The 72,089-nt window shown below is 41.9% G+C and overlaps 1 long non-coding RNA gene across 1 annotated transcript; it reads right to left on the reverse strand.

Annotated features, from left to right (window-relative positions):
- Positions 1-13,377: 13,377 nt before the first annotated feature.
- On the reverse strand, positions 13,378-44,060 carry LOC149470204 (uncharacterized). The gene is made up of 3 exons (XR_016310203.1): positions 43,962-44,060; positions 42,825-42,976; positions 13,378-14,576 (listed from the first exon to the last, which is right to left on the reverse strand). It is a non-coding gene; the product is annotated as an uncharacterized LOC149470204 (long non-coding RNA).
- Positions 44,061-72,089: the final 28,029 nt, after the last annotated feature.

Raw genomic sequence — 72,089 nt, forward strand, 5'->3', positions numbered from 1 at the left:
GAGCTGATGATCATAGGAATTAATCAAGTACAGCAATTACTGTCAAAATTCCTGCAGCCTGCAGGAAAGTGGGTGACATTCGACCAACAAATTTCATTGCCATGAGGTGATATGAAGTAGGGAACGTATAGCAGAAAAAAAGAGGCATTGTAGAATAGGGAATGTATTACATGGGGTGCCACACAGCCTTTTTATTAAAAATGTCCTTTTCTTAGTGCACGTGCTTCCCACTATCTTATTCATTCTTATGGGTAAGCTGTATTTTGCTGGAGGCTGCCATGAGTATGGCTTACTCATAGGACTCAATGGGTACTTGGTGCATATGTGCACTAAGAGGAAGACCCAACTGGGACATTCCAGCTAAAAAGGCTATGCAGTGATGGACAGGACAACCAAGGACGTATTTACCACAAGGCAAATAAGGCACTTGCCTAGGGCAGCATTTTTCAGGGGGGTAGCACCTCTCCCAGAAGAAGGGATGACAAAAGGGACACATGCAGCATGGGAACCAGGTGGGATCCAAGAGCTGCTTGATCAAGCGGGCTGCTTGATGCTGCATGTAGAGCCTGACTCTCATTCCCGGGGATGTCCGGAGCTGTGAAGATGAGTTTCTCTCTATCGCTGGGGGGGCGTAGTGGAAGGCTTTTCCGGGTGTGGAGAAGGGGTGTTGTTGGTCAATGTCAGGCTCTCTCCGTGGGAGGGGGAAGGGGGGTTGTGTTAGTCGGTGTCCGTGGGGGCAGACGATTTTTGTGTTGCCTAGAGCAGCACAAAACCTAAATACGTCGCTGAGGACAACAGTGAAGATTGCTGCATCAAGAAGGGGAAGTAAGTACTTAAGCAGGTAGGTTACACTTAGATGTGTGGGGGAACTAATTCTCCTCATCCATGGCAGCTCTGTCAATCTTTCTGCAGGAAGTGATATCTGAACAAAAACTCTCCCAACTCACTATACATATATGCAGAGGATGGATATCTTCTGATGAACTGCAGCCAGACAGAGAGATGGGAGAACTTAGCTTCCTACCTTAGGTAGGAAGGAAGTTCTGGGCCTCAACATGACCTTGTCCTTGTATAAGACTAAAGAAGGGTTATTTACAAGCTAAGGCTGCCAGGTTGGATACTCACCTTGCAGAGGTGATGACTATAACAAACACCACTTCATGGGTAAGAGTGGAGTGAGGAACATCTACCATGGGTTCAAAGGGTGGTTTTTGAACTGCAGGGAGCACCAAATTCAGATCCCACAGAGCAAACATGGAGAGCCACCTATGAGACATCCCGAACAAAGATCTTGATTAAACCAAAGATCTCTGAAACAAGACTGCAAAACAGTAGAGACTTGACTCTTGATAGTACTGAGGGCCAAATGCTGATCCAAACCCAGCTGAGGTAAGGACTTATCCCGATAAAATCTCCAGGGCTGAAAACCTTACGTCTCATACCTAGTGAAGTATACCAACGGAAAGAAGAAAAACTGAAAGCGCTCAGTGGTCCAAATAAAGAGATAGCTGCCAATGCTAAAAACAAATGGCCTATTCACTAAATGAGTCTTCAGAGGTAGGGCAAACGGTGAAGCCATGTCACCAGATCTGAACCTGGAAAGTGCTCTGTGCTAACTTTTACCAGAACGGGGTCAGAAAAGTGCCACAAACAGAAGCTGGGGCTCGAAGATTAGTTTCAGGCCAGCAAGTTTAGCTGAGTCTAAGTTAGGCCAAGGAAAGGCCAATCCAGTCAGCAGCCACGTAGAGACCAGCAAAGGAAGTGATGTAGTGCTATATTTTTTGGCTGGTCTAGTAATATCTTGACTTGCATTTACACATAAAAAGGAAATTCCCTAAGCCTGATAGAAGGACAGACTCTTCCTCTGCCAACCAAAAAAGAAAATGTGAACCATAGCTTTACACTTAAAGCAGAACTTCACTCTATCAATCAACATAGATTATTTCTATTTCTTATGCTGCTAGCATTAGTAAATAGATAGGAAAGTATATCATGTTTACTTGTTTTAACCTTTTTTTTGCATTCCTTAATTTACTTCCTGGTTTCCATGCCTAGGTAAATGATGTCATACATCCCAGGAGTCTTCAGGAGGGGAGGATTCTCAGCTCAGCCAATACCTGAGCTAAGGACAGTTGGATTCCAGGAAGTAACTGCTACATGAATCATCTGACCTTACTCAAGATGACCACTGCCAGAAATGCCAGGAGGTGTTTATCAAAATGATTTCTCAACAAAATTAAGCATGGAAACATGGAGGAATGGAGGAGTTTGTTTTGAATATTAAAAATGAATTATATAGCATTTTTGGTTTGTGGTGCTCAGGTGCAGTGCAGTTCCTTTTTAACCTCCCTGGTGGTATTCCCGAGTGCAGCTCGGGGTAAAGTTTCAGTAGCACAAGCGGTAACCCCGAGCTACACTCAGGAATACCATGCGCGTTGCTCCGTGATCCCTCAATCACTTACCTTGTCCTGCGCTCCCGCGATGTCCCTCCTGCAGTGTCCCCAGGACGTACGGGGGACGGAAATGGCGGGAAATTCAAAAATGTCAAAAGTGACATTCACTAAACTCACATAGTAAAACATTACTGTATCAAACCATTTCACATACATTTTGTCCCGAGTGCTTTGTCCTGCGCCCTGCCTGCATTTTTACTGTTCTTTCTGCCTGGAAACTGAGAAGTGTCCATGGCGTCCAAAAAGCGTCCCTTTAGGTCAAAATCGGTTTTAGACCAGCTAGAGAACAGCGATAGTAAATCAGAACCACTTGCAGAATTGAGTGATAATGATTCGTGGGGAAATTCGTCATCAGACACTGAAAGCGATTCTGCGATTGGCGCTACATTTCAGATTTCAGTGTTTTTGGTTTGATTATATTATTGAATTAAATGTATTATTATTATATTATTTTTTATGATTATTTATTCAATTATAATTTATGATTTCGTGTTTCAAATTTTAACATACCCGGGATGTTTACTAGACTCTTGTTCGGACAGATTTCAGTGAGTAATTCCTAAGAATTACAGGCCTACAATAAAAAGACTACATATTTCTATGCAAAAAAATGTACCGCTTTGAGCACAGAAATACTGACATAATCAGACCGCTAGGGAGGTTAAGGAATATTTTGCCCATACATTTCATATTCCCAATATGAGCCTGCTGTGCCACGTACTTGAAAAAAATGTATGAAAATGTATTTTGCTCTTTATAATGCTTCCTTTGTGTGAAATCCCTGGTGATCCTGCCAGTCCCCCTGCTTTCCTTTCAAAAACTGACCACACTAGGCATGAAAGCACATCCATCCCAGCATGGTCAGTTTTCTGGCTGTGCTTAAAGCACAGCCTGCCTGTCCTCCAATGATCAGACTTGTACTGACCTCCCGCCCCCCCCCACAGCAATTCACTTGGAAGATCACTGTACTGCTGTTTTACCACCTCTAGTTCTCTAATACCCTTATTCAGCTGATCACATACAGTACATACATAGTGATCACTATAATAAAAAAGAAAAAAATATATTTATATTGTGTGTGTCTATATATATATATACACTGTGTACCATATTTTTCGCTCTCCACAAGACTCACTTTTTTTCCCCCAAAAAAATGGGAAAAATGTCTGTGTCCTATGGAGCGAATATGGAGTGTCCGGCCTGGTATTCCCACCGCCGCCATGTTAGAATACCGGGCTGGCTGCTCGGCTATACTGTGCAGAAGAACCCGCTCCTCCATCCTACCTGTTCCTTGGTCCAGGGGTGTCCTGCTTCCATCGGCCCTCTTCTCTCCCCGACACCGGCATCTTCAGTGTGGGCACCCAGCTGTGACAGCTTGCGGCTCCAAAGCTGGGTGCCCACTGCGCATGCGCGAGAAGCACCACGCTTTGTGAATGTGGGATCTGTCACATGTCCCAAAAGACTACAAGGAGGGAGGGAGGACAATTTCCGCTTCCGATCGCTTAGGTGATCACAGCGGAAGTGGGAGCGGGTACCTGTCAAATACGGGTACCCGCCCTCCCAAAGGTCTCACTCTCTGATCATCTCCTGTACTATGTCCGCAGTCTCTAGTCATCTCCTGTACTGTGCCTGCAGTCTCTGGTCATCCCCTGTATTATGTCTGCAGTTTCTGGTCATCTCCTGTACTATGTCTGCAGTCTCTGGTCATCTCCTGTACTGTGTCCGCAGTCTCTGGTCATCTCCTGTACTGTGTCTGCAGTCTCTGGTCATCTCCTGTACTTTGTCTGCAGTCTCTGGTCATCTCCTGTACTGTGTCTGCAGTCTCTGGTCATCTCCTGTACTGTGTCCGAAGTCTCTGGTCATCTCCTGTACTATGTCCGCAGTCTCTGGTCATCTCCTGTACTGTGTCCGCAGTCTCTGGCCATCCCCTGTACTATGTCCGCAGTCTCTGGTCATCTCCTGTACTGTGTCCGCAGTCTCTGGTCATCTCCTGTACTGTGTCTGCAGTCTCTGGTCATCTCCTGTACTGTGTCTGCAGTCTCTGGTCATCCCCTGTACTGTGTCTGCAGTCTCTGGTCATCTCCTGTACTATGTCCGCAGTCTCTGGTCATCCCCTGTATTATGTCTGCAGTTTCTGGTCATCTCCTGTACTATGTCTGCAGTCTCTGGTCATCTCCTGTACTGTGTCCGCAGTCTCTGGTCATCTCCTGTACTGTGTCTGCAGTCTCTGGTCACCTCCTGTACTATGTCCGCAGTCTCTGGTCATCCCCTGTATTATGTCTGCAGTTTCTGGTCATCTCCTGTACTATGTCTGCAGTCTCTGGTCATCTCCTGTACTGTGTCCGCAGTCTCTGGTCATCTCCTGTACTGTGTCTGCAGTCTCTGGTCATCTCCTGTACTTTGTCTGCAGTCTCTGGTCATCTCCTGTACTTTGTCTGCAGTCTCTGGTCATCTCCTGTACTGTGTCCGAAGTCTCTGGTCATCTCCTGTACTATGTCCGCAGTCTCTGGTCATCTCCTGTACTGTGTCCGCAGTCTCTGGCCATCCCCTGTACTATGTCCGCAGTCTCTGGTCATCTCCTGTACTGTGTCCGCAGTCTCTGGTCATCTCCTGTACTGTGTCTGCAGTCTCTGGTCATCTCCTGTACTGTGTCTGCAGTCTCTGGTCATCTCCTGTACTGTGTCTGCAGTCTCTGGTCATCCCCTGTACTGTGTCTGCAGTCTCTGGTCATCTCCTGCACTATGTCCGCAGTCTCTGGTCATCTCCTGTACTATGTCTGCAGTCTCTGATCATCTCCTGTACTGTGTCCGCAGTCTCTGGTCATCTCCTGTAGTATGTCTGCAGTCTCTGGTCATCTCTTGTACTATGTCCGCAGTCTCTGGTCATCTCCTGTACTATGTCTGCAGTCCATTGGTTCAGAATTTTTTTTTCTTGTTTTCCTCCTCTAAAATCTAGGTGCATCTTATGGAGCGAAAAATACGGTGTATATATATATATATATATATTGGGACACCCCTCCAATTCATTGGATTCAGGTGTTCCAATCACCTCCATGATCACAGGTGTATAAAATCAAGCCCCTAGGCATGCAGACTGCTTCTACAAACATTTGTGAAAGAATGGGTCACTCTCAGGAGCTCAGTGACTCCAAGCGTGGTACCGTGATAGATTGCCATCTGTGCAATAAGTCCATCCGTGAAATTTCCTTGCTACTAAATATTCCACGGTCAAGTGTTAGTGATATTATAACAAAGTGGGAACAACAGCAACTCAGCCACCAAGTGGTAGGCCATGTAAAATGAGAGAGCCAAAAGATCTCCAAACTTTCAGATTAGCACAACAAAAGTGTGTAGAGAGCTCCATGGAATGGGTTTTCATGGCCAAGCAGCTGTATCCAAGCCTTACTTCATGAAGTGCAGTGCAAAACGTTAGATGCAGTGGTGTAAAGAACGCCGCCACTGCGACTCTAGAGCAGTGGAGACATGTTCTCTGGAGTGTAGAATCACGCTTCTCTGTCTGGCAATCCAATGGACATATCTGGACTTGGTGGTTGCCAGGAGAACGGTACTTGCCTAACTGCATTATTCCAAGTGTAAAGTTTGGTGGAGGGGGGATTATAGTGTGGAGTTGTTTTTCAGGGGTTGGGTTTGGCCCCTTAGTTCCAGTGAAGGGGACTCTTAAGGCGTCAGCATACCAAGAATTTTGTACAATTTCATGCTCCCAACTTTGTGGGAACAGTTTGGGGATGGCCCCTTCCGGTTCAACATGACTGCACACCAGTGCACAAAGCATGGATGAGCGAGTTTGGGATGGAGGAACTTGATTGTCCTGCACAGAGTCCTGACTTCAACCTGATAGAACACATTTCAGATAAATTAGAAGCAGAGACTGGAGTAGCCAGGACTTCTCATCCAACATCAGTGCCTGACCTCACAAATGCGCATTTGGAAGAATGGTCAAACATTCCCATAGACACCCTCCTAAACCTTGCGGACAGCTTTCCCAGAAGAGTTGAAGCTGTTATAGCTGCATAGGGCGGGTCAACTCAATATTGAACCCTACGGATTAAGACTGGGATCCCATGAAAGTTCATGTGCATATAAAGGCAGGCGTCCCATAAACTTTAGTAAACTTTATGCTAATAGGACTAATAGAATGAATGGCAATATCAGATTATTGTATTTGTAATTGTTTGCCCAGTGAATACGTGTTACTATCATACAAACTGCTGTTCTAAGATACAAAGGCTGGCAATAATAAAATTAAATGATATAGTATATAAGGGCATGAAGTATCCCGAGGGAAAAGCAGTGTATGCAGGTGTCATAGTTTAGAAAAAAATGTTTGTGTAATAAACCAATCAGTTTCCCCCACATCATAGTAAATGACAGAAAATTATTGTATCAGGGGAAAATTAAACTGCCTAAGTGGATGAATTGAAAGGTCAAGGTTATGGATACATGGATGCTCTCACATGCATGGAAGACAGGTATGTGCATATATAGGATGGACATACAGTATGTGCTGTATGTGTGGAGTATTGTATCCTTGATCACACGGTGAAAGGTAGAACTCTTTTGGACTTGTCATCTGTTTCTGGGATCCAAGAAACACTTCTTTTTTCTGGACAATAACTGAATTTGCTGAAAAGATTGCATTCTACACATCCTTTTCCCATTACACATTGCATACTGTATATATTACATCATGTATTAAGGAATCATGATTGTAAAAAAATGTGAAAATAAAAAAACTAATAAAAATGTGGTTAGACTTCTCACGGGAGAGCGAAGGAAAAGACATCCATCCTCCTAGAACATTAGCAAAAAACTAAGGCATTCTGGTAGTATGATGGGTTATTCTGGGCTATCCCAAAATTTTTTTGTTTGCCAATGTCTAATCCTCCTGTAGGTGACAGTATAACTTGAAAATGGAGACTTCTTGTGATTCTCAATGGTCAAGAAAGAAATAAAATAAAAATAGTGCAGAGCTAAAGTGATGATTCAGTTAAAGGGAGGTAAAAACAATAAATAGTAAAATTAGATGTAAATATATATGAGCTCACTTCAAAAATTCAAATAAAGACTAATTGTCAGTTTAGCGCTGAGGCAAACAAAATAAAATAAATAAAGTATATATGTGCAAAGCTCACAATTAATAATGCGCAAAGATCATAAAATCTATAAATAAAGAATGAATACAACATATAGTTCGTATTAGTGACTGAAAATATACGATTATCAAGGACAAATACCTCATGTCAGTGACTAAATAGTGCCCATAGAGTCCCAAAAGCTTCAAATCGGTGCTTGTGCTGTGATAACAAAAGAAATGCGCACTCATCAGACGCGCAATATTAATGTGTGTTATATATAATATCCTGGTGTCATCAAGGTAGTCATCTGGGCCAGTAGGAAAGGCTCCCTCTCAAGGTGGATGGATCCCGGGACTTTAAATGCTGATGTTCCAGGTGCGTCCAGAGTTACCTTTAAGGGATAGGTGGGTGACGCTCACAAGCAGGGGCGGACTGACAACTCATGGGGCCCCCGGGCAATAGGGGATCATGGGGCCCCTGTGTCCTTGCCCAAACTCAAAAAAGCCTATGCAAAAGGTACCAAGGGCATCTCATGAGGCCCCCTACTGACCTCGGGCCCTCGGGCAGTGCCCGAGTTTCCAAATGGTCAGTCCGCCCCTGCTCACAAGGGTTAACTGGAGGCTCCCTCTCTGGAGGCAATGGACTGGTACTGGGCGTCTAAAAATTAATACTCCCCAAACAGGGTCTTTCTTCTTAATTGCTGTCACACTGTTCTTAACAGCTGTCACATGACCCAGCTCTTTCCCAGTCTGTCTGCAGGGAAACAGTGGCAGGAGGTGCTTCCAGTCTTCTGCTTCTCCAATGCCGTCAGATGGAAAGAGATACAGTTTGGTGCTTCTCTCATGTAGAGAATCATGACACTTCATGACAGCCTGCTTGCTAGACCTCCATTACCCTTGGTAATCACTTGATGTCTTCATACCCCAATGTGCCTACTGACCCAAGCTAGCAACCACATGTGTGCCGTTTACTTGTTTACACCTCTTTAATAGCTTGAGACCAGGCATAGGCAAAGTTCCAAAGCTTAACTCAAAGCTCTAGTTCCTAACTCAGGCTTCTGGCTGCCCCAGCATACCTTCACAGGCAAAAGCCCATCCATGTAAAGTCCTTTGTGGTAGCAGTCCATTATGTGGCAGTTCACCAGGAAGTCGGTGTCTTGTGGGACTACATGGCTCAGCAGTCCATCAGCAGTTTCCTATGCAGGCTTCTCTCCCTTTGGGTGGGTGGTTGCTGGCTGAACGGATTACATATTCTGCTGTCAGTCTCTGCTTCTCCCCATGTGGCTGGAGCTCTCTTGGCAGAGCCTCTCTCCATTTATGAGCACAGGGAGGGGGGTAGTGGCCAGCAGAAAGTTTGCAAACTGCATTAACCCCTTCCCTCCTGGCTAGGGCAGCCAGCTGTCTCACTAGCCAGTATTTCAACCTGCTTACATGCCTTTCACAGTGAACATTTTCCAACACTCTGGACATGAACAAAGACCCACACCTGTGTGAGTTCTCTGGTGTACAATCAAGTTTCCTTTTTCCCTAAAACACTTCCCACACTTTGAGCATAATAACACCTCTATAACTTCTTTGGTGTCTAAGAAATCTTAAAGGTCTGATTTCATAGTGAAGGATTTACTGCACTTTGAACTTGAATAGGGATGCTCACCTGTGTGTGTTCTCCAGTGTAAACGTAAGTTACATTTTGTAGTAAAACTGTGAACATGAAGAAAGACCTAAACCTGTGTGAGTTCTCTGGTGTCTAAGGAGGTCTCCTTTCCTAGTGACCCTAGGTGCACACCTAAACATTTTCTGTCACGTTTTGCAGAAATGCAGTACAGTCCATTTATTATAAATAAATTTCCGTGCTCAAATGTCACAACTAAGGCAACCATATACGTGATAATATAAATAAGTCCAAATGTGAAAATAGTCCCAGTATATTGAACCATACAGTAGATCACCACGTGTCTTCAATATGATTAGTGCTCCACCACCAGAAAATGGTAGGACTCTTACCAGAACATATGGTCCCTTATACAAGGGTCAAACACATGAGATTATACCCACTGAATACCTCAAAATTGGAGGAAGTTACATCATGGTACTGCGTGTAGATGTCCAATGCACAAGCTCCAACTGACGTGTCTCGTCACATATGATGTCACCTGGGGCGTGGAAACTCCTCAGATGATGTCATATGTGACGAAACACGTCGGGTGAAGCTTGTGCATTGGATGTCTACACGCTGCTTTCTAACACCAGAAAGTGTACCTGTTCTTGGGATATGAGAATACTCTCTACACAACGCTGATCTGCTTATCTGAATGTGAGTGCAATACTTTATGTCAATAAACGTGTTTTATGTGATGGTTGCCCCTTTGTCTTTCTCTGCATGGTCATAATGAGAGGTATAATCATGAGATTAGGAATTGAGCAGAATTGAAGGCGATATTTCCATCCAGTACCATGATCTCCAATTCTGAGGGATTCGGTGGATATATTCTCATGCATTTGTGACTCTTGTATAAGGGTCCATATGTTCTGGTAAGATACCTACCATTTTCTGGTGGTGGAGCACTAATCATATTGAAGACACGTGGTGACCTACTGCATGGTTCAATATATTGGGACTATTTTCACATTTGGAGCTATTTATATTATCATTTATATGGTTGTCTTAGTTGTGACATTTGAGCGTGGCAATTTATTTATATTTGTATATAATTGACCTGATTGTCTTGCCAGCAGCTTTTTTCATTGATTCACTATTTGCGCAGCTTTTTTTGTTTCTTTTAGTACAGTCCATTTAACATGATTTCCTATGGGACAGGTTTACATCTCGGTGCGTTTTTCAGAAAGGGTCAGGGACTTTTTTTTAATGCAAAGCTGTGTTTTTGGTTCTATAGACAATGGGAACACTGCAGAAAAGCATGCATTTTTGTTGCGTTTGTGATACGGTTTTGATGTGTTTTGCGTTTAAAATGCCTAGCAACAAGAAAAAGAAAAAAGAAAAAAAAAACATAAACACACATAAAAAATGCAGCAAAAACGAAAGTGCAAAAACGCAAACCACAATGCTGAAATGCCTCCAACGCAACTTGCATAGGTGTGCACCTAGACTGAAGGATTTCCAACACTCTGAACTTAAATAAGGGCTTTCACCCTTGTGACTTCTCTGGTGTCCAAAGACGTCTCCTTTCTTAGGGAAGGATTTCCAACACTCTGAACTTAAATAAGGACTTTCACCCTTGTGACTTCTCTGGTGTCTAAAGACGTCTCCTTTCTTAGTGAAGGATTTCCAACACTGAACTTAAATAAGGACTTTCACCCTTGTGACTTCTCTGGTGTCTAAGAAGGTCTCCTTTATAGTGAAGAATTTCCTGCACTCTGAACATGAAAAGGCACACTGGTATGGGATCTTTGATGTCGAAGAAGTTTAGATTTCTGCATTTGGGTATTTGTATACCATGAACAGTAGCTGCACCTCTTATTTTTTTCCATAATATTTTCCTTGAGTGCAAATGCAAAATTGCAATAGAGAATGTTTAGTACAATAAACAAAAGGTTAATAGTGTCAGAAAATCAAATAAAAAAAGTGTGATAGTGACAAATCCCTCACCAGACATCTTGGCATAACACAGCAGTACAAGCCAGTCTGGATAAACATCTTGTTTGTATGGCAAAGTAAAAATAAGCAAGGGAATATACATCTACCTATACTAAGTCGCTTCCAACATAACACTCACTAAGGCCTCAGCCAGGTGCTGCGAAGAGCAACCTTATATTATCCATAATCAAAGCCCACATCAAAGGAAAAAAAATGCAAACGGAATACCATGTTCAAGCCAAGACCATTACGATTTTGTCCCACTTTGCACTTGTTAATGGAATTTATGCCACCAATAAATGTTGGTAAGGACCGCAAATAAAAGAAGAAAAAAAAGAAAGTGAAGGACAATGTCAACAGCCACTGTCCATTGCACACTAATAAAAATAATAATAGTAAACAATCCATAGATCAATATTGCCCCATGTAAGCACCTCATTCACGTTTATAGATGGTGCCAGTAAAATCTCCATGGTAAATCATACAAGCTTCCTATGCTCTAACAGATAACCTCTACTCATAGGTCACCTGGGGGGGGGGGTAAGGAAGCACTGTCAGCCTCATTTACGATCTATCAAAAAGAGGGCAAAAAAAGGGAAATAGGTAAGAAAGACAAAAATAAAGGGGTTAAGGAAAAGAGATAGAGAAAAAAAAAAGGGTGGGGGGAGAGACAGGTGGGAAAAGGAGGTGGAGAGGGGAGGGAATAAGCTATGGAAAGCAAGGGATAAGAGCAATAAAATGGGGAAAAAAGAAGCTCCAGAATAAAGTGAAAAAATTCCAATAACAAAGCCCTGTGAATCTTTCTTTCAGGGTATTACATGGGCTCTGACAGGTCGAGTAAAAGACTGTCACAAATAATTAGGAAAGGACCCTACCAAACACATCAGACATAGAATGTTCGTAGTTAAGTGGCTGAGCAGGAAGTTGACATCAGAATAAGTCTTCGTATGTTTGAAGTGGATCCAGCAAGGCCAAGTTGTGTAGTAAGATGAGTACTAGGATGAAGATGACTACTTTTATTTGCATGCTTGTAAAAAAGTTTAGAAAGAAGAATGTATTTCCAGTGGAAGTGGCAGCCCAACCTCTCCAGTAAAGTTGGTCTCGCATGGGACAAAGCTACAAAAGAAGAGAGGGACTGACTGCGCTTGGGTTGTCTCCAGAGACCGAATTTCTGTCATCAGCCTGTCCACTGAAGCCTGTCTGGCTTTTTTCAACTTGGTGGAAAGCGCTATGCAATGTCCACAGAAAACACATTTATGCGCCAGCCACTGAATCATTGCAGAGATGTCTCCAGGGGTGGACTGACCATTTGGAAACTTGGGCACTGCCCGAGGGCCCGGGGTCAGAAGGGGGCCCCATGAGACACCCCTGGTACCTTTTTTGCATAGGCTTTTTTGAGTTTGGGCAAGGACACAGGGGCCCCATGATCCCCTATTGCCCGTGAGCCCCATGAATTGTCAGTTCGCCCTGGATGTCTCTTTTACATGCTGCTGAACTGCAACAAGATCAGCAGAATCTCCTAGTAGAGAGGGGTATAATCCTTGCGTGTGAGAAAATGTGTCCACCAAGTATCAAGAAAAAAAGAGAAGCCAGCTCAAGCTAAATTTGTTTGAGTGCCCTATAAGATATTGCAATTACAACTGTGGAAGAATCCAGTGGAGGATTCAAGGGGATGTTTAGGTCTCCCAGTACCAGTATTCCAATACATACCTTGTACCTACAGAAGAAAAATGATGCTATTAATTTTTTTCCTTTCAACGTTTCTGACCGGGTCTATTCATACCAGGTGACATGAACGGCAGCCTGCTTTACATCATGACATCCTTATAGAGATCTCTGGGTCCTTCTAAACACTCCCAGTCCTCCATGGCAAAAAAGCTAGTGACGTCCTGACACCTTATAGGAACCTGACACAAAAAATGATACAGAAACCAACCAGAAACATCCTTTGTCTGTTACTGGATAAAGTCCCATGTTTCCCAGCTCAGCTCACCTTGCCCCTCAGCAGCTCAGTGTACTTCTTGGTGACTTCTAGAATCTTCTGCCTATTTTTCTCAAGAGTCAGAATGGGAAGTAGAGGTATAGTAATGGGGCTCTGTCTTCCCCTATTTGTGTTACTCTCAGTAGATGTCTTCATAACTAGAGCATAGTACTGTGATTGTTACAGGATTATCGGTATGACAAAGATGCAGCCTGCAGTGTCTGTATCAAGAGGAGAACAGAAACACATGTGGCTCACTTGCTCATTCCAAGTTTAATGTGTCAAACAGAAATGGATCTCATTATACAGATAAATACTTTCTTTATAGTGGCAGCGCAAGCCACATGGAAAAGCACGTCAATTTGTGTTAGAGAGTTACCATTACTAAAATAAAGGATACTAAACAGAGAAAGCGAATACATAGTTACAGTACATAGCTAGTCTGGCTGAAAAAAGACAAAAGTTCATCCAGTTCAACCATTAAAAAAAAAAAGGTAAAATCTTACACCCACAGTTGATCCAGAGGAAGGCAAAAAACCCAGCAAAGCATGATCCAATTTGCTCCTGCAGGGAAACAAATTCCTTCCTGATCCCCCGAGAGGCAATCGGATATTCCCTGGATCAACTTTACCTATAAATGTTAGTATCCAGTTATATTCTGTGTATCTAAGAAACAATCCAGGACTTTTTTAAAGCAATCCACTGAGCTGGCCAGAACCAACTCTTGAGGGAGTCTATTCCACATTTTCACAGCTCACTGTGAAGAAACTTTTCCATGTTTGGAGATTAAATTTCTTTTCCTCCAGACGTAAAGAGTGCCACCTTGTTCTTTGTGATGACCTCAGGGTGAATAACTCTACACCGAGTTCACTATATGAACCCCTGATGTATTTATAAATGTTGATCATATCCCCCCTTATGTATTATAGATGTTGATCATATCCCCCCTTAATCTCCTCTTCTCAATAGAGAATAAATTCAGTAAATGTCAGAACAGATACAAAACTGAACAAAGTTAGTATAAATCAAGGGTGACTAACCTGTATTAAGAGGAGAACAGAAACATGTGGCTCACTTGCTCATTCCAAGTTTAATGTGAGCTTAATGCGGTTGTTAGTCTCCTAAAGTCATAAATCATTAGAGCTCCCTCTAGCTTCTGCCTAGTAGTAGCATTACTGGAAAGTTTATTCATTTACTTGCTAAATTATATAAAATGCATATAATAATATAGGAATCTCTCCAGTTACCTGTGTTTTATCAACGGAGATAAGGCTAATGTCATATGGCCCTCCCAAAATCCGCCTAAGTTCTCTTGCCAACTCTGTGTTATATTAATCGAAATTAGAGCAATGTCATGTGATCAGTAGGCAGATGATCTCCAGGGTCAGGTTTAGTATCTCCTCAGTTATGGGACTTTGGTCCTTATCCATCTTCACCACATTGGTGATGTGATCTGTACAGGAAATATACAAGTAATACCAATAACTATCTGCACAATTACGTCAATAGTTCATAATGCTTGTTAGACTAAATTACAGATATTTTTTTATCAGTTTAACAGAAAGAAAACCAGAGATAAAGCTGAACTCCTGCCAGAAGATATTATTTTAGGTATAGAAATAGTAGAAAAGGGTCAGAACAACTGTTGACTTTTCAGTTCTTTGTCTCTAGAGTGGAGATTTCCCTCCCTTCTTGTCCAGGTGACAGGTGTCAGAAAGAACAGTCTGTTAAGGACATCACAGAACTGAAGAAGGTATTTAATACATTTGCCTTCTGCTTGTCCCCAGTCACCCACTCTAGATTATTTTGTAAAGGGCCTACATTCTCAGACCTGACCTTTTTACTATTAATACACTACTCAAAAAAATTAAAGTAACACTTTGAAAACACATCAGATCTCAATGGGGAAAAATATCATGCTGGATATATATACTGATATGGACTGGGTAATGTGTTAGGAACATAAGGATGCCCCATTGTTTGATGGAAATGAAAACCAACCTACAGAAGACTGAATTCAAAGACACCCCAAAAATCAAAGTGAAAAAATGATGCAGCAGGCTAGTCCATTTTGCTGAAATGTTATTGCAGTAACTCAGTATGGTTCTCAGTAGTTTATATGGCTCCCATGTGCTTGTATGCATGCCTGACAATTTCGGGGCATACTCCTAATACCCATACTCCAAATACATCCTGGCGGATGGTGTCCTGGGGTATTTCCTCCCAGATCTGGACCAGGGCATCACTGAGCTCTTGGACAACCCGGAAGAATCGGATGGACCAAAACATGACATCCCAGAGGTGTTCTATTGGATTTAGGTCAGATAAACGTGGGGGCCACTCAATGGTATCAATTCCTTCATCCTCAAGGAACTGCCTGCATACACTGGCCACATGAGGCCGGGCATTATCATGTACCAGGAGGAAACCAGGACCCACTGCACCAGCGTAGGGTCTGACAATGGGTCCAGGGATTTCATCCCAATACCTAATGGCAGTCAGGGTGCCATTGTCTAGCCTGTAGTGATTTGTGTGTCCCTACATGGATATACTTCCCCAGACCCTCACTGACCCACCACCAACACTGTCATGCTGAGTAATGTTACAGACAACATAACATTCTACAAGGCTTCTCCAGACCCTTTCACATATGTCACATGTGCTCAGGGTGAATCTGCTCTCATCTGTGGAAAGCACAGGGTGTCAGTGGCGGACCTGCCAATTCTGGTGTTCAGTGGCAAATGCCAGTCTAGCTCTATGGTGCCGGGCAGTGAGCACAGGGCCCACTAGAGGACGTCGGGCCTCAGGCCACCCTCATGAAGTCTGTTTCTGATTGTTTGGTCAGAGACATTCACACCAGTGGCCTACTGGAAGTCATTTTGTAGGGCTCTGGCAGTGCTCATCATGTTCCTCCTTGCACAAAGGAGCAGATACTGTTCCTGTTGATGTGTTAAGGACCTTCTAAAGCCCTGTCCAGCTCTCCTAGAGTAACTGCCTGTCTCTTGGAATCTCCTCCATGATCTTGAGACTGTGCTGGGAGACACAGCAAACCTTCTGGCAATGGTACATATTGATGTGCCATCCTGGATGAGTTGGATTGCCTGTGCAATCTCTGTATTATTATTATTATTATTATTATTAATAATAATAATAAACAGGATTTATATATCCCCAATTGCAGCGCTTTACAAAATGAAGGTAGACATTGCAGTTACAATACAATTTGGTACAAGAGGAAACAAAGGGCCCTGCTCATTAGAGCTTACAATCTAGGAGGGTCCAGATATCGCCTCATGCTACCAGTAGTGACACTGACCCTGGATAAATGCAAAACTAGTGAAAAACAGTCAGAAAATATGATTAGGGAAAAAAATGTTAGTGGCCTCCACATGTAAAACCAATCCTGTTTTGGGGGTCATCTCACTGTTGCCCATCTAGTGCACCTGTTGTTAATTTCATTAACATCAAAGCAGCTGAAACTGATTAACAACCCCCTCTGCTACTCACTTGTTAGATCAGTTTGTCCTGCTATCTTTTGCAATCTGTCATTCGTTTTCAATTTTTCAGACCTTGATTTCTTTTTTACTTATTCTATTGCATTCTTTGTAATATTTAAACCATAATAGTGTTCCTTCATTTTTAACTTTTTTAACTTTGGCCATAAGCCACATAGGTTTTATTTTTACCCTTTTAAACTTGTTGCTCGTGGCAATATATTTTGCAGTGTGTTGGCATACATTCTTTTTGAAGAACTCCCATTTCTGTTCAGTGTTTATGGATGCCAATATTCCCTCCCAGTCTAAGTCTTGGAGAGTAGCCCTCAACCTTGGAAAATTTGCTCTTTTAAAGTTGATCGATTTAATCTTTCCTGTATGTGCTTGTTTTTTTACAGCTGACATTCAATTAAATCATGTTATGCTCACTGCTACCCAGATGTTCTTTTATATGAACATTAATAATACACTCTTCATGATTTGAGATTACCTGGTCCAGTAGAGCATCATTCCTAGTTGGGTCCTCTATGAACTGTACCATGAAATTGTCTTGTAATAGGTTTATAAATGTTTGCCCTTTACCTGTTCCTGCAGTGCCATTACAATTTACGGGTAGTTAAAATCCCCCATTATTATCACTGTCCCAGCCCTTGCAGCCCTTTCCATATGTGCAAGGAGCTGAGTCTCCACCTCCTCATTAACACTGGGAAGCCTATAACAAACTCCAATTGCCACCATTGTAGTACGCACCCCCATGTGCAGTTCCACCCATAATGCTTCAGCCTCATCACACTCTCCATTAACCAGATCCTCCTTAACGCCCATTTTGAGATCACGTCTCACATAAAATCAAACACCACCACCTTTCCTTTTTACCCTGTCTTTCTGAAAGAGAACATAGCCAAGAATATCAACAGCCCAGTCAAGTAAAGAATGAAGCCAAGATTCATCAATACCAAGTAAATCATAGTTCTCTTTGTGCATTAAAGCTTCTAACTCACCTATTTTGCTTGGCAGACTTTTGGCATTGATGAACAAACACTTGAATTCATTGTCACGTTTTGCACACGTATTTTACATGTTTATTGTGGTTTAGCAATACCATTAGAGACCTGCTCTATTGGTGCTGGAAGGAATGGACCAAAAAAGTGTGGAATGTAAATCATGCAAAGTGATATTCTGGCATTTCCTGCAACTGGGAAAGCGCTTTTTTATCTTAGTGAAAGCCCCAAGTCCCATACTAGCGACCAGGGAATAGGGAGGCTATGAATTGCCTTTCAGAGGGTGACTAAGCAGCAGCTTTAAAGTGTTCAAGAGGTGATTCTGCTGCCTCATAGATGCCTGTTTTGTGGGAGGTTTTTTGCCATCTTTTCTTTACTGTTTGATGAAAATAATCAGGCCAAGCAAGCTAAGCATGTGGCTCATGGTGTGGTCCTGTCAACTCAATAAGCCATGTAACATTTGCCGTAGCCATGAGCCAACACATGTGTGCAGCCCCCTCCAACTATATGTTAGGTTTTATTTGGGTGGCAGTCTGTTCTTAAAAGAGACCTGGCAGAGAATCTACAAGACTTGGTAGATAGCCATGGATATCAGACTTGTGCAGAAAGGCTGTGGGTCTCCACCTGTCCCCTTAGACCCATGGCATGTCACACTGAATGTTGGGCCTACATCATTAACACCTAGACAGAGATTCAGGAAGCAAAATAATAGAGACATTAAAAAAGGACCCACTTGTTTAGGATGTAGGGGGATGAGGCAGGGGAGAAGGAGTGCATGAGTGAAGGTCTGCTTTCACGTTGACCCCTACCCTTAAAGTGACCCTATCAACTTAAAATACCAAGAATAAAGTTTCACCGTGTGCTGTTGTTCCATCCCCCGATACCTATGAGGCATTATAGTTGCTTCGTTGTTAGCGCTTTTGCCTTGTAGCATTGGAGTCCTTGGTTTGGTTGGTTGCCAGGACACTATCTACATAGAGTTTGCATAGTCTCCCAGTGCTTGGGTGGGTTTTCCTCAGGGTACACCGGTTTCCCCCCACACTCCAAAGACATGCTTCTATTTCATTTTTCCCCTGTATAAATTCAAGGCCTGGATCGTTTCTTAGATACACAGAATATAACTGGATACTAACATTTATAGGTAAAGTTGATCCAGGGAATATCCAATTGCCTCTCGGGGATCAGGAAGGAAAATTGTGTTCCCAGCAGGAGCAAATTGGATAGTGATTTGCTGGGGGGGGGGGGGGTTGCCTTCCTCTGGATCAACTCTGGGTATAGAATTATAACTTTTTTTTTTGGGTCTATGATTGAACTGGATGGACTTTTGTTTTTTTCAGCCAGACTAACTATGTAAATTGGTTCTAATACGTGTGCATAAAACTAGGTAAATGCTTATAATAAATAGACGTGATAGTGATGTAGAATTTGGAGGGTTAGAACCTCTGTCTTCTTCTTACTGTTATCTGCACGGTCACTGGGACAGGACGTTGGGGGGAACTAGTTAACACAGATACAGACAGGATTTTTTTTTTTTAGTATAATGGAGAAGAGTGATAACCAGGACAGTAAATGAATGGAAACATCAAGTATGGTGTCATAGACATCAATAAAAGCTAGTAAAAAAAAAAAAAGGTTGGGCTGGAGCTCTGCTTTAAAATGCAGGACAGAATTTTTATATTGACATATTTTGTTCCTATTTTTTTTTAATTATGATAGAGATAAATAGAAAGGAAACATTTAATGGGAAAGGAAACCTTTACATTTTGTTCAGCTGCCCCTGTCTTCAGGTTTGCTACATGTGATTTTCCTATAACCTCTGCTAGTGTATAAAATAATGACAATGATAGCAAACCCTTAAAGCATATCTATGTTCAATATGTAAAAACATATGTTCATTTCCACAATGTATCTCAATTTTTTATGATTTTATATATAAATATTGATATATTTATAATTATTTATTATAGCCTACTCCTACGAATCCAAATGATCTTTTGTAAACTTACCTTGTGAAGATCCTCACATATTTACTTCCCTGAATTCTGTGACTTCTAGTCACCATGCCCTGTGAGTAGGCCCTGCTGTGTCACATATTTCACAGAGCCTGCCTTCTGAACTACAGAGGCGCTGAGAGGAGGAGTCTCAGAAGGCGGAGCTGTTTGATCCTGACTTCTCTGCCCCTCCTCTTGTTGAAATGACCATCTGATACAGACTGAACCTGTGGTCACATGCACATGCTCAGTTTGGTGTGTATTGCTAAAGAGGTTTTTTTTTTTTCTTGGGAGGGTGCATGTGATCAGCACAGGGCCAATCAGCTTTGTCCAGACAGAGGGTCAGGGGTTTTGCATCCTCCTAGAGCAGAAAGAAAACTCCTCCTACAAGCTTTAACCAGTGCTCTGCTGGACACTGATAGAAGTCACAAGACTGCTCTAACTGCTGATGAGAAAAGGTATTTAGCAGTTTATATTTACTATAATAATCGCATTTCCATGTTGTGTGTACTGTGGGAGACCAGATATAGTGAATGCAGGATCTGGGGAGACCAGATATAGTGAGTGCAGGGCCCAGGGAGACCAGATATAGTGAATGAAGGGTCCGGGGAGACCGGATATAGTGAATGCGGGGTCCGGGGAGACCGGATATAGTGAATGCAGGGTCCGGGAGACCAGATATAGTGAATGAAGGGTCCGGGGAGACCGGATATAGTGAATGCAGGGTCCGGGAGACCAGATATAGTGAATGAAGGGTCCGGGGAGACCGGATATAGTGAATGAAGGGTCCGGGGAGACCGGATATAGTGAATGCAGGGTCCGGGAGACCAGATATAGTGAATGAAGGGTCCGGGGAGACCGGATATAGTGAATGCAGGGTCCGGGAGACCAGATATAGTGAATGAAGGGTCCGGGAGACCAGATATAGTGAATGAAGGGTCCGGGGAGACCGGATATAGTGAATGAAGGGTCCGGGGAGACCGGATATAGTGAATGCAGGGTCCTGGGTATAGTAACACTTTAAGGACAGCTCGCCCGCAATACACAGCAAAGCGGTGTACTGGTACGTTGTTGCCTGCTTCCAGGGCGCTTCCGGGCGCCTGCTTGCAAAGCAGGAATAAGAAACAAAGAGATCTGTTAGTAAAAGCAGAACACTTTACGCCTTGGTAGGCACACATTTAACCCCTTGATTGCCCTAGATGTTAACCTCTTCCCAGCCATGTCATTAGTACAGTAAGTGTATAGTATTATCACCAATCATTGTATTTGTGTCACTGGTGAAGCCAGTGACAGTTAGTCAGGTCCCCCCAGCGTCAGTTAGTGTCAACCTGCCTGCCACGCTGTCGCAGTCCCAGTATAAGCCGCTGATCTACTGATTACTAGTATTAAAAAAAATTCCAATATATATACACCAAAGTTTTTAGATGCAAACTTTCACCCGATCCAATCAATATACACTTGTTGGGATGTTTTGATTTTTTACAAAAGACATGTAGACATGTTTTTTTTTACAAAAGACATGTAGCAGAATACATTTTGAACACATTTTATTTTTATATTGGATATGTTTTGTGACAAAGAGTAAAAAAATATTGTTTTTTCCAAAAATAACGGTCTTTTTACGTGTCTATCACAAAAACTAAAAATACCAGTGTTGATCGATAAAGCTGTCTTTGTGTAAAAAACATTATATACAGTAAATTTTGTTTGGATACAGGGTTGCATGACCGCACAATTACCAGTCAAAATAGCGCAGTGCTAAATAGAAAAAAAATGGCCTGGTCTTGAAGGGGGGGAAATCTTCCGAAGCTGAAGTGGTTAATTTATTGTACTGCTTAGGCACCATTAACTTTTCTAGATTTTCTCGATAACTTAGCAAATATTTGCTTTTTAAATTCAGGTCCACTCTATGTCTCTCTTTTGGAAAAAAAAATTGTAAATATATTTTTCTCTAGCCAGTGGCAATGTTTATCCCACATTCAAATTTGACACTCAGTTTAAAGTGTATGTGGTGGTAGCCTAACAAATAGAGGGAAGATGTTTGTTTGTTACATAGCTCTCCATAGAGTGCTGACAGCCTGTCTCGGCCTTGTCACAAACAACCGGTATACTATAATTAGTAAAGATCGCATTGGTAAAAATGAGATCATCCTAGCCCACTGGGCAGATCTGTCATGTTACAGTGATGGGCTTATAAACAAGCTGTTCAGATTTTTTTTTCCATCTTTGGACTTTTTTCTGTAGAAAAACAAACTTCCCTAGGATCCCTAGGAGGAAACATAGCTTTATACAGAAAGTTGGGATTTGTATATAACTTCAGCTGCCGATATTTCTGGACCAATGACTGTTTTGACATGTGGTTATCTTTTCACTGCCTATGTATCTTCCATCGTGCTCAGGATTGTAAAAGGTTCACTTTTTAAATCTGCCATCAGAGACTCTCATGATAACATTAAAAAATGATATGTGATCACTTACTGGCATAGGTAGATAATGCATAAACCTGTGAAAAGATACATTTCAGCTACAATTCAACACATACGAAGAAAACTAGCACTAATATTGCAATAAAAATCTCCAACTCCATTTGCAGAAATGCAACCCCAAACAGCTTATTCAATTAAGCTTTGATAATAAAACCTGGAAGCTGATGGGTTACCATCCACAACTGCACTGAATTCTGTGTGCTCCAGTTTTAGTAAATCTCCCCCAATGTTCCCAGCAAAACATTGCCCAAAGCTTCACACTGCCAATACTGTCTTGCCTTCTTTCCGTACTGCATCCTCGTGGCATGTCTTCCCCAGGTAAGTGACACACACACCTGGCCATCCACATGATGTAAAAGAAAACGTGATTCATCAGACCAGGCTACCTTCTTCCATTGCTCCATGGTTCAGGTCTGACGTTCATGTACCCATTGTAGCTTCTTTTGGCTGTGGACATGGATCAGCATGGGCACCCTGACTGGTCTACGTCTATGCATCCCCATACACAACAAACTGTGATGCCCATTTTTCTGCTTTCAACACATCAACTTCAGGGACAACATGTTCACTTGTTACCTAACACAGCCTTTCTCAACCAGGGTGCCCAGGCACCCTGGGGTGCCTTGAGGTTTCTTCAGGGGTGCCTTGGTAAAATGTCTAAAAATTGCCCAAAACCTGTATACAAGCCAGCGGGTGGAACAAGCCTGCCTTTTAGTTACACAAAGCCAAAGGTTTTCATTGCACACCATTACAGCCGCCGGCATCCTGACAACCAATGACATCATCATTTGTTAAGGAGGATGTCAGCTGCCTGCACAGCATCCTAGTTTGACCCTCCCCTGCCCCTTTCCATCTGTGCTGAGGTCACATTAGCTCAGCAATGGAGAAAAACCGAGGGGGAAGAGAAACACTGGATTACTAGTCAGTACCAGTATGCAAAAGTGTGTTTGCTTTAGAAGAATAAATCACCTCTAATGGTGGGTGTCCTACATGTGTGGATGTTGCTGTTAGAATAGTTTTTTACATTTTAGAATGGGGTACCCTTTTAAAATGATAGACAGTCATGATGCATCTCATTTTAGAATTGGTGCCTTGGGACTGTCCAAAATTTTAAAGGGTGCCTTGGGACTGTCCAAAATTTTAAAGTGTGCATTGACTGAAAAAAGGTTGAGAACCACTGGCCTAACATATTCCGTACACCTTTAGATGCCATTGTAACGAGATAATCAATGTTATTCACGTAACCCTTCAGTGGTCATATTCTCGGTTTTGGTGTCTTTGTATCAGTTTTATGTAGTCTTTTTATAATATTACTTTGGTAAATGAATTTTGAGAATAACTCTTGTGCTACCTGCAGTTATATTTTTTGCATGTATTCATGTGTTTGGCTAACATCAGCATTCCCGGGTGTACTCATATGACTAGCTGCTGAAGATGCAGGTGATCCCTCCATTGGATTGACTTACCAAAACTTAATTTGACTTCTTGTAACAAACATAGAAATTGAAGCTCCACACTATTGCTAGGAGATCCAGATATAACTTTAGTCCAATAAAAGTTAAAGGGACAATCCAAAAGTATACAACACATTTTGGGGATCCAAAAATGCCCCCTTCATCAGGACCTGCCCTCCAGAGGATTTACCCCCCTTCATGACCAGGCCATTTTTTGTGATACGGCTCTGCGTTACTTTAACTGACAATTGCGTGGTCATGCAACACTGCACCCAAATTAAATTTATGTCCTTTTTTCCCACAAATGGAGCTTTCTTTTGGTGGTTTTTGATCGCCTGTGCAGTTTTTATTTTTTTAACTATAAACAAAAAAAGACTGGCAATTTTGAAAAAAAAAAACCAGTAAAAAAATTTTAAAAATCTAATTTCATCATAAATTTAGCCCATAATGTATTCTGCTCCATGTCTTTGCTAAAAAAAATCCCAATACGTGTAAATTAATTGGTTTAAGTGAAAGTTATAGCATCTACAAATGGCGGTAAATACTGGAATTTATTTATTTTTTCTTTAAACTAGTAATGGCGGCAATCAGTGACTTATAGTGGGACTGCAGCAGGTATTCTGACATTGGGGGGAACTGACTAACGGCCACTGACATCTCCAGTGACACTAATACAATGATCAGTGCTAATAAAAAGCCCTGACAGTGTACTAATGACGCTGGGCAGGAACAATGTGAATAGACTAGAAGTGAACTAGACCTTTAATGGTATTTCTTCCAGTGGGATTACAAATACAGGCCTTGTCAGCAGCTGGCTATGAGTTCCTGGTAAGTCTACATTTCATATACAGTGGAGGATACAGTTTTTCCTTTACACTTAGGTGTTGAGTCCACTGACAGAAAAGCACTGTAAATTTAGATTTTTAAGTCTCTCGGCATTTAACTCAAGGTGTTGGAATGCCTCAAGAAGTATTTTTGTTACAGTCATTGGCAGGTTTATTTTAATGCTTTTTAGCTTTTTGTATGCTGTTATTAGAGAAAGTTAAATGCCAAGAGTGCTCCTGATGCCAGAACACAGCAACAAAGTCCTCCAATGTATAACTTTCATTTAGGATCCATGTAACAAACTTTGGAAACTGGTGACCTTCTGAAGTTTGTTATGTGGATTCTAAATAAAAGTTTGACTTGATGCTGTGTGACAGCTTCTTTAAAATGATATCGGTTTGACTCATGAATGGGTTTTGCCATGCATCGTGGGTTCCTTGCTCCCAAAGGACAGCAGGGTAGAGCCAGTGTTTGTTTATTTAGTCTATTACTGTCCACCTGGAAGTTTTGGAAAGTTAAAAAACAGCATTGGTAGTGGGAACTTCTCATAATGGGCACAGTAGGCATGCAAAATCTTGAACGTGATGCAAAAGATCTCACCAATCAAACCCCCGTTATATGAGAGACTGTAAGGTGGATCTAACTCTGTAGCACAGTCTTTCTCAACCAGGGTTCAATTGATTTCTAAGGTTCCTCCAGATGCCGGTAGGGGTTCCTTGAGACCACTGGCTACCACTGTAAAGAACATTCTTTCCAGTAATCATCAATGTACTGAGTATTCTTTTTACTAACTACCAGTGTAAGGAGCATTCTTCCCACTGCCCAACAAAGTAATGGAACCCTTCTCCCAATTACAACTAATTTAAAGGAACCACTGACCGCTGATGTAAGTAGGCACAACTGAACTGACTTACTGTTCACATCAATATGCCATGAGCTGTAGAGTCAGCATTTTTTAGCAGGGGTTCCCCAATACCTGAAAGTTATTTCAAGGGTTCCTCTATGTTAAAAATGTTGAGAAAGGCTCCTCTAAGCATCTACCATATACTGAAATAAAATATTTGGATGGATTGCCTCTCTAAAAATGTGTTAACATTTTTACTGTATCTGCAGAAACATCATACTGTAAAAGGCGAAAGCGGACAAAGACCAGGTGGTCCACCAGGTGGTCCATCGAGTCTGCTGCATTTTTTTTTCTAAACGTTTTTGTCTCAGTATATTCAGTTAACCATGACAGTACATTAATTACATTTTTTTTAAAAAATGGTTTCACTGTCAATAATTTGGATTTTAGATTATCAAATCTGTACTTCCGTAAAAAGTTTCACAATGCTATAGAAGGCAAAAATTGTAAGTGATACCAACACTTGCATTTAAAACAGGACTGACAATATTGGAGGGATTATAAGCAATAAATTCCAGTAATCTGGCAAACATTTTAATTAAGTGATATATGGTGTTGTTTTAACCCCTTTGCACTGGCGCCTTCTGGCCCTTTAAGGGGTTTCTGACGCTGGAAGGCTAAGCGGTATTTAATGTCATGTGACCGTTGATTGGCTGTCACGGTGGTCACATGATCGGAAAAGGTTTCAATCACAAGAAGAGATCGGGACCTTTCCGTGGGACACCGATACCAATGCAGGTTGCGCACTCTCAGCACATGTTTGTTTACAAACTGTACGCAAATATGTGGCCGCTCGGCGTCAAGGCCCAGCCGATGAGAGGCTGCATATTTGTGTATGCTCGGCGTGAAGGGGTTAAAGTGTTACTAAACCCAGGACCCTGCATTCACTATCTGTGGTCTCCCACAGTACACAGAACATGGAAATGCAATTATTTTAGTAAATATAAACTGCTAAATACCTTTTCTCATCAGCAGTTAGAGCAGTCTTGCGACGTCTATCAGTGTCCAGAAGAGCACTGGTTAAAGCTTGTATGAGGAGTTTTCGTTCTGCTCTAGAAGGATGTAGGACCCCTGACCTCTGTCTGGACAGTGCTGATTGGCACTGCGCTGATCACGTGTGTAGCACGTGCGCTGAGCATGTGTAGAATGACTCCACACCATATGTCAGGAGATAACAGGGGAACACTGGAAGAAGAGGAGGATCAGAGAAGTCAGGATCAAATAGCCTTTTTACACCATACAGATGATTAACCCCTTAGGTTCCACAGTGAGTATAACAAGTATGCTTTACTGCATATAAAAACTGATTTAACTGTTGTGGGTTTAGTAATGTGGCAGCACCCAAATATTGCAGAGTTCTCCTTTAAGTTTTAACATTTCTAAAAGCCCCTGTTTGCGGTACCAGGCCATCAGCTCACCCCCTTCCCCTCATTTCCTGTGGAAACAATATGTTCTAGCCTAGCAGCTGCAATGTCTGTAAAAACCGCAAAGGCTAACTGTTCAGAATGTATTTTAACAGTACAGAAAAGTAAAGAGGAAATTATATGCATTGTGATGTAATTGTTGGTATATACACCATGTCAGATGCTTTTGAAGGCACTTAGCTTGCAGATACTAGTCCTTGCTAAGTCCCAGTGCTGGTAAATAAGCAGCTTGTTTTCCTCAAGTTCGTGTCCGGAGTTTTCCTGGTATTCCCAAAGTTGCTACTAGATTTTATGGTGCGTTGGCCAGGAAACCAGGTGTAACTACTGAGACAGGTGGTTTTCCACCACGACCCATGGGGATTAGTCTGGAGCTGGCCGCTTGGATCGCTGCACTTTCTCAGGTGCCACCGGACATTTGTCTGGGAGACTACGCTACATCTTGGGCGGCTGCTCTGAAGATCGACCCGCTGGAGTCCAAAGAACCCTGACTGGGGAACCAACCATCAAATTGTGGAGCTCCCCTTCAGGAAAAGGTGAGATCTTTGCCTTTTGGGTAATAACAGTCAGTTGGGACCTCTCGATGGTATTCGAGGGAAGGGGAGCTTGATCACCTCCTGTGAGGTGACCCCAATTGGATGATTGTGCATCCTGGGCCTCCAGTCAGTCAGTAATTTTGGGTTGGAAAGTCTGGTGTGTATGTGAGTGAATGAGATGCTGCCCAGCAGCGAAGTGAGAGTGGACCCTCTGTAGGTGCAGTTCTTGGTACCGGGGCTAATATCGTCCGTTCCAAGTCACCAATAAAGGGAAGCGTTTGTCTTTTAACCCTATTGTGTCAAGAATCTCGGACCCCTTACCAGATTCTCACTCCCCTACCCCTCTGTGCCTGTTTTGGTGTCTCTAAGGAAACAATATGGGTAGTAATCAATCAGCCCAGACCCCCTTAGAGTGTATGGTCAGTAATTTCAGGAGTGGATTTTGCAAAACCTGCAAACTGAAACTCAGTCCTAAAAGGTTAGAAACACTATGTGAGAAAGATTAGCCCCTTTATGGAAAATGTTGGTCGCCCTAGGGCACATTTGATTTAGAGATCATTGACCGATTGCAAAAATGTAATAGGTCTGATTCACAGAAGCATGAGCAGATTCTGTACATAGACTGTTGGAAGAGGGTAACAGAGAAAGACCCTAAGTGGAAGCATAAAGCGAGGGAGGAGCAGTGCAGAATTATGGTTATAACATAGGTAATACCACAGACTAAAAGTACCAAGCGTATCTTTTCCCAACCTGAGGAAAAAGATCTGCCTCCTCCATATGTACAGGGACATACCACGGATGAATATAGACAAGGGACAAGCCCTGACGCCTCTCCCCATAAACAGTGGGAATTTAGCTCAGACCTACTTCCCAAGCAGATGCGGGTGCTACGTCAATGCCAAATCTCACTAAACATGTTCATAGTAACATCCCTAGTCATGACACTTACAGTACTAGTAGTAGGATAAGAGTTGGGGGCACAGCAACAACCAATGGGCGCACAGATCAGGTGTACACTTCCACTCCAAAGAATTCCAGTGCTAGTAATCGAACTCTTGCCCCATCCTCCAATTTACCCATGCAAATGCCCCTAAGGGAACAATTGATAGGGGGCCAACAGACTCTAGTCTATACTCCCTTCTCCACAACTGATTTACTGAACCTCTTATAGTGAGAAACCGCAGGCTGTGACAGACCTTCTCCATTCGATAATCCAGACGCATAACCCTACCTGGTCTGACTGCCAGCAACTTCTACTGACTCTTTTTAACACAAAGGAAAGACACAGGTTAACCCAGGCAGCTCTTAAGTATGTTGGAGAGTTGGGAAAAGACATGACTGGGTGGAGGCTCATTTTCCAAAAACCGACCCCCAGTGGGATCCAAATACAGAGGGGGATATGGAAAGACTTAAATTTTATTGGATAGCTATTATAGAGAGGAAGAAAACAGCTGGCAAGAAGACCACAAATCTCAGTAAGATGACAGAAGTTCTTCAACAGCCCAATGAAAGTCCAGGACAGTTTTTTGAGAGACTATGTGAAGCTTTTAGACTCTATACCCCGTTTGATCCTGAAGCATTTGACAGTCAGATGTTACTTAACTCTTGTTTTGTTAGTCAGTCTACGAGGGATATTAAGAGGAAATTGCAAAAGCAAGAAGGGTTTGCTGGCATGAACATTTCACAGTTGTTAGAAATAGCTACAAAAGTGTTTGTTAATCGGATTTAGAAACAAAAAAGAGTGCCTCCAAGCTACAAATGAATTGCTGCAACTACTGTGGGAGGCAGGCTATAAGGTATCCAGGAAAATGGCTCAGTTATGCCAAGAGACTGTAAAATACCTGGGATTTAGAGTATCACAAGGCCAGAGACAGTTGGGAGAGGGCAGGAAAGAGGCTGTTTGCCAAATCCCTACACAAACAACCATGTATCAAGTGCATGAATTCCTGGGACTAGCCGGATTCTGCCAGATCTGGATACCAGACTTTGCCACAAAGCCAAGCCCCTCTATGAATCTACAAAGGGGGGAGAGAGGGAACCGTTCCTATGGGAAAAACAACAAGACCAAGCATTCCGAGACATGAAGACTTTCTTAATGCAAGCCCCCACCCTCGGCCTACAGGACAGTAAAAAACCCTATTATCAGTGTGTCAGTGAGAAGCAGGGGATGGCAGTGGGAGTGTTGACACAATACCTGGGGCTGTGGCAAAGCCCGGTGGTTTACCTTTCCAAGCAATTAGACACTGTAGCTCAAGGTTGGCCACTTTACCTGTGGGCTATCGCAGCAACAGCCCTCTTGGTGGCCAAAGCTGACAAGTGGTCACTGGGTCAAGAGATCTATGTCTGAGTCACACCCGGAAGCTGACTGGTCAACGCACGCAGAAAAAATGGAACATACACCAATATGATGCCTGAAAAAAATGTTTTAATAAAATTGCTGGTAGCCATGGTAATAACGCTGGCTAGAACCATAGGGGGTTCAAAACTACTAGAGTAGGGTCCATAACCACTAGAACAATGCTATGGTATTCTCATTATCAATGTAAAGGCACAGTAACTGACACTTGTGTACATAATGAAACAACTTATTCAATGTGCACAGTAGGGAACCAAGTAACCTATTATGACCCCACCTATGGACCCACCAAAACTTGGTTAACCATACGGAGCTTCGGCTACACAGGCAAGCTGATAAACCGTGCTCTGATAACCAATTCTAATGCTGCAGCGAGCCTGATCTTTGATGTATGCTCTGCTATTAACATAAACTATCCCCCAGGGGGGCTGTGGGGGGTTAGAGTGGGAAAGGGAATACCTGGCAAATGATAAAAACATTTGCTCAGGGAAGCTAAGAAATGGCTGTAATAATGAAGCATGGAATTACTGTCCCTAGTGGGATTGTGCAGGATGGGGAACATGGGGAAAGAAAAAACAGGATGCTATTCTGCAGTCCCTGCCTGGGTTATCTAGCTGTTCAGTGGGAGGTTGCACCCCCGTAAACTTCACCATATATAATCCCACCAAGTTTTTGACACGATGGGATACATGAATTATATTGAAGCTATGCTAAGTGATGCTTTGTCTCTGCTCAAATTCTTGCTGTGATGAACTGGCTGACACTTGTAGTCCGCCACTGCAGTTCCTCACAGCTACATGCAGATATTGTTTCCCCTCTCAACTCGCTCCCCCCTCCTCGTTTCCTGTATTTTTCAGAAGTGTAAAACCGCAAATGTTACTTGCTAACTACTTAAAGATTACAAGTTTAAAAAGTTTAAAGGTACAAAGGAGATGACCCCAAGGAAAGAAACAGAGCGTTACCAGATAGGTAAATTAGCAGATTTAATATGATGCCAAGATGGGTGATGTGAATGGGTAAAGTTTTTAAGTATCCACATACATTCTAGTAGTGAAGTAGCACTGTGGACCTTCTGGTGTCATATTAAGTAGGTAATATAGTGGGGACCCCCTAACCTGACTCAACACCACTGTAGAAAGAAAGGCTGCAGCCCATGTAATGGCCATGTGGAAATATCAGCCACTGGCTGCTCAGGATCAGCAGAACTGCCCTTAGTCCCTTATGCCTTGGGTGGTCAGTGGTCAATTGGTGATCCTTTATCTCACCCAAACTTTTTCTACGATAGCATCAAAGTGGTAAATGTGGCAGCACCCAAATATTGCAGAATTCCCCTTTAAGTTTTAACATTTCTAAAAGCATCTGTATGCAGAACCAGGCCATCAGCTCACCCCTCCCCCTCATTTCCTGTGGAAACGATATGTTCTAGCCTAGCAGCTGCAATGTCTGTGAAAACTGCAAAGGCTAACTGTTCAGAATGTATTTTAATGGTACAGAAAAGTAAAGAGGAAATATATGCATTGAGACATAATTGTTGGTATATACACCATGTAAGAGGCTTTTGAAAGCACTTAGCTTGCAGACACTAGTCCTTGCTAAGTCCCAGCATTGGTAAATAAACAACTTGTTTTCCTCAAGTTCGTGTCCAAAGTTTTCCTGGTATTCCCAAAGTTGCTACTACAGTAACATTTTAAAGTCGTGAGATAAAGTATCTTTCTTGTGTTGAAACATAACTATATTGAGGTGGAACCTGCAACAGGTCTAAAGTTACTCCCATTCAAGACAGCTAGACTTTTCAGGGCTTTGAGAAATTACTGGTACGGGACAAAAATGTGACACACAGTAGATAGTCCTCCTAAGCAAACTTTATTCCCACTTTGGCTTACAAAGAAGGCCTCAGTTATAGCTATGAAATGTGGAAAAATGGCGTTGGACCTGTAAGGTTATTTCTTTTGTATTGCTATCTTAAAATATTGATGATGATGTAAATAATCTGGTTCCCAGGCAGGCAGCTTCTACAGCTCAGAGGACCTTCTAAGCTTGTAGTGAAATGTAACAACAATGCAAATTCAAGTGCCAGACCACTGCTAAGAGGTCCAGATACAACTTTATTCCATTAAAAGTCACAAGGACATCTCCATATCAATACAATATCAATACAATATTCTGTCCTCAGGGTCGTAGTTCAAACCAAATAGCCAGAGTCAACTACTATTGGGTATTTGGTTTTAACTTTGACCACGAGGAAGGGAAATTGTATTGATATAGAGATGTAATTTTGTGTTTTCTAGCCCTAATGAAGGGGCATTTTTGCACCAGCGAAACACCTTTGGTAACTCTTTGGAAAGCCCCCTTGACTTTTATTGGAATAAAATTGTATCTGGACCACTTAGAAATGGTGTGGCGCTTCAATTTCCATTTTAATTACCAGAAGTTGAAACCACAAAGCATTCTCAGAAGTCAATCCATGCTTTGGTAAATCAATCCAATGGAGGAATCACACATCAATTGAACCTCTTAGTAATGGTGTGTCACTTCAGTTTCCATTTTTGCTATATTTTAGTATAATTATGCCTCTCTGCAGGCTGAAGTGTGTTAAAACGAATATCGTATGTACTCTCCAGCGCCTCAGGATATGCACAGCCAAAAGGGAAGCCAAGGGTACCAGGACAGCGACAACCAAAGGAAATGCTTCAGGGGTGCAGCCCTCCTCAGACGGGGAAATCAGCCACTGGATAGAGAGAAAACAGGTGGCGCACACACCTAGTGCATTATCCAAGGTTTATTGTAGGAGTGAAAGAATAATAAAAACATACTCACAGACGAAGCATGTATCTAAAAAGCATAGAAAAACTACAATGGCCACAACGGCAGGCAAGGTGTTCTCATTGTCAGTGCGGTCAAATGTCTGACGCGTTTTGGGGACGAATCCCTTTCCTCAGAGCTGATGACCAACCTCTGATGCTGATGTATGATGAATGGAAATGGATCAACAGCAAGGCTCTTACTTTCCATTCATCATACATCAGCATCAGAGGTTGGTCATCAGCTCTGAGGAAAGGGATTCGTCCCCGAAACGTGTCAGCCATTTGACCGCACTGACAGTGAGAACACCTTGCCTGCCGTTGTGGCCATTGTAATTTTTTCTATGCTTTTTAGATACATGCTTCGTCTGTGAGTATGTTCTTATTATTCTTTCACTCCTACAATAAACCTTGGATAATGCACTAGGTGTGTGTGCCACCTGTTTTCTCTCTATGAAGTGTGTCAAAAGGACTGTCCCTAATATGTTGCTTATTGTAGAATAAAGTTTATTTATGAGAACTAGCTACCATGCACTAGCTTTTTTTCTCATGATATTAGCTGATACTCAGATCTTTTGTTTAAAAATCCTTTTCTTTCAAAACACCACAATATTAAACCTATTTGAATGGCACTGAAAAGCATGTTTTTATTAAACCCTGTTCTAAATTTATTTCCTAATATAGATCCAGAAGATTGCCTATCTTCCATTACATAAAAATCATAAAAAAACAAACAAAAAAAAAAAACGCAAGCAAAGCAATCTGAATTCAAGAATGCTTGTAACAAGTTTGCATAATTCATATTTTACATGAGACAGAGCAGGGAACAGATTAGTGAAGTGATATATATCAAATAACGGCAAACGTTTGTATCACTTTCTCTCATTTGCATTTAACTCCATAGACCTGGTTTCAAGTTGTTTGCTGGCTAAGGTATTAATCTTAATGTAGCATTAGTCAATGAAAATGACTTTATCATAGAGCATTAGTCAGAAGAGAAGAAGACAGCGCTGTGTTACAGAAGGAGCCTAAAAAGCAGCAATGCAAATCTGACATTTAAATGTGCATAAATCATGGTGGTCCGCTGATTGGTATGCTGGGAAAATAAAGGAGCATTTCACTTTGAGGATCATATTTTATAAACAAAGTCATGTTTTTTTTTTTTTGTACCAGAAGCTGTGAGGTGCAGATGTAGATTAATACCAGTGTCATTTGGAAAACTTGTAAAATTATTTTGTTCACATATCAGCGCTTCTTGAAATGTAGAGGGAAAAAGACATAACATTTGTAAGTTGTAGCCGTTATCTATAGAAAAACTGGACATCTTGCTGGAACTATTTACAAGCCTTCTCTGCAACACAGTCTCTGTTGCAGAGATAGCCAGCGTTTCCTTAATGAACCATCCCAGATCCTAGATGAATTCCTCTTCCTTCACCCAGCAATCTGCAGGTATCCCTGAACAGGGGATCCAGAGCCTGTTACTTTAAAAGTGGACAGTCCCAAGCAGGGGCGGACTGACAACTCATGGGGCCCCCGGGCAATAGGGGATCATGGGGCCCCTGTGTCCTTGCCCAAACTCAAAAAAGCCTATGAAAAAGGTACCAGGGGCATCTCATGGGGCCCCCTACTGACCCCGGGCCCTCGGGCAGTGCCCGAGTTTCCAAATGGTCAGTCCGCCCCTGGTCCCAAGTAGGTAGCGAATCTAGTTTCCCACCAGAGTGCTCCTTCCTCTATCCACCCAGGGGGTGCAGGGGTACTCACTCAGATCCTCTCCTGTACCACTGATGGGTTGGTGGCTGCTACCAGGCCTATCAGTTGGGCTGCTCCTTCCCTGCTGTACAGGTGGTCCTCGCTCTGGGGGCCAGTGAAGTTCTGAGCTTTCCAACTTTCCAGCTCCACTGCCTGTAAGTGAGCCCCTCTCTCCATCTGGGCTCCCTCCCTGGATCCTGTCTTCAGCCTAACATCTTCCTCTCTGTCTACCACCCAAACTCTCCTTCAGCTGAGCAGGCTCAGAAACTCTTAAAGGTTGTCCCAGTCCCTTTCCAAGCCTCCTGTTGGGGATTGCCCAGGATCCTTCAAGAGCTGAGGCCAGCTACTCCTCAGATGTGCCCACTGCTTCTAGACTTTTCTGAAAAGATCTAGAACAGGGGGAAATTCCGGAGGGCTGGTCTGCAGAGCGTCTCAGCTCCTGACCCAGTTTTGACCTCCTGACTATTACAGCTATGTTGCTACTCAGCCCTTCTCTCTAACAAACAGGATTTTAGCTCCCCCTAGCTAACTAGGAGGGTGCTACATTAGCTTTAACATGGTGATGTTATTTCAAAAGTTATTACACAAATAATGATGCAGCGTAACTAAAACAGTGTCTCTTAAATAAGTAAGACCCAAATGATGAAACAAAAGAATATGTATGTGTGGCCAACCAGCGGTGAATTCTAGATATCACAGTCTTCTCTCCAACAGATCACCCACGTGTCACATGCATCACCCAGTTGAACCATATGTGCTCACCTCCTGGATTGGACCTTAATCAATAATCAAGGTCAAATGCACTTTTGCCCCTCTAGGGCTATACTCCAACTAGCTCCTGGCTCCCAGTGACGACCACAGGCATCAGCACATTGACTGGTGCTGATGTTCAACCTACTGCTCTCCATGTGACATGTACTCAAGCAAAAGGAATAAACCCAATAGTGCTCTCCATACGTTTTAAATCAATTTATTAAAATCTAAAACGGGACACTCACAAACAAATGCACTCTCAGTGCCATGGTGTCATATCTTAGAGAAGTGGAGTGAAAACGCCTAACAGGGGTGGGCAGCAACTAAGAATTCACAGATTTGTGAGGATGTTGATTTGCTTGTGCAAATGTGAAAACCTGCAAACAATCCCCAAAAAAATGTAAAATAAATATAAAATTAAATTCGAAAAGCAGCTCACACCTACACATACTCATAAAAATGTGTTAAATACAGAAAAAACATAAAATATTTGTTCCGCACTTCTCTTAATGTTAATCAATAATGTATATAAAATTCCAATGTGAAAGAATTCCTGTCCTGTGGCCATATGGCGACAAACGACTTCCACATACAGTATTTGCATGATTAGAGATGTGCACAATGGTAAAATTTGTTAAAATTGTTTCATTTCATTTTGGATTTATTCGTTAAGTAAATCATTTCATTTACTCATATTTGTTATGTTGGGAATGATACATTTTCGGAATTAGTTTCATATAATTGTTCAGAATCAATTCACATTTTTGGAAGTAATTTTGGAAGTTTGGCTATGTTCATTTTAATGTGTTAATTTGTTGTTTTGAGAGATTACTTTTGCTCTCTTAAGCGTCCCTGCTAGTCCAACCCACAAAGATAAATGGAATGAGCTGACTGGATGATATCGACCGGAATCACATGCATCCAAAAGAACGAATGGAACAAAACTAATTTCGGATTCATTTGTTATGTTACAATTCAAAGATTCTGATGGATCCACCTCCATCCAACCGAAACATAATGGGGTTGACATTACTAAGACTGGAGAGTGCAAAACCTGGTGCAGCTGTGCATGGCAGCCAATCAACTTCCAGGTTTTTTCAGTGAAAGCCTAATTGAACAAGCTGAAGTTAAGCCGGCCATAAATGGGTCAAATTCCGAAATAATTTTCTTTCGAAAATCTTTTTTTGTAAGAATTTTCATTTGAATTTCGCACCATTAGTGGGTCACAGAAACGGCCAATTTTTGTGTGACCATCAAATTTGAGTGGTTGAGCATGTTGTAAATTTTTTGAAAAATTAACAAATTTTGAATCAATGATGACAGAATCGTGCAAGAAATATAAAGCTGTGACCTAGAAAGAAAAGAAAATTCTTGGCCATGAAAATTATTTTCTGTAGCAACATGAGGAGAAATTGAAGGCTAGGTTGGTTGAATTTCCAAATCAATGGTGGCACCATCGCATTACAAAACACACAAAATTTCAGATTTTCTAAATTCAACCCATTTATGGCATGCATTGGAAGCTGATTGGTTACCATGCACAGCTGCACCAGTTTTTGCACTCTCCATTTTAGTAAATCAACCCCATAAAGTAGGAATCATCATCTTATTTCACTTTTATGCCTTTTTATGGCAATATGTTTCTATTTCATACGTAGTGGATTTTTTACAAGAAAGAAATTGTCCTCAATTTGTTATTCTACAATCAAGTTGGGCATCCCATAACCCCTTTACCCTAACAAACTTGAATTGCCTTATTAAATAAAAAAAAAACAAGCCCATGGACAGTTTGTTGTGTCAAGATACAACTGGAAAATGCATGTTGCCTGGCTGTGCAAGATAATTAAGAGAACCCAAAACCAGCAGCTCTCAAGAGGGTAGCACTACAGTTTTAATATTCAACATACAGTATCTTATTTATCTAAAAAATATTTTTAAGTATTTTTTAGATGACATGCCATAAAAAAAGTAAAGAATATATGAATCAAACCAATAACAATTCCTTTAACCACAACAGTTGCTTTGGGTAGAGGTTTTCAGAGCAGGTATTTGGTATGAGCGTCTAAAACCTACTGTGTGTTATAATTAGGGAAAACTCTTAAAGGAGTAGTAAAGCCTAACTCTAGTCTTAAAAGTTTATCTACCCCCTCCTTCTACCTATCCTGTATAAAAAAGGTCTGTGTTACTTGCCTATTTTTAATCCTGTCTAAATAGGTCACGTGATTCAGTAACTCAGGCTACCTTGTGTATCCAGAGCACTTGACAAGGGCTGTGAATTCTGAGAACCATGACATCACTCATAGGCTTCCGTGGCCCACATGTTGGCACTCCCTTCTCTCTCCTGCAGCAGCTGCTCTCTGATACAAGGAAGCTGGAGCTGCTGAATCATGTGACCGGACCAGAATAAAAGTAGGCAAGTACACAGAACTTTTATATATATGGTGTGCAGGATGGGGGGTAATATTTCAAAGACTAGTTAGAGTTAGGCTTTTCTTCCACTTTAACCCCTTGACGCCAACGTAACACAAATATGCGGCCTCACAGAACTGGGCCTTTTTCCGTGGGGCTGCATATTTGTGTACCTGTCTTTCTGCTGGGAGCGCGCTTCACAGTGCGCTCCCAGTACAAGGACCGCGCTTCACAGCGCGCTCCCAGCACAAGGACCGCGGTGTCACTGAGAGCCCCGGGTCCCATTCTAACGATCAGTACCTGGGACTCCCAAATTCAGGGTCACATGATTGCTGTGATAGCCTCTGATTGGCTGTCACAGTGATCAGTTACTGTACAGCCCGACCCCCTTGTGTTTTTTTTTTCTCTCTATGAATGGAGGAGAGAGATACATTGTATCTCTCTAACTCCTGGCATAGAAGAAAAAAAATGTTTGTGAAAAAAAAAGCTAAATAATTATATACAAATAAAATAAGAAAATTGAAGAAAAAATACCTAGATCAAGGTTTGATCTACTTCAGTGCCAGGGTAAGTGTTTGGGGCAAGGTCAGGGTCAAAGGTCAAGGTCAAAAGGTCAGGGTTAAAGGTCAGGATTTAAAAAACATTTGGTATCAGTGTAAGTTAGTGTCAGTGTGTTTTAGGTAAAAAAAAACAAAATGTGCACTATTGTTTCTGGGCTGTACTACGGGTGCAAACAACAAATAACATACACATATATGGTATCGCTGCGATCGTCATGAGCTGGAAAATTTATTTTGGGTAGTTCTTTGATGGTAGGTTATGGTAGTAACAAGAAACACACAGCTAAATTTAAAAAAAATATATTTTTTTACTATTTTGGGCCAGTTTTCCTTTGATAATAAAAACAAATCAGGAGATATCCTTTACCATTTACCACCAAATGAAAGCCTAATTTGTCCTGAAAAAACAAGGTATAATTCACCTGGATGTACAAAGTAGTTGTGATGACAAGTTTTACTAACACATGTCAACGTTGCAAATTTGTGCTTAGGCATTTAGATTTGTTTTACCCTTAGGTGTGAAGGGGTTAAGTACTAGTAAGTAGCACATTCACAAAGGCAGAGCATACGTGGGGGTGGGGTGGGGGTTTCTTCATTGCCATGAATGGTCAAATGTATAGAATAAAGACAGGTAAACTGATTGATGTTTGCAACATCTCTACCCTCAGTTCTTGATTGGTTTCTTTTCTAGTTTTTATGAATCAGGCCTATTATACCACAACAAAAATCCCACTATCGGCGTAGAATATGCTAAGAAATGAGTGCGAAATACATTTCTGAGAAATAGATGTGCCAAATATTGCCGATCCGCATGATGGCTCTCCATACATACACTATCTGAAGAAATTGAAGGATTTTTGGATTCATGTGGAAGTGATGTCAGTACCCTCTCTTCTAGTAAGGCATTGCTCTTTTTTACAGTTATATTATAAAGCAGAGCGAGTCACATTTTGCAGACAATTTTCCTTGTTGTAATGTTTGGAGATGCTGGCCTTTCAAATTTTCACTGCACAAATATTCATACACGTTGACAAGTATACTCAGATTAAGTGCAGAAATCTGTTTGCTGAAATTTCATTTATTTTAGCGAGATGCTTTACATTGATCAGAGCTCCTGGACCAGATGGTTTAACAAGAGAATTACATAAAATATTTTGGCATGTTGTCAAAACACTGCCTTTTAAAAAATGTCTCGAAAAATCTGGAGAGCCGCCAATGATTTCAAAACAAATAATTAGAAAACAGGAGATGTACATTTACATAGAGGAATAAGAACAGCTATCATTTTATCGCTGTTCAATGTTGCGTATTATACCTTTATTTAGGCCAGGGGTTCTCAAACAGGGGTATGTTAAAGAAGAATTCCAAGCATGGTATGTTTTTACATTATTACATGGGTCCAGCTTGGACCCATGTAACTATGTATATATCATACCTGGCTGATACCTGGAAGCTGGAAATCATTGAAGTACGCACTGCTTCTCCAGTGATCTTCACTTGCTTCCCAGTCCCTTTGCTGAGCACCTGGACTATTGCAATTTGAACTCAGGAGTTTGGCCACTTGAAACGGGTGCCACTGAGAGAATGCTTTGCATTATCTGAATGAATGCAAAGCCTTCTCTATTTGGACAGGGTGGAAAACGTGATGTCACCGCCCTGCTTCTCCACCAATCAGCATTCTCTGTATAGCACCTGTGCCAAGTGGCCTGTAGACAGGTCTCTACAATATAATTCTTGTGTACTCAGTGGGTTAATGTCTGGTAATGCAAGGGTTAATGTGTTGTGGTGTGTCGGCCCTTTATGGTCTGTGATGCTTCCCATAGAAGGGGTATATATACAGTATCTCACAGAAGTGAGTACACCCCTCACATTTTTATAAATATTTTATTCTATCTTTTCATGTAACACTGAAGAAATTACACTTTACTACAATGTAAAGTAGTGAATGTACAACTTGTATAACATGTAAATTTGCTGTCCCCTCAAAATAACTCAACACACAGCCATTAATGTCTAAACCGCTGGCAACAAAAGTGAGTACACCCCTAAGTGAAAATGTCCAAATTGGGCCCAATTAGCCATTTTCCCTCCCTAGTGTCATGTGACTCGTTAGTGATACAAGGTATCATGTATGAATGGGGAGCAGGTGTGTTAAATCTGGTGTTATCGCTCTCACTCTCTCATACTGGTCACTGGAAGTTCAACATGGCACCTCATGGCAAAGAACTCTCTGAGGATCTGAAAAAAAAGAATTGTTGCTCCACATAAATATGGTCTAGGCTATACGAAGATTGCCAAGACCCTGAAACTGAGCTGCAGCACTGTGGCCAAGACCATACAGCGGTTTAACAGGACAGGTTCCACTCAGAACAGGCCTCGCCATGGTCGACCAAAGAAGTTGAGTGTACGTGCTCTGCGTCATATCCAGAGGTTGTCTTTGGGAAATAGACATATGAGTGCTGCCAGCATTGCTTCAGAGGTTGAAGGGGTGGTGGGTCAGCCTGTCAGTGCTCAGACCATACGATGCACACTGTGTCAGATTGGTCTGCATGGCTTTCGTCCAAGAAAGAAGCCTCTTCTAAAGATGATGCACAAGAAAGTCTGCAAACCATTTGCTGAAGACAAGCAGACTAAGGACATGGATTACTGGAACCATGTCCTGTGGTCTGATGAGATGAAGATAAACTTATTTGGTTCAGATGGTGTTAAGCATGTGTGGCGGCACCCAGGTGAGGGGTATAAAGACAAGTGTGTCTTGCCTACAGTCAAGCATGATGGTGGAAGTGTCAAGGTCTGGGGCTGCATGAGTGTTGCCGGCACTAGGGATCTACAGTTCATTGAGGGAACCATGAATGTCAACATGTACTGTGACATACTGAAGCAGAGGATGATCCCCTCCCTGCAGAGACTGGGCTTCAGGGCAGTATTCCAACATGATAACGACCCCAAAGACACCTCCAAGATGAACACTGCCTTGTTAAAGAAGCTGAGGGTAAAGGTAATGGACTGGCCAAGCATGTCTCCAGACCTAAACCCTATTGAGCATCTGTGGGGCATCCTTAAATGGAAGGTGGAGGCGCGCAAGGTCTCTAACATCCATCAGCTCCATGATGTCATCATGGAGGAGTGGAAGAGGACTCCAGTGGCAACCTGTGAAGCTCTGGTGAACTCCATGCCCAATAGGGTTAAGGCAGTGCTGGAAAATAATGGTGGCCACAAACAATTCTGACACTGTGGGCCCAATTTGGACATTTTCACTTAAGGGTGTACTCACTTTTGGTGCCAGCAGTTTAGACATTAATGGCTGTGTGTTGAGTTACTTTGAGGTGACAGCAAATTTACACTGTTATACAAGCTGTACACTCACTACTTTACATTGTAACAAAGTGTTATTTCTTCAGTGTTGTCACATGAAAAGATATAATAACATATTAACAAAAATGTGAGGGGTGGACTCACTTCTGTGAGATACTGTAGATGGTGGAAGGTTGGGCCAGTGGTTGTTGGTCATAGGAGTAGAGAAGACCATGCACAAGGAGATGTAGGATTGCACTGACAACAGGGTAACCCCTCAGTGGGACCCTGGAATGGGACTAAGTTGAAGCTAAACTACAACTGAGTGGACACTAGCACAACCTAAAGGTATAAGCACCATAGTCCAAATACAGTACTTAACAAGAAGGTATTTGAAACTGCACTGTAATCTGGAGATTGTATGACCCTCTGTAACTTTATTGAGTTTATTAAAGACTGTATGCCAACTACAGAAGAACTGGTTAAAAGTAACGTCTGGTCTGAATTACTTATGAAGAGAATGTGATTGTGCTCCGACAGTGAATGGAAATGGGGCACAAAGTGTAAGCTTTCATGTTAACCATCTGGGTGATGGAGAATAAGTAGAATAAAGGAAAGGTTAGCACTTAGCTTGAGAGAGAAAGTGGTGGTGGGCAATGTTGGAGGTTCTGTGGGAGGGATGAATTGGTGGCTGTATGATCTGCCTTTCTAAGTGGCAGAGTCTTTATATTAGTTCCTGCTTTGTAACAGAACCCTATTAGGGACTGGGCCTGCACCTCAGTGTATGCGGTCTCACAAACTATACAGCAGCTTCCTTTCATGTTTTGGGCTGAAGCAACTAAGGAGTAATGTGTGACGCATGTAAAGAGCTGGTGGAGGAAAATCGCTGTTAAATGCTATCTCCCTCAAAATGACTCTGTAGTTGGTGCCGGGACAGATGCCATTGGCAAGTGTTATAGACGTTATGCTTCCAGTGTGGGACCTGGTAAAGTATTTTGGCTTTTGCTCATGAGGGGGCGCTAGCTCATGCATGAAAGCAGTACCATCACGGTAGCACTTGGCAAAAGTAATTATACAAAATTAACAGCATGCAGTTCCCCCTTGCTTTCAGGCCACAATTTAACAGGCAAGCTGTTCAACACGGGACTTCAAAGCAAGTGGAGATCACTGGAACAGCAGAGTCTACTTCAGTGATTTCATGCTTCCAGGGGCATCAGCCAGGCATTATAAACCTAGTTACATTGATCCAAGCTAGACCAATGTAACTATATATAAAATATCCAGACCTGGAATTCTCCTCTAACTCCTTATACAGTTCAGGTACCTTGCAGTGTATAAGGGGGTGCTAAGGGGTTGCATCTCATGTGTTTTATGAGGTCAGCCCCTCCTTTAGTAGGCTGTACCAGTTTTCAAATGTTGGCAAAGTCCTCACATTTAAGAACACAGACTCTTTTGCAGTTCACAAAAAAAAATGTATACAAATGGAAAGAAGCAAAAAAGTGGAAATTCTTCACCCTTTAATGGGGCCATGAATGACAAAGCAAGGAATACCTGAAATTCTCAACTCTTGCATTTAAAGCCCAACACCCTGCTGCTTTGCCCGTTTTGTAGACCCCTACCATACATGCACTTGACCCTGCTTTTTAAGGAAATATCCATATAAATACCTTTTTCCTGGTGTCTTCGGTCTAGGCAGGTGATGTCATGGGTCTTCTTCCTCCTCTGTTTTCTCCTTCAGTGGGCAGATCATGAATACTATGAATAGTAGCGCCATGTAATCACATAATCCTCAGGCCTCCCTGGGCTCACAAGATGTGGGCTGAAACTCAAAAGAGGAGCAGTGCTGAATTACAGAGTCAGTGAGCCAGTACTGGGGAGAAGGTACTGGCCAGAGTTGATTTTTTATTTTTCCTTTCAACAAATGATATTATTTAATCTATATTTTTTTATTTTATTTTTTTTCAACAAAACATACAAGTTGTGCAATACTTGTATCCAAAGAAAGACATAATCATCTACTCTAAATGACACATACAAAGACCGTACAATATATAAACATTGCAGAAAAGCATGCCCAATTGATATGATTGTTGTTCTGTATGCCAATGAAAATCATTACTGTAGAGGAAAACCAGATCTACAATCATGAATGGATTGCTTAGAAAGCAAGCCACTTTTCTTATTTTTAAAGATGCTGGCCTACTAAAAAAAAAGCTTGAGTCGAGGTTTAGAACCATCCTTCAAGGTGGGAAATAGAGAAATTTTTTCTCTCCTGGATGTGGGCTCTAAAAAGCTTCCCATATAACCACATATATATTGACCACTTAGGAAACTTCCTACCAGGAATCGAGGATGGAAGAAGCAGAAGTAGAAACAAACTGTCAGAGATTTTAGCATTTTAACACTGTATTAAAAATATTTATTGGTACAGGTGATGGCCATTGGGCACCCCTTTCTTAAAAAAATCACATACTATAAAACGTCTTTTAACTGGAAGAAGAATTTTTCTAGGTGCCAAAAACACATGCCACACATATTATTACATAAAATACAACATAATCTTTATTACATTACACATACACAAAAGATTAAAATGAATTAGTAGTAGTCCTCATACCCCCCCCCCCCCCAAAAAAAAAAGCTTCTAACTTCAGCTTGTTCAATTAAGCTTTGACAAAAAGACCTGGAAGCTGGTTGGTTTCTATGCAGAGCTGCACCAGATTTTGCGCTCTCCAGTTTTAGTAAATTAACCCCCGTGTCTACTTCAAACTGCTTCATCACCACCGAACATAGTACTATGGTACCTTCAATCATTTCTGATGGCTTTCATGTAGAACATTTCGATGTATGGTGGACAATCAGTTTAAACGCGTTTCGCTGTTCACTTCTTCTGGAGAACAAGAGGTAATCTAAATTGATAAACAGGTGAGTATACATATAGTAAAAACAGGTGAGTATACATATAGTAAACACAGGTGAGTATACATATAGTAAACACAGGTGAGTATACATATAGTAAACACAGGTGAGTATACATATAGTAAACACAGGTGAGTATACATATAGTAAAAACAGGTGAGTATACATATAGATAACAGTCATATAGCCTATAACCGAAGCTCTATTAAAACCTACACTGGTATATGTAATAAAATGTTATTAAAAATCAGGCTACAGTTCTACTTTAAAAGATATAACACAACTTTAAAGGTCCATTTGTGTAGCATTAGATAATCAAAAAAATAAACACATACAATCACACTGAAGCAAAAGGAAACATGAGCTCAATGGTTACCTATGCCAAAAGGGTTGAAGACTAATTTAGATAATTTAAATAATTAGAGATTATTTCACAAAGAAATTTGCAGTTATTTATTATTTATTTCAGGTACTTATATAGCGCTGTCGTTATGCAGCACTTTACATATATATTTTACATTCACATCAGTCCCTAACCCTCAAGGGGCGTACAATCTAAAGTCCCTAACTCACATTCATACATACACATACTAGGGCCAATTTAGACAGGATCCAATTCACATACCAGCATGTCTTTTTGGAGTGTGGGAGGAAACTGGAAAACCCAGAGGAAACACACACAGGTACAGGGAGAACATGCAAACTCCAGGCAGGCAGTTCATTTTATTAAAGCCTTCTCCTGAGAAGCATGTACTGAAAATCAATGGAGCAATGCAGGGACTGTCATGTTTACAGTAATGCATGTCCCATTATACTGCATATGATGGTATGTTGGAGTGGGCTGCCTGCCTCAGTATTATTATTTATTACAGGTACTTGTATAGCACCATAAATTTACGCAGCACTTTGCATATATATTGTACATTCACATCAGTCCCTAACCCTCAAGGGGCGTACAATCTAAGGTCCCTAACTCACATTCATACATACATATACTAGGGCCAATTTAGACAGGATCCAATTAACCTACCAGCATGTCTTTGGAGTGTGGGAGGAAACCGGAGGAAACCCACGCAGGCACAGGGAGAACATGCAAACTCCAGGCAGGTGGTGCCATTGTTGGGATATGTGGGTTCACTAGTACCAGATCACAGCCTGTTTGGTCAAATGTGCAAATAACCCTTATCAAGTACCTCCTAATTGCTCTACAAATCGATCTGTTAGTAATGTGAACTGGTAAATGATTCTTTTACTATTTTAGTATGTTGCCACAGATTTAACCTTCCATTAAACTGGCACTCACCTATGGTAAGAAAGTAAAAACAGAACTTCTGGAAAACAACTAAATACATAGATAAAACAAAATAAAACAAAAAATATAAATATATATAAGGAAGTTGTTTTTGCCAGCCAAAGTATGTACATTTCTATCCATCCAGTCCTGAGATTTACCCAGCACAGCTAGGTTAATGCCACCAATATTTAAACAGGTTGTTTGGTACCTTTGGTGTTCAGCGGCTCTAGCGACTTTTAGCGCTCACTTATCCATTTCTTAGGTTGATGACACCACTTACAGTTAAAGTAGTTGTAAACCTCTGAAATGAAAAATGAACAAAGCATATCCATTTTTTATTGTGTACTTGCCTCATTCCAAAGCGCTTGGCATGATTTCTGTCTGCTGTCTCTTCTTTCTGTTATCTGCACTAGGCACTTCTGACAGGTTATGTCAACACCACAGAATCCTGAGGGAAGGGAACTCCAGCATACAGCCTGTGATTGACAGCCACAGACGTGCATGTTTCCCTATGTGCTTTGTAGAGGGGGGGTGCCCTTTCCCTTCACTCAGGTCTCAGATCACACTCATCTCTCCTCTCTACTGTGTAGTGTATGACATCAGGTCCCTGCCTTCTATAGATTGAACAATGTTGTGTAAACTGTACACTTTGAACAGATGTAGAGGAGAAAGAGCTACAAATAAACAAGTAAAATTTATATAGGAAGATTTGCTTAATTTCTTCAATCACTTTAAGGTATACCAAGATATCTTTTCTCCAGCCCCAGCCTAGACAGTAAAAGAAAAGCAGTGGACTAATGAGGTCAGCCTCCTGCTCACTTTGCTCCCCTCCTATCAGCATGCTCGCTAGCAGAACATTTGCATGCTGCAAACCTGATTTGCTCTCAGTCCTGCTCTCTCTATTTTGATCTAAGCTCTGCTGTACAGAGAATTGCAAGAGGCTGATGCCAGGTCAAATTCATGTACTGTACTTAAACTGGTTACATAAAAAAAATATGTAATGATTTATTAATGAATACAGAGCTGCATTAAATTTTGTCTTTTATATCTGCCTGGAGTTCAGCTTGAATCAACCAATAGGATTTCATTATTTAGCTTTAATAAGCTTTGATTAAATTAATTACTCAGTGGAAAGTAATGCTGTTACAAATTACAATACTTCCTACGGGGTAATTGACCTAATTAGACATGAGCGTGTATGAGTCACCCAGGATGCCTCATGCTTGCACTCATTAAACGCAAAGGAGAACTGTAATGGTTTTAGGTCAATTTATAATTTTTTTTTTAGTTTCTTTGTTATTTTTTAACTAATGTTTTCTATCTGCTTCTTTTACTGCTTTGACTTATGCAATTGTATGTGTAAAACTAAGCTTGAGCTATTGATATGTATACCCAACAGACTCTACAATAGGAGGTAAGTAGAAAGTGGAAAACACATGAAAAACTGAGAGTGACACCTCCTGTCTGAAAAAAACGGAGTATGTCCTAATAAAGTGTATTTATAACAAACACTTTTTTTCTAGTTTTGGTTAGGATAAGGAAGGGTTAGAATCCATGTCAATTATTTATGCTAGTATTTTATTGTTACTGTGTCATGGCTAGATAGTTGAACAGTATCTCTTTGTTCTGGAGACCATTGTCACCAAGGGACAAACAGAGACTGTTCATGGGAAAATGGGGGACCCATCCGAGGTATTATTATTATATTATTATACAGTATTTATAAAGCGCCAATAGTTCGCTCAGCGCTGCACATTACAAAGGGGGACAGAACATGTGACAGAACAATACCAATACAATGCAAAACATGAGGGGATTGAGGGCCCTGCTCTTTCGAGCTTACAATCTAGGTATGGCATCCTCTAGTTAGTATGGTTCAAGTTATAGTAACCGGGTAGCTGTAAGACCGGTGGGTGTCTGAGGGCAGCTGTGTCAGTCCCCAAGGCAGTGTTTGGTGGCTGGGGTCATTACTTGGCTAACTGGTGCCACCATTGTCACTAAGACAGAAAATGAGGGGAGATCCCAATTCCTAGAGTTCACCAGAACAAGAGTTGAGGGATAGTCTTCTATTTGGGACAACTGTTCCTGTATCAACTGTGTAAGAGAAAATGTTAGACACTTTAGAGAAAATGTTCTCACTTCTTGGTACAATCCCTGGGCAGGGAGTGAAAGGAAATCTTTTTAAGGTTCGGATCACACTACTATGTTGCATAGTAGTATTAACTATTTTAAAGTTGTGTGGTCAGTTACTAACCCTTACCTGACCGGTTGAGTAGATTGGGTGATTGGGAGGATCAGACGGGTATGGTTGCTGGGGAGGAGTGGTATAGGTTCACCTGTAGAGCTTAAATTATTGGATGAATACCCCCCTCCCTCCCTCCCTAATTGTTTGAGTACTCCAGTCGGTATTTGGTGGTTTGGGGTCGTAGATGGGGGTCTAAATATGGTTGTATTGGGAAAACGGTCAGGACCCATTCAAGGTATGGTGTCCTCTAGTTGGTATGGTTAAAGTTATAATGACCAGGTAGTGGTAAGACTGGTGGGTGTCTGAGGTCAGCTGGGTTGGTCCCCGAGGCATGTTTGGTGGCTGGGGTCATAACTCACTCACACTGGCACCACAGACACAAAGTTCTTAGTTATATGGTACTGTCAAGGACCTGCAACCATTTTTTCTGGTTTGATATGTTATTGTTATGTTTGTTATTTAAAAGGGCCATTTTGGCCATTTAACTAATATCTACTTATGAGTAGAGTTGTTCTTTCTAGGGGTTAGAGGGAGGTGGTGTTTGGAGAGTTTGGTTGAGAGGTTAGGCACTGATATGAGCTCTGATCTACCCTAATCATGTGTGCATCAACCCATGTGTTACCACAACGTGTGCAATGCAGTGCCATTCATTCTGAATGGAAGGCCAGGGCACCTTGGAGGTGGATGTATGTTACAGTAAAGCATAATACGTGCAGTGCACTGACATGAGTAGCTTTGTGATTCACTGCCACAAACGTTTCAGGACCATTTTCTAGAGATGTTGTGTTGCCTTGCCTGTCTGCCAGCCTATTCATTTTGAATGGGCTGCCTAACACAGCACACATTAACTTGCAAAGAAAATGTGCGTGCATTAACACAATGCACCCCAAAGGCAAAGTATGAACCTAGCCTAAAGGGATGACAAAAAATAAACATAAAGATGTTTTTAACTCCACTCTACCCAAAACTAAAACATTTTCATGAAAAATGAACATTTGAACTAACTCCAAATATCCTGGCCACCCCTTCAAACGCCCTTCCCCCTGTGATGCCATGTCCTGTTGGTGTATCGGTCTGTACACTGTACATCATAATACACAGACCTGGAATGAGTATCCATCAAAATGCTTGCAGTGGCCAGAGTGCCCACATGACTGTGCTGACCAATGAGAAGCACTTCTTTCTTCTGGGATACCGTACCAGAAGAAGAAGCCTGGATGCACTTCTCTTGTGGCTGTGCTAACCTATGAGTGCTTGCCATTGCGACTGTTATGATAGAGACTCACTCCAAGGCTGTGTATTATATAGTGTATAGTTTACAGATCGCTACACCAGCACCAGGGTATCTATGTTCTGCAGGGTCCAGAAGGATGACCAATATATTTAGTGAGTTCACTTTTTCATTTTTTGTGAAAAGGTGAACTTACCCTTTAACTGACAAAAACAAAGAAAAATATGGTTTTTCGATATTTATTTTTTTCTTTTCAGTCCTGGCCATAATAAGTAGAGAAAATATGTACAAAGCCATAATACATTCCTCTCAAAGTGGACGTTCAGGCAAATCCATAACCTAAGGCTAAACCTACTCCCACCCCCATTCTAAGCCTATTCTTTCTAACCCTGTAAAGAAAAGTTGAGGGGCAGCCAACAGATGCCCCATAGTAAGTCTATGGGTGGCGGCAACTCCTAGACACTTCCAGCCGTTGTCGGAGGTCTCTCTACACAGAAACTGCCATTGGTGAGATCATGTGACCGAAACGAAGCAGCTTCAGAATAGGTACAGATTTATTCTTTGCATGATTAGCTAGAATAGGCTAATAATGGGGATGAGCATAGGTTTAGCCTTAGTTATGATTTGCCTGAACTTTCACTTTAAGTATTCTTTATTTTTACAGACAGGAAATTCCCAACCGGTTGAATCCCTGTCTTTGGATTTGACGAAGCAGGCTGACCCTGAAACAGGCTAACCTTTACTTTTCAGCTGATGTATCATTTAAGTAATCATTTTGCAAAAGCCCATGACAAGTAATTTGCTTTGATATATAAAATATAGGCCACACAAAGTGCAGAATCTTTTAAGGCGCTTTGTTGGAGAAGAACATATTATACTCTAATGTGGCAAAATAGAGCACATTTTACTTAAACGTTTCAACCTCCCTTGCCAACTCGATGGCATTAGACCCAATTTACTTCACGCCGAGGGCCGCGGTAATCTATAGGTTTCTTTCCACAGCCTTTGTTTCCACAAACTCGATTTGTTCTTCAGCCCGAAACATACATTAACAGTAATATTTCATAAATCTGCAATGCAGAAGATTAAAGTTATCTTTAATTCACAAATGCTGCAATCAGGCTGGTTGTGCCTACGCTGCAGTGTTCTGAGACTTTAGCGAGACAATGCCGAGCTTACAATGATTGCTTTAACTGGAATTTTATCTTTCTAAACAGAACAAGTTTAAGGAAGAAAGGAAATAAAACCAACACACAGGCTTATGAGCTACAAAAGCTGAGATTGACTAAGCTGTATTAAACTACAGCAAATAATGCCATGTGGCTTTGAACTAGAAAAGTTCCACATTTTATTCTTCTGGAAGTTCATTCTTGTCTCAAAAAAAAAAAAAAGAAAAGAGAATTTTTGAAGTTCAATGTAGGTGGACTTTTTGTGACCCAACAGTTTAATCTGTCATTCCAGGTGAGTAGTAAAGAAATAGTCTCACCAAATAATTGATTTGTTGCTTCTGTCCCCTAAGTGACAAAGTGAATGTAGTCTGTCTATTGTCCAAACAGGCATCTAACAAGGAGATAAATGTTTAATTAGCTGTGATTGACAGCGCTTGTCTTAAGAACCAGAAGCACCATCACCAGGTATGTAGGGGGGGAAGGTGTATCATTTCCCTTGATTCACCCGCCCAGTCTTATTATTGGTTGTTAGGATTCAGAGAGCCAGGCCATACAGCATCATTGGTTGCCTGGATGCAGATATCTGGGATGCACAGCACCACTAGTTGCTAGGACAAAGATGGCCAGGTTGCACAGCATCTTTGGTTGCTAGGATGCAGGCGGCCAGGTCACACAGCATCATGTGTTTGCATGGTTCAGGCGACCACCCATTTGCACCATACCTACCAATGACGCTTTGTGGAAAGGGAGCCTGCATTCTAGTAACTATAGACACTATGTGGCTTGGCCTCCTGTGTTCTAGCAGCCAATCATACTGTGTAGCATTTCCACCTGCATCCTAGTAACCAATGAAAAGAGAGAGGAGATGGAATAGAGAACTGGGTGTAAGCCTTCTAGCTGACATGACCCAAGCATGTTCACTAAACGGGGTGGTGGCAACTGAACTCAATGTTAGTAATAACAAGAAACTGAAGCTATTGGGGAGAAGCAGAGAAGCTGAAGGCAAATAATAAAGAAGGGATTCTCTTCACATTTAAATACCATTTCATTGGAAAGGCTAATACAGGTATTTAGACATACTGTAAATGAATAAACCTGTGTTGAATTTTTGATGCTCATGAGAGTAACTCTTTAAATATTTTCTCTATGTGTAGAGTCAGACAAAAGCATTCTATGCTTACTATTTAAAGCCAAACTCCAGGCATCTACAGTCATGGCCGAAATTGTTGGCACCCTTGATATTTCTCCAGGAAATCATGTATTTCTCACGAAACGTATTGCATTAACACATGTTTTGCTATACACATGTTTATTCCCTTTGTGTGTATTGGGACAAAACAAAAAAAGGGAGGAAAGAAAGCAAATTCGACATAATGTCACACAAACCTCCAAAAATGGGCTGGACAAAAGTATTGGCACCCTTTCACAACTGCGGATAAATAAGAATGTTACAAGCATGTGATGCTCCTGTAAACTCACCTGGGGCAAGTAACAGGTGTGGGCAATATAGAAATCACACCTGAAAGCAGATAAAAAGGAGAGACGTTCACTTAACCTTTGCATTGTGTGTCTGTCTGTGCCACACTAAGCATGGACAACAGAAAGAGGAGACGAGAACTGTCTGAGGACCTGAGAACCAAAATTGTGGCAAAATATCAACAATCTCAAGGTTACAAGTCCATCTCCAGAGAACTAGATTTGCCTTTGTCCACAGTGCGCAACATTATCAAGAAGTTTGCAACCCATGGCACTGTAGCTAATCTCCCTGGTCGTGGACGGATGAGGAAAATTGATGAAAGATTGCAACGCAGAATAGTCCGGATGGTGGATAAGCAGCCCCAAACATGTTCCAAAGACATTCAAGCTGTCCTGCAGGCTCAGGGAGCATCAGTGTCAGCGCGAACTATCCGTCGACATTTAAATGAAATGAAACGCTATGGCAGGAGACCCAGGAGGACCCCACTGCTGACACAGAGACATAAAAAAGCAAGACTACAGTTTGCCAAAATGTACTTGAGTAAGCCGAAAGCCTTCTGGGAAAACGTCTTGTGGACAGATGAGACCAAGATAGAGCTTTTCGGTAAAGCACATCATTCTACTGTTTACCGAAAACGGAATGAGGCCTACAAAGAACAAAACACAGTACCTACGGTAAAATATGGTGGAGGTTCAATGATGTTTTGGGGTTGTTTTGCTGCCTCTGGCACTGGGTGCCTTGACTGTGTGCAAGGCATCATGAAATCTGAGGATTACCAAAGGATTTTGGGTCGCACTGTAGGGCCCAGTGTCAGAAAGCTGGGTTTGCGTCCAAGATCCTGGGTCTTCCAGCAGGACAATGACCCCAAACATACGTCAAAAAGCACTCAGAAATGGATGGCAAAGAAGCGCTGGAGAGTTCTGAAGTGGCCAGCAATGAGCCCAGATCTAAATCCCATTGAACACCTGTGGAGAGATCTTAAAATTGCTGTTGGGAAAAGGTGTCCTTCCAATAAGAGAGACCTGGAGCTGTTTGCAAAGGAAGAGTGGTCCAAAATTCCGGGTGAGAGGTGTCAGAAGCTTATTGATGGTTATAGGAAGCGACTGATTTCAGTTATGTTTTCCAAAGGGTGTGCAACCAAATATTAAGTTAAGGGTGCCAATACTTTTGTCCAGCCCATTTTTGGGGTTTTGTGTGACATTATGTCATATTTGCTTTTCTGCCTCTGTTTTATATTTGTTCCAATACATACAAAGGGAATAAACATGTGTATAGCAAAACATGTGTTAATGCAATACCTTTTTTGTGTGAAATACTTGATTTTCAGGAAAAATATCAAGGGTGCCAACAATTTCGGCCATGACTGTATTTGTTTATTCCAGCTAAGTTTTCTTAAAGGGGAACTTCAATCAAAGGGGGAAGTTCCACTTTTTTGCCTTCCCCTCCCCCTCTTCTCTGCCATCTTTGGACATTTTTTTTGGGGGGGGAGTGGGTACCTGTCAAAACCACTCGAGTTGCTGTGGCGGATCCACCAGAAGTTCTTCTCCCCTTTCCCTGTCCACAACCTTCTGGGACATGTCACAGGTCCTAGAAGGCTGCGGGAACATTCACAAAGCACACCAGCTTGAATGATGATGGTGCTGGTTCCTTGGACAGGAAAGTGTCCTTTAATTAAAAGTCATCAGCTACAATATTTATATCTGCTGAATTTTAATTTTTTCTTCCTAGGGTGAAGAAAATAAAAATTAAGAAATGTATTGTAGATACAGCTGATATAATTACCCAGTATTTTCTTGTATTAGTTTCCTGTAGTCTTCTGTTTAGCAGGGCTCAAAGAGGGAGGCAGGGTGGCATTGTGAGCTTGTTAGGCTCTAATGGTGTGGATATTGTTCAGTTAGAAGCTGTGGTTGAATTTGTGATCAAGCTCTTTTGCCTAATAATACAGAAGAAAAGTGAACTATGGCTGTACTGTTTGGCAGAGATGTCACGTGTGGACAGGGATGCCTTCAGCCCCTTTCCTATACTTTTACATTGCAACATGATCATTCTGTCCTTTAAATGCCCTGCAGAGTGTTGAGCTTGCTGTACCATTCACTGCTGATGGCTCCCCAAATGCAGCGGTGTGCTTTATTGCAGCAAAACGATCAGTTAAATGATGCATGAAGCTTGACGCTGAAAAAGGTGTAGGAGCTACTTTGACATTTGTTGCACATAGGAAAGCACCTTCAGTTTAATGACACTTTAAATCAATCATCAAATGCATGCAACAACCCAGCTTCCCAAATATCTTCCAACTAGTAATCTGATTTTATTCCAGGTCTTTCTAAATAGGGCACATTTTATGAAAACAGGGCTTTTACCATAAAATATGTCATTAGTTTGCCAGTTCCTGGTGATAATAAGCAGGTCAAGACTGAGTTTAGGCTTTTTTGCCTGGAGGGAAATAAATAAAGTAGCATGTATGTAATTTTGAGTTCATAAACTCTGATAAAACTAAGGTGATATAATTTCAGACAACATTGAAAAACTTTACACTTTGATCATCAAAGTTGTCTCTGATTTGATTTGCATCAGAACTCCAACAAAGTTATTCTGGCACTGAAGCTTAAACCACATAAACACAGCACAGAGCTTGGAAGAGCAGATCAGGTGGCTTTAGATCTGAATAGCTTTTCAGCTGCTTATGCACCAGGGTTATACAAGATTGGAACAGTTTTTATGACTATTACATACTGTATATTAAGGCAATAAATAGATAGATAGATTGATAGATAGATAGATAGATAGATAGATAGATAGATAGATAGATAGATAGATAATGAAGATATTGATCAATAGATCTGAGGTCATTCCAGGTGGGGAGGAAGATAGACACTGCCTTTGTTTTCTTTCGTCAATTAAGGTTTTTATGTACCGGTATTTGGGATTAGCCATGTTTACAGAAACTCTGTATGTTTGCCCATTCAAGGCAAAGTGAACCCCCACCCCAAGCACTTATACTCATCTATGTCCAACATTTCTTCCACTCCTTGGTGGAGCATGTGACCTCCTTTTATGATGCATTTCCTAGGCCTGAGAGCCAACACCAGGCATAGACAATGTCATATAACAGAGGTGAGACCATCAACCCCGGTATTTTGTGGTGACTATGACGGAGAGTGCTATGAAGATTATAAGTGGTCTGGGGTGGTGGTGGGGCTTAGGAGTAGGGGCGTATTTACCACAAGGCAAACAAAGGGGGGCAGCGGCATTTTTCAGGGGGGAGCGGCATTTTTCAGGGGGGCTCCCTAAAGAAAGGATGGAAGAAAGGACACACGCAGCATGGGGACCAGGTAGGATCTGAGAGAGGTTGCAGGCTGCTTGATGGTGTATGCGGAGCCTGACTCTTGTTCCTGGGGATAACCGGAGCTGTGAAGGTGAGTGTTTTCTCTCTCGCCAGGGTGGGGGGGGTTTGCCAGTGTGTATGGGGCGGTGGTAGTGGAAGGCTCTTCTGGGTAGGGGGGTTTGCTATTGATCAATATCAGGCTCTTATCATGGGGGAGGGGGTGTTTGTTAGTGTCAGGGTCTCTCCGTGGGGGGGGGGGGAGAGATGATTTTTGTGTTGCCTAGGGCAGCAGAAAACCTAAATACACCACTGCTTAGGAGACCATGTCACTTTTCCCTTAGGCAATAGGGAAAGTGACAGTCTAAGATTGTACCAAGCCTCCTACCCCCACTGCAGTGACTGATGGATGCTGGCTCCACGCTGACCATAAAGCTGCTCTCTTTCTAAAAGCCCAAGATTATTATTATTATGATTAATATAATACAGGATTTATATAGCGCCAACAGCTTGCTCAGCACCTTACAATATAATGGGAGACAATACAGCAACAATACAGTTCAATACAAGAGGGTAAGAGGGCCCTGCTCCTTGGAGCTTACAATCTAAGAGGGAGGGGCTAGTGGTACAAAAGGTAGTAAATGTAGGGGATGAACTGGTAGGAGGAGTAGAAGATTCCATTATTAGCTGAGGGCAGGATAGGCTTCCCTGAAGAGATAGGTTTTCAGAGATCGCCTAAAAGTGAGTAGAGTAGGCGATAATCTGATAAATTGGGGTAGAGAGTTCCAGAGGATGGGGGAAGCTCTGGAGAAATCCTGGAAAGGAGCATGGGAGGCGGAGACAAGGGAGCTAGAGAGCAGGAGGTCATGCGAGGAGCGGAGAGGACGGATTGGGTGATATTTGGAGACAAGATTGGAGATGTAATTTGGGGTAGAGTTATAAATGGCTTGATATGTTATTGTTAATGTTTTGAATTTTATTCGTTGGGCAATGGGAAGCCAGTGGAGGGATTGGCAGAGAGGGATAGCAAATATGGACCGGTTAGTTAGGTGGATGAGTCTGGCAGCAGCATTCATGCTAGACTGAAGAGGGGATAGCCTGTGATGAGGTAGGTCAATGAGGAGGGAGTTACAATAGTCAAGGCGAGAGATAACCAGGGAGTGAATAAGTTGTGTAGTAGTTTCCAAGATTAAAAATGGCCATATCATGGAGATGTTGTGGAGGTGAAGTCTACATGATTTGGACAGCGATTGGATTTGAGGCTGAAAGGACAGATTGGAGTCTAGGATTACACCTTGCAACCTGGCATGAGGGGAGGAACTGATGGTTGTATTATTGGTCTTGATGGAGAAGTTAGGGGAGGGGGCACGTGACGGGGGGAATACTAAGAGCCCAGTTTTGGAAAGATTGAGTTTGAGGAAGTGGAGTGACATCCATGCCGATATGTCTCTTAGTGGGTTAGTAATGCGAGAGGAGACTGAAGGGGTGAGGTGAGGAATAGAAAGATAGATTTGTGTGTCATCAGCATAGATCTAAGGTACTTGAAGCCATGGGAGTTTATCAAGTGACCAAGATGAGTTTTATTGTTATCTTGTTCAGGGGTATTCTACCTTTTCTTTTCTTACACATTTCTGTCTGTTAAGTAATGAAGCTGAGCAGTGAATGTTTTCACCCATTTGCACTTTAGTGTTCCTTTGGATCTAAAGTACTGACTGTGCTTTAAATTATATGTATAGTCTTTTTAGTGTTCTTTCTGTACATGTGCAAAAGAGACCAGATTGAAATGTCCACTGTCATCAATGTGTGTTATTGCATAAAAAAACGTTCTGTTTCTATTTATAGTTCATGAATGTAAATTAGGACGATTGTTTTTGCCCATTTGATACACAGACCCTGTTACTCCATAGCTGTACACTGCCCAAACCCTGAAGTAGTAAAGCAAGTCCAAACCATTTTCACCACCATGCTTCACAGTTGGTATGGGGGTTTTCCTCCTGAAATGCTCTCTACTGTTACTGTGGCCAAACAACTCTTTGGTTCATCGGTCCATAGCATATTGTACCAGAAGGCTTGGCATTTACTTTTTTGTTCAATAGCAAACTGCTGTCTTGCTTTAATATTCTTTTGGACAGCAAAAGCTTTTTTCTCTGTCATACCTCCTATACAGATTATATTGGTGAAATCTCTCTTTCTGATTGTAGATGTTTGTATTTTGACAACAATTGTTGTTACCTGCAGATCCTGAGGTGAAATTTTGGGATTCCTGGAGACACTTTTAGCACCAAATGATCAGCTGAAATTTCTGAGCTGGGCAGTACTTGACAAATTGGCAGTCATTTTAAAACTTGTAAATTATTTTTTAAGGCTTAGTTTACACATGTGGCAGCCCATGCTGCCAAACCAAAAAGCAATCTGCAGCACATTGCTTTTCAGTGGAGTTTTATTGGTGGCTGGAAGGCAATAAATCACCTTCTCAGTGTCTATTTTAACCGTAAACAGCCAGCACAACCACTCCGGAGGGCAGTTGCAGCACGGCCCTATTTACTTTGAAGGGATGTGTTTGGTGGCACTACTGCCTGGTAAACATGATGTGGGTATACTTTTTGCTGTGGCATGTTTACAGCTGCACCAGGCTGCCTTTGAGGTTTAAGGGGAGGTGGTTGGGAGTGAAAACTACAGTTCAAGCACATTTTGTTCTTGGTATGAAGACAACATAGGTCAATATCAAAGAGAACACTGGTCTCTAGACATCTGAAGTGGTTCTAAAGGCTGGATCTCTAAACACTTACCTGAGCCTGCCAGAGATCCAGGTCTGTGCCCTGCTGCATGCTTCTCTCCCCTCTCTTCCTCTTCTCACAGGGACTTGGGCAGCAACAGGAGCCATTTGTTCCTGCTGCTTTTAATCAAATAGTGTGAGGGGGGAGCGGAGGTGGGGCCGAGCTACGCTGTCTGTGTCAATGCATGTGTGCCCTCATACTAAGTGGCTTGCTATGGGGTAAAACAGAGAAGAGCAGGATTCAGGAGTGCTGATGGGAGACCCGAGAGGAGGAGGATAGGGGCTGCTCTGTGTAAAACCATTGCACAGAGCAGGTAAGTATAACATATTGGTTATTTTAATTTAATTACTACGCTCCACATGCATACTCCATGTATTGTGAAATGAGTTGCGGTCATATAGTAACTGTCTCATGATCTGCCTCACTAGTCCTGTTTAGCATTGCCTTGCCATGCGACATAAAAGATTAATGTCCCTCACAGTCTTCTCTACTAATCTTCCCAGCACTAGAAAGGTGAGTGGGATTATATATCGATTGGGAGAAGAGGAAAACTGTGGATGCCCAGAGAATTTAAACCCTAGTCAAACCCGTGGGTGAAATACATACTATATTATAAATACCACCTGTCCCAGATTTACCAGGACAGTTCTGCTTTTTATTCAGTTGTCCCATGATGGCTGTGTCCCACGATCACAACATGAGGATCACTGAGTATGTCTGCCTGTCCCTTCCCTATTACTTTGTGCTCACAGCTAATTTACTGTATATACAAATCCCACAGCTCATTCATATGCATTTCATCCTTCTCTGCTGCTGACTCTTCCCCTTGTGGTGAATGTAAACAGTCAAGTGCTGGATTGTGGTCCTGTCTGCCACTACAATCATTGAGCATGCCAAATCCGAGATCGCACCGTATTGGAGTCTTGTCGGTGCAAGGACTGGTCAAACAGCGTAAGAGGGCTTGTATTAATGAAGGTGACTGTCTCTTTGTTTCTGAGTGAGGTGAGCTCTCTAGTATAAATGGAACTAAGCAGAGTATATGGACATGTCTAACAAGATCTATAGGAACCATTGATGAGTGCAATACACATAGTGATTGGGCAACTTCATATGGTGGAGCATCTTCATCGCCTATACTGGATTTAACTTGCGGAGGGCAGCTGGATTTTTGAGATCAGATCATCATTATCTATTATCTTTATAAAGGAGCTCATATACTGCAATAGTTGAACTATTAGGACCTTGCGAGAGTCATTTTTGAGCTGCAGCACCAGATCATAGGTTATCTCCAATCTTTAGCAGCTCCAGGTGGTATGTGTAGTCCGGACATTGGAGCATACTGTAGGTCTTGGTGACAATTTTACCATTTAAATTGGTGGAGGGTTTGTGTAATTTTAATGTCCGTTTATGGATTTGTTTTCTTATACTGTTTTTAATCCATACCATATTAGCCTTCTGTTAGCCCACTCCAACCACTTCTTTATTGGTATAGTTTTTGTTTGTTTGTGTTTTTAGTTACAGACTCACGGTGTTAATTTTGAATGAGATGGTGGTGCTTAACTTTAGGAGACTTTTAGCTTTACTGCTTTTGATACTCACGTAGCTCACCCATACCTTGGACCCACACTATCCAAACTGTGCACCCACACAGACACCTTGGCATTGGGGGTCCACTGTGGGGTTGAGGCAAAGAGGGACTAGCTATTTTAGGATGAGGTCAGGGGCGGACTGACAACTCATGGGGCCCCGGGCAATAGGGGATCTTGGGGCCCCTGTGTCCTTGCCCAAACTCAAAAAAGCCTATGAAAAAGGTACCAGGGGCATCTCATGGGGCCCCCTACTGACCCCGGGCCCTCGGGCAGTGCCAGAGTTTCCAAATGGTCAGTCCGCCCCTGGATGAGGTCCATTCTACCAACTTTGAGGCATAGTTGCTCCAAATAACCAGGAGTAAGGGGCACAATATTACTCACTATTGCACCACTGTATCTTACATAGTTCTGACCTCTGAACTGTATACTCTATGTTGCACTCCGGTCCGATTCGGTCCAATAGAAAAAAATAGAAGGGGATCCGTCCTCCTCCATCTAGGCAGATTGGATTGGAGGGAAGTCATGTGTAAACAGACAATGGAGTCTGTTTACCCCAGGCCACCCATAGAGCAGAGCAGGTGCTGTCAATGTCTGCTCTGCAAAAACTGAGCGGGCAGGAATGGCTCATCCACCCGCTCTGCTCTTATCAGCATGGGATCAGCAAACAGATTCCCTGTTGATCAAAACAGAATCCACCCCATGTGAAAGGGGCCTAAAGGCTATGTTGTGCATTCTAATAATTTATTGTTAATTATTACCCCGTCCTAAGCACATTGTCCATTGTTTGTTTTGTTGTGACACACCTTGCTATCCATTAAAAAGCTATGCTGATGCCTGATTTAGCATTATGGCTTCCTGGGTCAGCTTCCTGCTCACAAGTCACCAGCAATATTAATATTTAATGTTGATAAATGTACAGTTATGAGGGCTTAAAACATCAGAGAATCTAGGGAGAGTAAAACTGGATAAATCAATGATGGCTTTCTTGTTGGATCACAGACAGCATTCAGTGCCTGTTGGATTCAACATTTTTTTCCATATCAGACATTTTTGCAGAGCTATTGTCTGGTTATCAATGAGCCATTGGTCACTACAAGAATCTCATTTAGTGGAACAGATTTACACAGCAGGGTGTTTATAACAGGGGTCACAAATGAGGATTCATCTCCTGAAAGGTTGTTCTCACATAAGCCTACTATTTTGATGTGTGAGGGTAGAAGAGCATTGTCACAGACCTGGTGAGGTGAGGATGAGAATGCCCAATCGGCTTTCTTTCAACTGGAAGATCAAAGGGTGGGCAGGTGCTGAAATGTTAAATAAATAAATAAATTTGGTATGCACAAATAAATATAGCAAAAAAATATATAAATATAATAAACTGTGTGAAATCCACCAAAGTCCCACAATAGTCCTAAAAAGTCACACTTTCACCCCTCAAAGTGAATTATATTAAAAACCTTTTTGTGCCAGTCAATGTTTGAAAATATAATTAAAGTCCACATAAATTAATCTTCCGTGTCCAACTTGAACCTCCACATAAATCCAGATAAGGTGTGTACCTCAAATAAATTAAAAACTAAATTCAAACAAGATTCAAATGGTGAGCAACACGTGAATCGTGATATCATTCTGTGTACACTATAAATGAATAAATAAATGTGAACAATCAGTGTACACTCATAAACAAACAAATAAATAAATAAAAATTAAATAAAATAAAATAAAGGGAAAATAATAAAATAAAATAAATAAATAGTGCACTCTCCTTGAACACTTCTATACACACTTCTATACAGCTGAAATGCATACAATTACCCTCATTAGAGTAATAGCAAGCCTTTGTAGAGTACACCCTGGACTCTCACTCTGAAATGGTGCTGAAATGTTGATCTGTCTGACAACTCCATCCATTGGAGGATATTGAGGATAGCGGCATGATACCTGATATTTATTGTTTGGACAGAGGATTATCAAGGAGCAGGTGGGGCTGTCGAAGAAGGTGGTGCTTCTGTGTGTCATAAAATGCCAAGTCAGGCCATTTTTTGCTTGAGCCCAGCCAAGATACTGAATTTTGAGGATGGATTTACATAACTTATCACCTATGTTTTATTTTCATGTTCTCTGGTATATTACTTTAGATCTTTAGAATTAGTACTACTTTGTATAATATAATAAATAAGCATTGTGTAAATTATTATAGCTAATATTATTCATAGTATAACTAAACATATTATCAGAGCATTAAACAAATAGCCAATTATAGGAACAAACAATATAATAATAATATATTGTCTACAGTATATACCTATCTATCTACTGTATATATGTAGCACCCTCCTAGCTAGCTAGGGTGAGCTAGATAATTATTTTATCTTAGGTAGAAGGCTGAGTAGCAGCCACAGAGAAATAGTCAGAGGGTCATATGTGGGCAAGACTGACAGGCTCTGTAGAATAGCTTACTGATACCTCCCCCTGATCTAGAGACTTGGAGAAGTCTCTAGAACTCAGTGGGTGGGGGTGAGGAGGAGCTGCTCTGCACTTCTAAGGGCTTCTGACCAATCCCAAAGCAGGGGGCTTGGCATGGAATAAGGACAGCCCTTAAGAGTGACTGAACCTGCTCAGCAGTAGGAGAGTTTGGGTGGAAGATGGAGTGAGCAGGATGGAGTGTGGAGCCTTGAAGGGGCTCCAGGAGAGGGGCCTACATATAGCTCCTACCTATAGGTGGAGGAGCTGGAAGGGAGGATCTCTCAACCTCACCATCACCTGAGAAAGGACAGCCTGGGAAGCAGCAGAGAGTCAGCCCAGCGAAAGACCCGAAGGCAGTCACCAACTTATGCGCTTGCAGGAGAGGATTGCGTGAGTAATCCCACACCCCCTGGGCCAGATGAAGGGAGAAGGACATTCGTGTGAGAAACCTGACTAGCCACCACCTGGGACTGCTGATCTTAAGGTGGCAGATTCTTGGTCCTCTTGTCCAGGGATTTCCTCAGGCAGCTGGGTGAAGAGGAGATTTCACCTGGGGTCTGAGATGGTATGCCAGGAGAGAAAGTTCCAGGAAGTTGTGCTCAGTTTAACAGTTCCTTGGGCGCCCCATGTATCCCTCATCCCCATCCAAGTTCAATACCCCTAATAAAATCACAAAAAGGACTGTTTACTGTCTCTGGAGTGCAAGGTTGGAAGGAAATGTGTGTTGCCTGGCTGTGCAGGACTATAAGGGAACCCAAATCTCTAGCGACTCCTAAGGGGGTACCCTGCCACCACTCCAAGGTAAACATTCAAGACAGGACCTACACTAACCTATGTTAAGGACCCACACTACACTATGGGCCTTCAAAATACTATGATAGGGACATACACTACACTATGCCAAGGATCTACATTATGCCACAAACCTGCTCTACACTATGGTACTGACCTAAAATACACTATGGCAAGACCCACACCTCACTAGACCAAGGAACTATTGTCAGGAGAATCTAGTGCTCCTGCTCCATCACAGCTGCCGGTCTCATTCTAGCGTCCTGGTTTGGGTTGTGATGCATTCTTTCTGTCTGTCCACCTGGAAAGTGATTGATGTGGTTAGTCTCTGAGTGGAGACCAAACCATATTTAAGCCAGCCAAGCCTGCAATATCATGCTTGCGACAGCGTTTGTAACACGTGCCCTGCTGCTTGGATTTCCCTTTGTATGACACTGGATTGGATATCAACTATTCTCTGTACCTTGCTTGCCTTGTACCTGCATTGTCATTGAATCACCCTGCCTGCCAACTGCATGTAGCTGTTTGCTGTGCTGCATTTGCTCCTGCCCCATGGTACTAGCCAGGCACTATAGCATAGTGTATAAGTCCTGGGGGCACCCAAGTACCAGTAGGCCTGCTTGCCTTATGAGAAAGGGGGCTGCTATAGGTGAAGAGCACAGAAGCCAGCTATAGTTCCTGACCACCTGTGTTAGGGGTAAGCGTGACATCTACACTACACTCTGCCAAGGATGTAAACTACACTACACTATACCAAGGACCTACACTGTACTACATTATGAAAAGGACCTATACAATATTACACCATGTCAAGGTTGTACACTATACTACTCTATGATAATGACCTACACTGTACTACACTAAGGTACCAACTACGCAACGTCAAGGACCCACACTACACTACACTATACCAAGGACATACAATATACTACGCTGTGCCAAGGACCTACTCTACACCCTGTCAAGGATCTATGCCACACTGTACTACATGTCAAGGACCCACACTACACTATGCCAAGAACCTACAGTATACTACACTATGCCATGGACCTACACTATGCTACACCAAGGACCCACACTACACTTAACTATGTTAAGGACCCACACTACACTATACCAAGGTCCAACATCATACTACACTATGCCAAGGACCTACACTGCACTACACCAAAGACCTACGCTACAGTAAAGTATGTCAAAGACCCACACAACAAATATTTTATTTATTTCAGGTACTTATATAGCGCCGTCACTTTACGCAGCGCTTTACATGGATATTGTACATTCACATCAGTCCCTAACCCTCAAAGGGCGTACACTCTAAGGTCCCTAACTCACATTCATACATACACATACTAGGGACAATTTAGACAGAATCCAATTCACCTACCAGCATGTCTTTTTGGAGTGAAAGAGAAATTTCCCCAAAGTTAGGAGGGGGTTCTCATTTTAGACACTTGGCATCAAAAGCATTTCCTGAATTGGATCTAGTGACAACATTGGTCACCAGGACAAACAAAGTAATGAATTCCCCCAGTGGGGTCAAAGACAGCAACAACACTGACAGGGGCTCTAACCATACCCCACAAACTATAAAAACACTTTAAAGCTAGATATATGTCTTCGTGTTATAAGGATGAATGCTAAGTAATGTGCAAGTATAATATTTCCAGGTATTTATTACCTCTTACAGAGAGCATAGTGTACCCACTGACAACACCTTCATCTACTTTACTATGCATGCTGGCAGCTCCTTTGTTCAGGCTTCATCTGGGGTCAGCATCTACCTCCAGGATGTTGGTGAGATGCTAGCTTAAAGATGTAAATCCTGGTGCCTATGTAGTTCTTAGCTGTAACCATGAATGTCTGGCACAGATCATCCCCTGCTGCAGCTTCTCACCTTGTGACTTGTTAAAACGTTACAGTCCGATAACTGGGGTGAGAGGAGACCAGGGGCGGACTGACAACTCATGGGGCCCCCGGGCAATAGGGGATCATGGGGCCCCTATGTCCTTGCCCAAACTCAAAAAGCCTATGAAAAAGGTACCAGGGGCATCTCATGGGCCCCCTACTGACCCTGGGCCCTCGGGCAGTGCCTGAGTTTCCAAATGGTCAGTCCGCCCCTGGAGGAGACTGAGGAAATGTATCTTCCTGCCTGCAGCAGACCAATGACATCATCAACCTAGGCAATCACATGACTAGAAATCAATACATTTTTTATAAGGAAAATAGATTTCTGTATATTGCAACTTGTTTATTCATGCAAACTAGGAAAGTTCCTAAAGGTCCACTTTGACCAATCCAAAAATGCACAGGTTTGTTAAATATTATCTCCATATTAGATAAAACAACACTTACACAGAACACCTGTATAGATCTGGCCATGTTCCATGCACTGTAAAAATTAACCAGGGGAAAAGCTTAACGGAACGAAGCAATACCTGTATTCTGGAACATGGAGAATTAGATCAGAAAATAACAGCAACTGAGAGAAAAAGGCAACTTTAATGTGTTTTATTATAAAAATAACACGAAGCACAACATGTATTTATAATTATACAGTAGCCAATGAATAATTACTTGGTCTACTTCACCTTCTTGTAGCTATTTGTGAATGCAAGATTAGCTGTAATACGCAGAGACAAAGAAGTTTGATGAAGCACAAAACATATTCAGGAAGAAAAAAAATTGTTGCATAATTTGTTTTCTAATCCTTGTGAAGTAGAAGCTTACATGACACAACGGCAAGGCTTTTAATTATAATACATCAATGGCTGTGCCGCAGTTCTTTAAAATACGTGATGGGGGGCAACTCCAAGTCACTGTCTTTCTGTCATGTACAAGGAATATTGAGGTTATGACTTTATGTAGGACGGTAGACAAATCATCTATGTATTAAGATTGAAATTTAAAAATATCATAAGGGAATCTTCTTAAGAGAGAAATGTGTGTTGTCATTGATAGCTTCCTTTCTGAATGTTAGTTGCCTGACTTTCATGCTGGCCCACCTTCCTTCAAAACTTATAGAATCATTGAACTGGAAAAGTATGTGGAACTGGAGTTCGAGTCATCAAACTTCAAACTTCACTGTCCTTTAGACCTTAGATGGGTCGGACTGTTGCTAGGGGGAAATGTCCCAGTTTCACTGGTCAGTGGGAGTAAACAATACTCCAGAGTTATAAAAGCAATGAGAGAAAAAAAAAATCCCAGTGCCTAATGTTAGTGGGAGGAGTAATAATGCTTCATTGTTTGTGTCAGTGAAGGAAATAATGCCCCATCATTTGTATCCTTGGCCGGAATAGTGCACCATTGCTGGTGTCAGTGGGAGGAATAGTGCCCCATCATTGGTTTTAGAGAAGGAATACTGCTCCCTTGTTGGTTTTAGTGCAATTGGTAGTAGCCCTTTGTTGGTGGCTCTAGCAGGAATAGTGCCTCATTGATTGTATAAGTAGAAGGTATAATACTGCATCGTTGGTGTCAGTAGAAGGACCAGTGCCCCATTATTTGTGTTCCTGGAAGGAAAAATGCCCCATCATTAATGTAAATGGAAGGAATAATGCCCCATCATTGAAGTCAGTGGGAGGAATACTGCCGTAAATGTAAAAGGAGAAAATTCCCTGCGCTTGAGAGAAGTGCATCAACAGGCAAATGATGAGTGCTGCTCGATATCTCCACTGTAGGCACTGGCTTTGCTGCCCTCTTCAACAGGCCGGGGGGACCCAGAACGCAAATTGCAAAGACAAAAAATGGAGGGCACACCAGCTTAGCACATAACCTCAAAAATAGTTTTATTTGTATTAAAAGAAGCACAATACAATATATGGTATATGTAGATAGGGGAAATACTGCCCCTTCATTGGTGCCAGTGGAAGGAATGATTTCCCACTGTTGGTGTTAATGGGAAGAATAATGCTCCATTATTGGTGTCAATGGAAGAAATAATGCACCATAGTTGGTATCAGTGAAAGGAATAGTGCCCCATCATTGGTACCAATAGGAGGAGAAATGGCCATCATGGGTGTCAGTGGAAGGAATGGTGCCCCATTGGTCTCATGGGGAGAAATAGTAACCCAAGAACTGGTAAAAGGCAAACAAAGGGTCACTTTTTGGAAAGATTCACCATCTCTATTTGTCCTCCAGAGACAGAAAGTGATGAAGAATCCAAAATTTTACATCTGTCACAAGAACAAGAGATGAAGGGAATGGGGGCAACTGTCCAAGTGATAACTGTCTAAGGTGGGAATTCCACTCACTTAAAGAGAGAGCCTATCACTTCTATTGCATCTTCAGGAAAAAGAAAACGAAGGCAAAATCTCCCAAATATACAACAAGATTAATAAATGATTTGGCTATACCTCTGAATCTCTTTCGTATGTCCTAAAGCCTTACTAAGCCTCATTCAGATAGTCACTGGCTTTCAGTCACATTGTGGTTGTTTAGAGCACAGAGATTCTACTGCTTTCCTCCAGACGATGCCTGTTTGGAAAACTTGCAGGATCACTATGTCAAAAACAGGGATGTACTGGCAACTCATGGGGCCCCCAGGCAATAGGGGATCATGGGGCTCCTGTGTCCTTGCCCACACCCAAAAAAAACTATGAAAAAGCCAATGAAAGGTACCAGGGGCATCTCATGACCCCAGGCCCTCGGGAAGCGCCCAAGTGCTCGAATGGTCAGTCCGCCCCTGGTCAAAGATTGTAACAACTCTGAATTAATTTTCTAACAGCTTAGGACCAGCTGCTGTATGTTTACATTAGATTGCTGGCAAGCTGTCAAGATCTGCTTTCAGAAAAAGCTGAGATTTCTGTGCTTCTGTTGTAAGTTTTGAAAATGGATTTATCCACAATGCCTATAGCTATAGAAGTAAATGGGGGTTGTTTTGCAGTGCTTTTGCTACTTGTTCAGAATATGTAAATACTCTAGTGTGCATAATCTGAACACGGATCAATTTTAAATGATAACTGGTGATTTTGCCATGAAGGTCCTTGTTTAGGTGACTTCCTGGTATGGGGTAACAATGTTGAGTCCCAGTATGCCAACTGTACTATTGCATTGTCACCCTGTCACATAGCTTTCCAGCCCAGGCTACAAGTGTTTGTTTTAACACCCATTAAGCAGGCATGGTCCATCAGGAAACCCCCCCTTAGAAATGCCATGCAGCCATCGCTGGAATGCATGTGGACAGGAAGAGGCTGCAAATAGGCTGGATAAAATCAGCAGCACTGAGATGCACTGAGATGTAAAAAAAACATGATAAAAGGAGAAAACAAGTATTTTTTAAATGACAATGCTTTATGATACACATGTATTTATAAATGAAGTGCCATACAGTCAGAGTTTACATCTACTTTAATTTAGGCGGCGTGTTCTTTAAATCCTCTGCTAATTAAATAAATGTAATTCACAGGTGCAATCAGTACAATTGTCAATCCTACAAAAAAAAAAAGAATAAATGAAAAACAGTTTCTGGAAAGGAGAGGAATCCTGGTCACGCTGTCATCAGTCCTCTGCTGAACACTCGTCACTCACTCGTGTCAAGCTGTCACATTTATTATGCTTTTATCACTTTGAGTGACACTAGAAATTAAACTTCACTGTGATTGGGATGTGAGGTCTGGAAAAAAAAATACGCTTAGCTTGTTGAATAAATGAATACATTACTCAGCCTGATCGTTCTAACAGGTTGTAATTATATTTTGCATTAAAAAAAATCTCTGACGTGCAGAGCAGTTGATGTGTTGAAGCTACAGTTCTATAGTGTACTGCAGTTTTTGGCTGTTTTTTTAAGTGACAAGCTGGCTCCAAAACAGATATATATGTTCTGTGAGGGCAGAGGGGTTACAGGTCAGCTTTACCTAAAACTGATATTACCGTTTATGTTGCCTGACCGTGTTTTATTTATTAAAATGGACCTTGCGCCTATATACAAGGTCCACTTACACAGTACTGGCCGACCTAATCCCTTCCCCATGTGATATTGCTACAATAAAATTGTAGGGGAAAAAAACAGAAGAAAATTTAGAACATGCTATACTATGCTTACACCTGGAGAGGATGACCTCACAATCCTCCAGGATTAAACAAAAAAAGTTGGGCGACCATCGGGTGGTAGGAGGTCACTCCCAGGAATTGTCATAGGGCCACATCCCAATTGAGGATAAATGTGTCAAAAAAATAACGAATGGACTTTTTCGGCACATAAACTCCGTACACAAGAGATAAAATCAAGTCTTACTTTATTAACATGTCGCATGTAAAACATATCAAAAGTATTTAAAATTGCATTGCACAATTGAAACACAACATGTTTCTCCCCATTAATCAAATTACAGGCTGTTCCAATGGAAGTTAAGTAGAGATGGTAGATACAATTTACTTCCTTCAGAGGGTGGGGAATGTTCAAGCCAGGGGCGGACTGACCATTTGGAAACTCAGGCACTGCCCGAGGGCCCGGGGTCAGTAGGGGGCCCCATGAGATGCCCCTGGTACCTTTTTCATAGGCTTTTTTGAGTTTGGGCAAGGACACAGGGGCCCCATGATCCCCTATTGCCCGGGGGCCCCATGAGTTGTCAGTCCGCCCTTGGTCCAAGCTGTGTGGAAAATGCCCAACATGTTTTGCGACTAGAGTCGCTTCCTCAGGGGTTAGCAATGCATTTAAAAGATGAAAAGACTTAAACATTAGTCATTGTTTAATTGAACAAAGGAGTACAAATACAACATAGGTACCGCCTGTCAGGCACTTACATAGATAAACAGTTTGTGTTGTATGATAAAGGACTCCTCAATGCAGCAACCAAGGTTCCCCCGGCTGACCAGAAACAGGAACCTGTACACACGCTAGGTTTATTGTATTGGAGCTAGTTCTGAGAGACCCACGTGGAGGCAATTGGGATAAGAAAACTCTCTGTAAAGAAACCATGTGTATTGAACGTCTTAACGCTGTAAATCCACCAGGCCTTAATGAAATCCTATCATATAAATCCTTCCTATGATCAAAGGGTACAGACATTATTTGTGATTTGGATCATGTGGTTTATGGATATGGAACCGTTTATTATAGATTATCTTTTTCATTTTCAGTCAGTGATTCCTGGGGGTCATCCCATATAGGTAATATACAGTTATCGTGTTTATTCTAGATACAGGCCTTCTATACATATTATCCTATACTGTTTTAAAGTGATTTGTGTGAATTATTGACACACGTCTTGGATATGTCAAATATTGTAACTGTTATGACCAAAACTTTAATTATGGAACACATAGATATGTATCCACTGTGGGGTTTTTCTGTGTCAATGGCCCTTTGTGGTCATGCTAATCTGGTGGGTGGGCCTGGATTAGGTAGTGATTGTTGATGTGCTCTGCTGTGGATGTGTCACTGGTGGATCCAGCCACCTTGCAACATCTATGGATTATTTTGTGGCCTTGTCTTTCATATTTATAACTTATCTGTTTATTGAGTTCTACTTTTTGCTATTGTCATGTACAACTTTGTTTATTGGTGTTGTTTTGGTATTGGACCCCTCTTTGTGGCCTCTTGGCCCTCAAGGCAGTGGCCGCCTAATTGGTGGGGTGTGTGGCCAGTAGGCCATCGCTGATTGTGAGCCAGCCTTCCCGCCCCTCTGTGGCCCTTTTGGTCCCCAGGGGGAACCCAGGTGTGTCCAGGCTTGGTCGCCCGTGGTAGTAGGGGTCAGTGGGCCCTTATGGACCCTCCCACCGTGTGCGGGTGGGTAACCACTGTGGTGTCGGGCTCGCTGCTTAGTTGGCATGAAGCTTTGCGTGCGCGCAGGAGCCTTGCGCATGCGCGGATGCTCTGGTTAGACCGGGATGACATCATACGCCACTGGCGTTGGCGCGTCCGGTTGGAAACCCTCTGGGATTCCTCTAACACCACGAGGGTAATCTGTGCCTTTTGTATGGGTCTTTTCTTTGGCTAGAATGCAGTAGGTATATTGAGCTCTGTTGTAGTTGCAATGATGATGGCTACATGCCTCCTGGGGGGGGTAAGTGTTTAGAGAGGAGTCTCGTAACTTGGGGTATTTCTTGTCTTTCAGGCTTATCGGTTTTCATGCCTTATAGTGGAGATAATCTGTTGAGGGTCTTTCAGCACTTTGTTTTATGGATAATGGTTGTCAAAATGTGGCATTTAGGCCTATACAGTGGACACATCGCTTTATTTATAGTTACATAGTTAGTCTGGCTGAAAAAAGACAAAAGTCCATCCAGTTTAACCATTAAATAACAAAAAAAATAATTATAATCCTATACCCACAGTTGATCCAGAGGAAGGCAAAAAACCCAGCAAAGCACGATCCAATTTGCTCCTGCAGTGGTGCTTTGCAATAGGCAGCCTATCTATAAATGCACAATAATCCAAAATACTCAGAAAGAGTTACCTCTATAAATTATTGATCCAGGGAATATCCGATTGCTTCTGGGCGGATCAGGAAGGAAATTTTTCCCCTATAAGAGCAAACTGGATCGTGCTTTGCTGGTTTTTTTGCCTTCCTCTGGATCAACTGTGGGTATAGGATTATAACTTTTTTTGGTTTAACTAGATTGACTTGTCTTTTTTCAGCCAGACTAACTATATGTAAAAACCTAAGAAAAAGGGTTTTTTTTTCAAAAATGTTTTCATTTGTTTCACAAAATATAAAAAACCCAGTGGTGATTAAATACCACCAAAAGAAATCTCTGTCAAAAAAAAAATAATATGGGTACAGTGTACAGTGTTGCATGACTGCGCATTTGCCATTCAAAATGCAACAACGCTGAAAGCTGAAAATTAGCCTGAGCAGGAAGGGGGTGAAAGTGCCGGTTTTGAAGTGGTTAAGTTGGGAAAGGCAAGCGGTAGCAGAGGGTTAACATTGCAGCATACACCCACTTTGGACATTAATGAAGGTTGCTTTCAAGAGTGTGGAATAGAAGGGAAAGCTTTCATGAGGACAGCACAGTGACTTACCGTAGGTTCACACCTAAGCGTTTTGCAAAAACACGCTACAGTCCATTTAACATGATTTCCAATGGGACACATTTACATCTCCACATTTTCACTTGATGCGTTTTTTGGAAAGTGCCAGGGATTTTATTTTAAATCAAAAAGGTTGCGTTTTTGGTTCTATAGACTTCAATGGAAATGCTGCAGAAAAGCATGTAGTGAATTTTTGCCGTGTTTTTGATGTGTTTTGTGTTTAAAATCTGTTTGGCAACAAGAAAGGAAAAAAACAAAACAAAATGCGGCTAAAACGCAAGTGCAAAACGCAACATAAAACGCAATGCAGAAACGTGTCAAACACAAACTGCATAGGTGTGAACCTAGCCTTAATGGGCAGCACGTCTGCCTTGCAATACCAGTGTCCTCGCTTTGAATCCTAACCAGGACACAATCTGCATTGAGTTTGCATGTTCTCCTTGTGCTTGAGTGAGTTTCCCCCTACACTCCAAAGACATGCTGGTAGATTAATTAGCTCCCTTCTAAATTTGCATATGTATGAATGTGAGATAGGAAACATAGATTGTTAGCCCCTTGAAGGCAGGGACCCATGTGATAAGTATGCAAAGCACTGCGTAAATTGTTGTCACTATATAAATACCTGTAATTTTACAATCACAACCATCAGAGGTAGCATTTGCTCACACTTCCTGTTG

The sequence above is a fragment of the Staurois parvus genome, unplaced genomic scaffold (genome assembly GCF_062004578.1).
Source record: "Staurois parvus isolate SC_StPar_1 unplaced genomic scaffold, SC_StPar_1.0 ptg000051l, whole genome shotgun sequence".
In the NCBI taxonomy this organism is placed as follows: Eukaryota; Metazoa; Chordata; class Amphibia; order Anura; family Ranidae; genus Staurois; species Staurois parvus.